The sequence below is a fragment of the Cricetulus griseus genome (assembly GCF_003668045.3).
Source record: "Cricetulus griseus strain 17A/GY chromosome 1 unlocalized genomic scaffold, alternate assembly CriGri-PICRH-1.0 chr1_1, whole genome shotgun sequence".
NCBI lineage: Eukaryota > Metazoa > Chordata > Mammalia > Rodentia > Cricetidae > Cricetulus > Cricetulus griseus.
Genome location: NW_023276807.1, coordinates 26,385,426 through 26,457,514, shown reverse-complemented (window position 1 = coordinate 26,457,514; position 72,089 = coordinate 26,385,426). Strand labels below are relative to the sequence as shown.

Here is a 72,089-nt window from a genome sequence, read left to right as displayed (position 1 = left end):
GTGTGTGTGTGTGTGTGTGTGTGTGTGTGTGTGTTTATATTCCCAGGTGTATGTATGTGCCCACAGAGGCCAGAAGAGATATCCAATCCCATGGAACTGGAGTTACAGGTGATTGTAAAACATCCAACATAGTGAGGTCCTCTGAATTCAGGTCCTCTGCAAGAGCAGTAAGTGCTCTTGACCAGCGAGAGGTCTCTCCATTATCCAAATATACTTTTGATCACTGTATAATAGATACATCATAAATAAAATAGAGAAAAGAAGAATGGGGAAGGAAGGAGAGGCAAGGGGAGAGGGAAGGAGGAGAGAGTTCGAGAAGAGAGGATTGGAGGGAAGGGAAGGGAAAGAATGCTCAAACTCTGGCTCAGCAATGTCCTTTCAGACACAGGGCTAGAAAGTAGTATGCATTTCATATTTTGAATTAGATTCATATTCATATCTCAGCTTGACTAGAAACTGTCCTGTTAGAGCAAGCACTTTCACAGTATGTATGGTGCACAGTGCTGTCCAAGAGAATGGCGACCTCATTTCAGAACTGAACAAAGTCAGGCACAGAGAACAAATAACATCTGCACACTTTAGAGGCTGTATGTGAACCCTGGAGTCCTGAGTCAAGAACTAAAAGCTTTAGCTTATTCTGCCTAAACACTGTGTGCTGCCTGCCGCCTGTCTTCTCCAAAGCCAATCTTGCTAATTATGAAATGATTCTAAAGAAACATATCTGACTGGATCCAGATGAGAACTTCAGGAGTGTGAAGACAAGTTTGGGGACATACCAGGTGCTGGAAAAAAAAAAAAAAAAGGAATCATTCGCAGCTGGGCGTGGTGGCGCATGCCTTTAATTCTAGCATTTGGAAGGGAGATGCAGTCAGATCTTTTTAAGTTTGAGGTCAGCCTGATCTACAAATTGAGTTCCAGGACAGCCAGGGATGTTACACAAAGGAACAGAAACCCTGTCTAGCAAACAACAAAAATATCATTTGTAGTCTGTTGTTAAACAACTGGCATTTATAGAGCACCTGACATTTATTGAGTTTCTGAAAGCAGGCACTGGCTTCATACAGCAACCAGAAAATCTTTGTGCCCAGGTACTCTCCAGGGGAGAAACAAAGAGACCAGTTCCCCTCCTCTCTATGTCAGAAGTAAGACTGGAGGTGCCAGCCTGCATCAAAAGCTTGCCCAAGACTCATGAAAGCTGGACCCCAGAACTCATCTTCAGATTCATGTCGTTCCATCATACTGCCTTTTTTACTGACACAGCTTGCTGTTTGACTGTGATTACCTCCTTAATATGTGAGGAATCCCAAGCTGTCTTTTCATTGTTTAACTTTTTATCAGCACATACTGACTGTACAAAATACTGGGTTTTCTTGTGACATTTTTATATGTTCATAGAAAGTGTTTGGGTCATATTCCTCTCCTGTCCTCTGGTGTCCCTCTCCCAGCACTCTCCTGCTCTTCCCAAACATCCTTTTGACTTTAATAAATCCCTTTTTTAAATCCATATTCCACTTATGAGAGAAAAATCTGTTATCTTTCTGGGTCAGCTTATTGTGTCCAAGATAATTATCTCAACTTTCCATCCATTTCCCTACAAATGGTCCACCCACACTTCTTTCTGAGTAACACACACACACACACACACACACACACACACACACTACATAGCATTCCCTTCTCCTCAAATTCCAGGAGGGTCACATGCATTCCAAAAGCACACTAAAGTGTGCTTTCCAAATTTCAGTCTTGCTGAGAGCTTTACTAAATGGAAAATATCTGGCTCTACTTCCGATTTAAAATATTAACTGAATCAGTACTTACGGAGGTAAAGTTGAGAATTTGTACTGAATTGGTATTCATTGCTGAAGTATTTTCAAGTTTGAAAGCCTGCATTTCCAGGCTTGCACTTCTCTGTTTTGATTCCTTAACTTTCTTTATTAACTCCCTTTTTCTCTTCTTATTCCCCCACCTCTCTCTCTCTCTCTCTCTCTCTCTCTCTCTCTCTCTCTCTCTCTCTCTCTCTCTCTCCCAACTCCATTCTGTGCCGGTTACTTTTTTGTCAGCTTGGGACAAATGCTAATATTACTGGAAAGAAGGAATTTCAGTTGAGAACAGAGGCACTGCCTCCATCAGACTGGCCTGTCCATAATGCTCCCTCCTGTTTAGGGCACTTACACATTATGTCTGTCTCAACCACTTGATCCAGTTCTTCTAAAAGGTCAAATGTTATTCTCCACCAAGCTCTTATATATCCAGTGCTTCACCCGTGTATCAAGTTCCTCACCATGTGTGTGGGAAATAGTCCTTTCGGCACATTAGTTGTAAGCCATTGAACTACATGCTTCATTTGTAAGCGCTGATGTAATAGAGTTTCACGACTCTAACTTGAAAATTTTGAGGGGATTCCCAGTCTGGGTCTACTCCCACAGTGCTCATCAATCAACACTGGATATTTTAATTTCTTTTCTTAAGAACATTGAATTCAGCCAGAACCTGGAAGCAGCCTAGATATCCCTCAACTGAAGAATGGATAGAGAAAATGTGGTACATTGACACAATGGAGTACTACTCAGAGGAAGAAAAAAAATGGAATCTTGAAATTTGCAGTAAAGTAGATAGAACTAGAAGAAACCATCCTGAGTGAGTTAACCCAGTCACAAAAAAACAAAAATGGTATGTACTCACTCATATATGGATTTTAAACATAGAGCAAAAGAGCACCAGCCTACAATCCACACTGCCAGAGAAGTTAGGAAAAAAGGAGGACCCTAAGAGGGACATGCATGGTCCCCCAGAGAAAGGGAAAGGGACAAGATCTCCTGAGCTAACTGGGAGCATGGGGGGTGGGGAGAGGAAGCTAAAAGAAAGAGAGGGGGGAAGAGGAGGGGAGAGGAGGACATGAAAGAGCAGGAAGATTTAGTCAGGGGAAGAATTGAGGAGAGCAATAAAAGAGATACAGCAATAGAAGGAACAATTATAGGTTTAAAGAGAATTCTGGCACTAGGAAAATGTCCAGAGATCTATGAGTTTGATCCCAACTAACAATCTAAGCAGTGGTTGAGAGGCTACCTTAAATGCCCTTCTCCGATAACAAGATTGATGACTACCTTATATGCCATCCTAGAACCTCCATCCAGTAGCTGTTGGAAGCAGAGATGGACACCCACAGCTAAACACCAAGCTGAACTCTGGAATCAGGTTGCAGAAATGGAGGAGTCAAGAGCAAAGGGGTCAGGAACAGACTGGAGAGACCCACAGAAACAGCTGACCTGAACAAGGTGTTGCTTATGGACCCCAGACTGACAGCTGGGAAACCAACATAGGACTGTTCCAGACCCCCTGAGTGAGGATGTCAGTTTGGAGGTCTGGGCAATCTATGGGGCCTCTGGTAGTGGATCAGTATTTATCCCTAGTACACAAATGAACTTTGGGAGCCCTCTCCACATAGAGGGATACTCTCTCAGGCTAGACACATGGGAGAGGGTCTAGGCCATGCTCCAAGATCCTCCAAGGAAGGCCTCATCCTCCCTGGGGAGCAGAAAGGGGATGGGATAGGGGGGTCGGTGGGGTGCAGGGGAAGAGAGGAGGGAGAGGGAACTGAGACTGACATGTAAAAGAAGCTCATTTCTAGTTTTCAAAAGGAAAACACAACTTTGGATTCTTATCTTTATAAATATCTCCAGATAAGAGTTTCACAACTTGCCCATCATGATGAATTATTGATATTGAGGAAGTGATTGTAGGAGGCACAAAGGTCAAAGAATCTGATCCCCAAACTCTAATAATTTTTTAAGAAAGCCACATCCAAATTTAGATAGGAGTGGGGTTACATTATAGAAAAGTCCACATTTCTCAAAACAATCAGCTTTTCTTTTTTAAATGAAGTGTTACAGTGTATTAAAATAAACACTATTTCAACAGAAGGAAATAGCAATTTCATTAACGGTTTCCTGAAGCACCACTCTGTCTCCTACCTAGGAACATGAAGGAATCATCCAGTCAGATATGGCTATCATCACAAACCAAAAGATTACAAATGCTGGTGAGGATTGGGAGAGGAACACTGTTCACTGACAATGGGATTATGAACTGGTACAACCACTGTGGAAATCAGCTAGGACGTTTGCCAACACTCGGAAGCAAGGTGCAGGTGGGTCTTGGAGAGATGGAGAACCTGGTCTACAAAGCAAGTTCCAGGACCACCAGGTTACACAGAGAAACCCCGTCTCAAAAAGAAACCTATGATTGTGTATGTTGATTAAAGAACAAATAAATTTTAAATGAACAAATGCTTATATTTTTCAATGTTGCAAGAATATTTTTAAAGATTTTATTTTATTTTTAATTACATGGATATGTGCAGTGAATGTGGATGCCCATAGAAGAGGGCTGGAGTTATAGGTGATTGTGAGCCATATGATATGGGTGCTGAGAACCAAACTCAAGTTATCTGCAAGTGTAGCATGAGCTCTTAACTGAGGACTCATCTCTCCAGCACCACAAACACCTATGTATGTGTTTCCCATAGCCACATGGAATGGATTCCTTCTAAAACTTTGAAGCTATTGGAAAATTGTTAGTGTGTGTATAGTCTTCTTTGATCGGCAGCAATATTGTTTTGTACATTTAGAAACTATTATAAAGGGCCAAAATGCCTCATTCGCTTATTCAATAAATATTAATTGAAAATCAACTAAGACTTGTGTGCTTTTATAGGCAATGTTGGCATATTGGAAATTAAATTCGAAACACACACACACACACACACACACACACACACACACACACACACACACACACACACTCAGTAGGGCTACACTGATTGCTCAATAGCTAAGAACACTTGCTACTCTTCCACAGGATCAGTATTTAATTTGCAGTACCCACTTGGCAGCTCAAAACCATCTGTAACTTCATTTCCAGGGGCTCTGATGCCCTCTACTGGCTTCTTCAGAAACAAGGCATGCACTTGGTGCACAGATAAACATGCCAGCAAAATAGAAATATATTTATTTTTTTAATTTAAAACTCTAAAGGTCCCTACCCATACCACCCATCCATTCTAACCTGTACTATCAACAGGAGGTAGATACAGGAAACATTACTCAGATTCTAGTTTTCATTTTTTTCAACTTATTCTCTATTACCTGTTTCATCTGTGTTGGCTTTACAGCAAAGCTTCCCCATTTTATACATTCTGTGTGCCTTTTTATCTACCAAATTCAAGTGTTTGAAATTTAATAAAATAGCATGGACACAGAAAATTATGTATGCAAAAGAAAATTAGGATACAGCTAAGGTATATATTGAGGGGTACACCTCAAGAATGAGTTAAACAGCCGGGCATTGGTGGCGCATGCCTTTAATCCCAGCACTCGGGAGGCAAAGGCAGGCAGATCTCTGTGAGTTCGAGGCCAGCCTGGTCTCCAGAGCAAGTGCCAGGATAGGCTCCAAAGCTACACAGAGAAACCCTGTCTCGAAAAACCAAAAAAAAAAAAAAAAGAGTTAAACAAGAAAAAAGGAAAAAAAGAATGATTTAATCACTCAGGAGATGTCTGTGCTCTGAGACATGCAGCAGTGACTAACTCCTTACCAAGTGTGAGTTACTCCAGCTACGGCTAGAGAAATCAGAGAGCACTCCTTGTCTGACAGGTCATGGGGAAGGTGAAGTAATTCCAATATTAGAGAGAGAGGGAGTAGCCAGGCTGGGGGGGCTCACACTTGTAATCCTAGATCCCAAGGCAGGACAATCAAATTTGAAGGCATACTTGGGCTACAGAAGGAGAGCAAGAACAGCCTTGTCTCAAAAGAAATTGTTAAAGGGGTGAAGGGGTAGTGTGTTTGCCTAGTAAGCACAGAGCCTTTGGGTCAATCCCCAAAATAATGCATAAATAAGGGCTGAAGAGATGGCTCAGCAGTTAAGAACATTTACTGCTCTTCCAGAGGACCTTTGTTCACTTCCGCTCACCTATGGCAGGTGGCTTACAAGTACCTGTAACTCCAGTTCTAGTGAATGCAGCACCCTCTTCTGCCCTTTACAGGTACTGCATGACCACAGTGCATACACTGATATTCAGGCACACATGCATACATATGAAACAAACAAACAAATAAATAAATAATAGATAAATAAATGAAGGCTGGGATTCAGCTTAGATGTGGGATGGCCTAACATCAATCCCTCCTACCACAAGAGAAATCAACATGGCAGAGTAAGGAAAGCCTAGAGACGGGAATGAATCAAAATGATACAATGATGACAGCTGTTTAGTCGGGGATTTGAACAATAATCAGAAAATAAAGGACATGGAAAAACAGACTTCCAGAGAAGTTTGATGTAACAGCTGCCACCAGAGGGCTCCAGCTGGGAGTAGAGCTGCTGACAGGGTTAGCAGTGAGTCAGCATGGGGGGTGCTGAGTTTTACTTTACATTTCTCTTCAGAATAAACATGTGCTGTCATTGTTTGTTTCTTCCAAAATCAGTAGTCTCCCCTTGACAGTCCCAGTTAATTTGCAAGAAAGAGGAGAACTCTACATATCCCTGTGTACCAGAATAAACTTGTCATCATTAGCCCTCTGGGCCCTCTGTCAGTTCCTGGCTGAGAGAACTCAAAGAGGAAGCAGTACATCTAATTCAACTCTCTTCTCTCAAGATATCTATATCTATCCTGTAACTTTGGCATCAGGCAAGCCAAAGTTGAAAGACCAGGTTCATATTAATATGGTAAGTTTCTGGAAACACTTGTTACTACAGCTCTTAGGGTAATATAGTCACTCATTTAGGAAGAACTTTAACAAAAACCTCAAAATATCAATGCTTTACATGAGAAAAATTATTACTCAAATATAAAAGAAATCCAAAGATATTCAAGAGTTGATATAGAGATTCCTTTTATCAGCTCTGCCCTTCAGCTCCTCTATTGAGATTTGACTTCTTTAAGGGTTAGTACAGGGTCAGATATGGCTGCATGATACCCACCATGCAGAGATCAGAAATGAGGGAAAGGAAAGGAAAGAGGCCAGGGCTTGTTCAGCTGAGATGTATCAGTTGAATATATTCCCAATGACCATACTTCCAGAAGCCTCCTATTAATAGTTCGCTGGTCATAAAACTCTACGACCACCTGAAATCAGGAAAGACAAAATTACTGTGTGTAGTGTCTTTGCTTTCCTTTTTTAATGAAGGCTCTTACCATGTAGGTCAAAGAAGTAGGCTAATCCCAAGTGATCCTCCCTTGCTCAGGTTCAAGAGAGTCTCTTACTACATCATCCTTCTTTTTTCTCTACTTGAAGATGATAACCAAGCCTATTAAAATGGCAAATGTCTACTTCTAGCTACTCTAGAGCCAAAGGCAACAGGATCATGAGTTCAAAGCCAGACTAAGCCACATATCAAGAGTCTGCTTCAAAAACCAAGGACTAGGCCCTGAGTCAACTTCTAGCATCAGATACATACAAACACAGAGAGAGAATGGGGAAGGACCAGGTTTTTCATGTATTCATTCAATTATATGTATTTCCCTAAAAGTAATTATTACAGTTTTATGCTGTTCCTCTAAAACATTATTTTAACGTTATTGTTAAATCTGAAATGGTGTTATTGCTGGATTTTCAAAATCTCTATGCTTATTTTTTAAGTTACATATATGAGCCAAAATATTTGAGGTCTGTAAATATATAGACAACCTATCTAAAACATTATTTTAACATTAGTTATTGTTAAATCTGAAGTGGTGTTATTGCTGGATATTCAAAATCTCTATGCTTATTTTTTAAGTTACATATATGAGCCAAAATATTTGACGTCTGTAAATATATAGACAACCTATATTTATTCATTCTATATATGGTTCTAAACATTTACAAAACAAATAATCGTTTATGTGATGGTTACTCTTCATGTTCAGCTTGACTTGGTTTGGAATCACCAAGAAGACACATTTCTGGACCTGCCAGTGTTTCTGGGCATTGAACTGAAGAAGGAAGACTCACCCTGAATACAGGTGACATCATCCCACCGTCTGGGGTCCCAGATGAAATGAATAGAAAAAAATGAGCTGAAAACTGCCATTCATCTCTCTCTGCTTCCTTATTGTAATAAGTGGCCAACTGTCTCACGCTCAACCAGCCAAAGCAAACCTTTCCTTTAGTGAATCATTTTTGTAGGGCATTTTGTCACAGCAACAAGGAAAACAAAAGACCAATATGATTTGCTGTATTTTTCTGGTTTTAACTGCACAGCACATGAGATTATTGATGGGCAGAAAAAAATTGTCTATACATTAGTGGTATAGGCTCATTCCTTAGAGCTACCTTGGGAGGAAAAGTCACATCCATGAAGATCCAAAATCTGCACACAAAGGTTTCAGGTTCTGTGTTCAGGGTGAGACACAAATGTTCAGTCAAGTTACATTCATTCCACTTTGAATCCTTTAATTATTTTTAGATATTTGCTGTTAAATGTAACTACAGAAAAGCACGCATTAGTTAGGTACACATTGCAATAATGCTATAATGATTTCTCTGTGGCGGCTGGGAGGGTGTTTCTTGATATTCTCAGCAGTCAAAACCCAACTTCGTCTTCTGTCTCTCTTGTGTTTTCTCAGTTTCTTTTCTCTTTTAAATCTACTTTCTTCTAGAAACAGTCTCTAAAACAGACAGCTAGAAACAGTTGCTGGGACAGGGTGAGCTGCAGCCATTCCTAAGCAGAAGAACACTCTTGGGTTGGGGGCTCAATGCTGATCACCTGGAGCTCTACTGGAGCGGGTGGTTATATACACAGATAATCCAGAGGATCCCACTCAATCACGCAAAAAAAAGGAGTCCAGGTCTCACAGGAAGGGAGAGAGAAGCAGCACGTTTGGGCAGGACCAGGAACTCCAATGGCTGCTGCAATGACTCAGAAGATCTGAGCTATCTAGTGCTTTGTGGAAAAGGAGAGCCAGAGCCCGGGAAGATGTGCCTGTCCAACTCTTCCCATTTACTCTCGCCGACCCAGAGGTTGGGCTTTCCCATCTCAGCCTTCAGATTCCAGGTCCAAGTGCCCTGGATGTTCCTTGGGGAGTCTTAGCTGCACAACCACTCTTCAAACACACAGTACTGGCATTTTCTCGTCCTCTTTATAACTAGATACGGTATTACCATGTGCAACTAGGTTTCATCCCTGTGTTCAGCTTCTCCAATTAACAAATGCCATGGACAATGGAGGAAAATGCTTTGATTATTCTCACCTCATGGTCCCAGGGTGTCTACTGCAATGCATGAGTCAACGAAACACATACAGTTAACCACTGTGTGGCATGTCATGAACAACAGTGCTTAATATACACAATGGAAATTTAACAAATGTATTGGTGATGGAATTCATTCATGTATTTGATTTTAACTGCTGATATCAGGCTCCCATTATGTTTCAGTTACACTGATGAGACAGATGTATGTGAAAATGTATTAAATAAAAAGGAACAGAATTTGGAGTACTGCTTCTATTATAAAAACTTACAAACTAGGGCTGGAGAGATGGTTCCGTGGTTAAGAGCGCTGGCTCCTCTTCCAGAGGACCCAGGTTCAATTCCCAGCACCCACATGGCAGCTCACAACTGTCTATAACTCCAGTTCCACAGGATCTGACACTTGCACACAGACATATATGCAGGCCAAACAGGAATGCATGTAAAATACAAACAAGTCATTTTAAACAACTCACAAACTAACATCATGCAAAATTACAAGCTGTTTTAATAAAACATGTTACTCAATACCATTTAATGTCATGCCATTGGTATTTTGTCTATGATCACAAAATTTTATTTTTCACTGACGTGTCAAGCATAAACCCCACATGTGCTATATGAGCACCCTGCCATTGAATTACATCTCCCAGCCCTAATTGCAAAACTCTGAAGAGACTTTTAAAAACTCAATATGGGGCCACACTATGTTTCCAAAACTGCTCTCAAACAATTAAGTTTAAGCTATCCTCTTACTTCAGCCTTTTGAGTGATGGGACTGAAGACATGAGCCAATTGTGGCCAGACTGACCCGATAAACTTAATGTCTGTGGATTAGCACATGAGTTTGTGTCTGTGTGTTTTTTAATTGATAGACCTTAGAAATTACAGAGAAATATATCGAAATCATTCTTCATGGTGATGGTTGGTGATAATTTGTAGAAGTGAATTTGATGGTGAGAGAGCTAAAACCTAGAAGATTGATGACCTGAGTGTGAAAGCTCAGGCAGTAAGTGACATTGGTCATATCATTTTATGGCCTAACTCTCCTCTTGTTAAACCATGGGTCTGGCATGATGCTTGTTCATATGCCTGCAGTTTTTTTATTTTACTAATTTCAGTGTGTTATATATTTAGCCTGCATAGATGTATATGTGCTTGGTGCCCTAGAAAATCAGAGGATGGCTTCAGATGCCCTGGGACTGATGTTACAAACATCTGTGAGGCACCATGAGGGTTTTGGGACTTGGACCTAGGTCCCCTGCAAGAACAGCCAGTGCTCTTAACCACTGAGCCAACTCTCCAGTTCTATGCCTTCCTTTTAGTACTGGGTTTCTGAAACCCTCACACAGAACAGTTAGACATTCTTAGCATTCCATATCTCTGCTTCATAAGAGTTGACTGAATTAAGTTGAGTTGTAATTTATATTCAATAACTATATTTATTTTATTTATTTTCAATTTTTCTCTCAGACATTGTAAAACTGTAGAGGAAATGGGATTTTAAATCATATTCTTGTGTGCTCTGGATTTGTTTGAAGATTAGAGCTTACTTAGTAAAATCCCTTAGATGAGTATGGAGTTAGTCTGAATGCCTCCACTTTGTGACTGGTCACGGCTCAGGGAAGGCTGGGCAAGGCTTTCTCAAACTCAGCACTGTTGACAGGCTGACAACTCTTTGTTGTGATGGATTCTTGTACATCATTTGAAATATGCCAACATTCTAGGCTTCTCTTGCCAGGGCCACTGCCACCTCTTACTCACTGTGACAGCTGAAAATATCTGCAATAGGGGCTATGGAAGCAGCTCAGTTTTAACTAGTGCTTGTTGCACATTAGTGAGAGCTTATGTTTGATTCCCAGCACCAAATGCATGAACACAATAAAATGCTTCAGATATTTTTTCAATATCCTGTAGTGATCAAAAATCCCCCAAAATGAAAACCACTGAGGGTAACAGAGTATCCTATAGTATCTCTATAATATTCTTTGCTTTTTTACATAGTATCTTCCCATTAATCTCTCCTTTTTTTCTTTAATTTGGGGGGGAGGGGTAGTCAAGATATGATTTCTCTGTGTAACAGCTCTAGCTGACCTGGAACTTACTTTGTAGACCAAGCTGGTCTCGAACTCACAGAGATCCACCTGACTCTGCCACAAGAGTACTGGGATTGGGGAGCTGGAGAGATGTCTCAGAGGTTAAGAGCACTGACTGCTCTTCCAAGGGTCCTGAGTTCAATTCCCAGCAACCACATGGTGGCTCACAACCACCTGTAATGAGATCTAGTGCCCTCTTCTGACCTGCAGGCATACATGCAGACAGAACACTGTATTCATAATAAATAAATAAATAAATAAATAAATCTTTAAAAAAAAAAACCAGTGCTGGGATTGAAGGTGTGCACCACCACAACGGCTCCTTCTATCTGTTTGTATTCCCTCTTTATTATTCTAACTTTTCCTCCTGTCTCTACTACTGTCAGTTAGTGTTGACACTGTCTGAACCACCCATCGGAATTAGAGAAACTAAGTTGTCTATGAGACGGAGAAAATAGAGTGAAGTCTAATTGGACTGAGATCACATGTCTGCCATTACCAATTCTAGGACAACTTGGAAAATTATTTAATTTACTTGTACCTTCATTGTCTCATCTGAAAATCTGACGTAATTACCTAAGATGTAGTATTGTTTGTTTGTGTTGTGGGTGGTATTAAGAATTTGTTAAGTGCCTGCATTGGTGGCTCACACTTTTAATCCCAGCACTTGGAAGGCAGAGGCAGGCGGATCTCTGTGAGTTTGAAGCCAGCCTGGTCTACAGAGTGAGTGCCAGGATAGGCTCCAAAGCTACACAGAGAAACCCTGTCTGGAAAACCAAAACAAACAAACAAACAAAGAATTTGTTAAGGTCCTGAGCAGTGGTAGCACACATACTTAATATCAGCCTTTGGAAGGCAAAGGCAGGCAGATCTCTATGAGTTCAAGGCCAACCTGCTCTACAGAGCGAGTTCCAAGACAGCCAGGGCTACACAGAGAAATCTTGTCTCAAAAAACTGGAAAAGAAAAAAATTATTAAGATTAGAAATGAGATGTAACTCACTAGGGAACTACATGCTTAGCATATATCAAGTTTTGTGTTGATTCCAGTCTACAGCACCACACACACCAATCAAAACACGAGCTAAAATATTTAATGGTGGCTTTGGTTCCAGGATATGATATCAAAAGGTGACAGTTATTGGTTAATGCCATTATAGTACTAGAAATAAAGACTCTATATTATAATGATAGTAAACAGACTTTATAAGCAGATGCATCCATGTTAAAAATCAAAATACGGACAAGACTGGGAAACTGCTGCTGTCCCCAGGATTTGACTCCATCTTGCAATATTAGTAACCAGTTAGACATAAAAGGGTTCATCATATGACTTCAAGAAATCTCCCTGAAGGGGCTGGAGAGATGGCTCAGTGGTTAAGAGTACTGGCTCCTCTTTCAGAGGGCTCTGGTTCAATTCCCAGCAACCACATGGCAGATCACAACTGTCTGTAACTCTAGTTCCAGGGGACCTGACACCCTCACACAGATAAACATGTAAGTAAAACACGAATGCACATAAAAAATTAAAAGGGATCATTAAAGCAAACTAGTATAAACTATATGCCTCTCTTTTATCACCCACCTTTCTTTTCTTCCTACCTGAATGTGGCTGTGATAGATGGAGATGCAGCTTCAATCTTGGACAACTTCAGAGCAGAGTAATGACTAGCTGGCAGAACCCAGCATTTTAAGACTACATGGAAAACAGTTGCCATCCTCTCCCTGTAATGCTGACCTATGGACTTTCATGTGACAAAGAAATATAAGTGACCACCTTTAAAAGCAATGTCATTGGTCAATGACAATGACAAGCAAATAGATGGGCCAGGGATGTAGTTAAGTCAGACTTGGTACCTAACACCACACAAACTGGAAGGGGTGAAACGTAACCTAGAATCCCAGCACTCCAGAAGTGGAGACAGACAAACCAGAGGCTCAAAGTCATTCTCTGCTGGAGAAAGCAAGAGGTCTAATTAAGCCAAGAGAAACTAAATATGACACTACCAGTTAGCATGCCAATGTGGATGAGAGAAATCTCACAAGGCCCCACCCCTGCCTGAAGAGGTAGAGATAATTAATGGCCTCTGAAAGAAAAGAATCAGTCTTCTCCTGATATGGTTGTCTTGATAGGTTATCCATTACCAAGTGGTCAGCACTAAACACAAATACATATGAGCAGAACTAAATGGGCTCAGTGTGGTGTGTGTGTGTGTGTGTGTGTGTGTGTGTGTGTGTGTGTGTGTGTGTGTGTGTAATAATAATAAAGATGTCATGAAATTGAAAGGGATTGGGGTTGGGGGACAAAGGCAGGTTACTGGGGGTGAGGGAGGAGGGGAGGAGGAGGAAATGATTTAAATAGAGTACAATATATGAACATCTCAAAAATAATAATAAAATGTTTTTTAAGAAAACAAATATAGAATAAAAGTCAGAGCTGATGACAGCATTGCTGCACATCATCCTGCCAATTTAACTACACACACTGCTAATTTAATTAAAGTGCTACCATACAACCACTTCACATGTACACAAATGCATGTATTGTCAAATATGAGCTGGTGGAACTGGAGTGTGTTAACATAAGAATTATTGGAAGGAAGGAAGGAAGGAAGGAAGGAGGGAGGAAGACAGGAAGGAGGGAGGCAGAGAGGGAGGGAGTGAGGGAAGGAGAGATGGGGGAGGAAGGGAAAGCAGGCAGGGGGAGGGAGAAAGGAAGGAGGGAAGGAGGCAGGGAGGGAAAGAAAGGTTCTTGGAATTCAAGAGCCAAGATGCTAAAAAGGACTAGCACATTTGAATCCAGGCAACAATGCTTGGCCTTCTTACCAGTTTAAAATCCACTGCACTCCGTCTTCCTTAGTTCAAAATCCCAGAGCTAAGGAGATGGCAAGGGATATAGCCTGGAAGCTATACATGCACATCTCTATTAGTTACATCATTGTTGCTGTGACAAAATACCTGGCAGGAAGCAACTTAAAGGAGAATGATTTCTTTTCTTAAAAAAAAAAATAATAAACAGTATAAGGGGATTCAGTACCCTGTGTTAAGAGAAGCAGGGAAGCAGAAGGAAAGAGGTAAGACATGGAGCTGTGCTGTCACTCAAGGCCTGGGGACCCACTTCCTCCAGCAAAGCTCCTCATGTTCCCCAACCAAAAACAGCACCACCATCTGGGGATCAAGTGTTCAAACACTTGTGTCTGTGGTAAATTTCATAGTCAAACTACAAACAGCAAGTGCATACATCAAGACTTAAACAATCAAGGTAAGACTTGAAGAAAGACATGAATAGAAGAGGTGTACAAATTCTCTCGAAGATGAAAAATTTGCAATACCTGAGCTTAATCTAGAGCAGATAATCTGTTGCATGGACAAATTCATAATTGCTGATAATTTGTTAATAGCATGATAAACTAATAATAACATTGCACTAGTAAATCCATAATAGATTAGTAATTTACTAATCAGTAATATAATATTTTAAAGAAAACAGCAACTCATAAGCAAAGAGAAAAACAATTTTTCAGACTTAGAACATCTAAGTCCAACCTAGACTGTCCTTTAAGGGGCTGAAGAGCTGATTCCACTCTTAAAGGCTAGGCTCATAAACAGAAAGTCCACAATGTTCCCTAAAGCAAATGCTCTCCTAGTTGTGTGACACTTCATTTCATTTACCATTTAAAATCTTTCTTTTGGTTACTCAGGTTGCCTGGATTGAAGTGAGTATTGAAAAAACCAAGGTCTCAAAAAGAAAACAATCAAATTAAAGGAAGTCCTGGTTTTGATGTGTTGGCTGACCAGGTAATAGTATTTGCTGAACTAACACAAGGACCTGGCTTAAAATCCTCAGCATCCACCTAAAATGTAGATCTGGCTGCTTTCACCTGTAACTCCAGCTCTGTAAGTGGTGGTGACAGAAGACAGATGGAGCTTGCTAGCCACCAGCCTAGCAGGTTCAGTAGGCGATCCTACCTCAAGGGAATACAACTGAGAGTGATAGGGCAGGGATCTAGCATCTTTTTCTGACCTCCACACTCCTCCACACAGGTGGGTGCACCAACATATTCGTGTGTGTGTGTGTGTGTGTGTGTGTGTGTGTGTGTGTGTGTGTGTGTGTGTGTGTGTGTGTCCTGGGAGTTATGCTAAGAAAGAATGTAGAGAAAGGTAGAATGTGAACTCACAAATATGAATGTTGCATCTAGTACTTGGGGATAGTTTGAGCAATCTTTCTCTGATTCATCTTTTCATGTTGGACCATTCATTGCAAAAAAAAAAGGCACTTGAGAAATACTTATTCAAAGAGTGGATCTCAATTAAACGTTAGAAGCTGAAAGTATGACCTAACTCAAGCTGTAATTTCATCATTTTCCTCTCATATAGCTTGCTTTCCAAAAGCTTCATATTTCATTGATAGTATTAAAGAGTCTCAAGAATGCCAGAATGAGGGTATGAAAAACTGTCTCTCTATTCTTAGTTGAGTCCTACAATATTTTATACTTTTTTTGTTTATGCCTTGATGAGAGGATTAGAAAGATATTTCAACACAGGAGGAAGATAACAACAGTATCTTTATAAGTATTACTGAAAGTTGTATAAGGATTAATCTAGAGTGAAAGAAAACCCAGAAAAGTTATGTCTTAGCTAGGGTTTCTACTGCTGTGAAAAAAAACACCATGACCACAATAACACAACTCTTATTAGGAAAAACATTTAATATAGTCTTGCTTACAGGTTCAGGGGTTTAGTCCATTATCATCATGACAGTAAACATGGCAGCATGCACCCAGACATGGTGCTGGAGAGAGATCTGAGAGCTCTACCCCTGGATCTGTAGGTAGCAGGAAAAAGAGAGTGACATTGGGTCTGGCTTGAGCTTTTGAAATGTCAAAGCTCAGCCGCAGTGACACACTTCCGCCAACAAGGCCATACCTCCTAATGACACTAATCCTTATGGCCTATGGGAGCTATTTTCATTCAAACCACCACATATTGCTTCTCTTAGATATGTCCTTACTGAAGTCACATAATGATTGTTGAAAGTCTCTCAGAAGAAGTCTGATTCTGGTGATGGAGTGTTGGCTTAGTGGTTAAGAACACTAGCTGGTCTTCCAGCGCTCCTGAGTTCAATTCCCAGCAACCACATGATGGCTCACAACCATCTGTAATGAGAATTGGTGTCTGCAGGGATACATGCAGGCAGAATGCTGAATACATAATAAATATTTTTTTAAAAAATGTCTGATTCTGAGTGTGATAGTTGGATAGATGGTTTACTTTTTTCCCAGGAATCAAAAAAAAAAATGTCCCTCAAGAACAACTACATAAGAAAACCTCGAAGCTTCATCTATAGACCAAGCAAATAAATATCCCTTTCTGTATTCTATAAGTGAAAAGGTACCCACAGAAATTATATTAAACATTAAAAAAAGTACCAGTGTAGAAGCAAAGAAATCAGGGAGTAACAGACCCAAACAGCTGCTGAGTGTAGTTACTATGATTTTACCAAATATAGAAATCAGATAACGTGGAATACATGCATTACATGGAGACATCTGTGTACTGGGTGTGTACCATTTCCTAATCAGATACACTTTCAGATGCAGCCATAATAGAGTCTTCCACATGAGTCTCTCAATGCTGCACCAATCTGATAAATTCACATGCAAAACCACACTGAGCTCTCGAAGCAGAATCCTAAGGCCTCAGTGTGGCAAAGGACCACCTGCCAGGTATTTTGTAGGCAAACTTTCTGCCCATCACTGGCCCCTCCCTCATGGGGAAAGTGACCATCATCTGCTTATATCCTATAAGGACTAGAAGTTTGTCACAATCAAGTCTGCTTTTTCGAGTTTTTTCAGATTTTTACATTACTTTTCTCACAGTGAGTTAAATTTGCTCCTGGAAACATCTCTATCTTGATCCCCATGTCTGACTTTGAATAAAAAGATAGTTGTTTCATCAAAAAGTAATCTTAACATCTTTATGCTGGCAATGTAGCAGTGTGCTCACCGGTAGCAACACCCCCCCCCACACAGCTTCCTGTTGTAAAACCATCCTTCAGCATTTAGAAGACAACACTCATATCCCCAAGTGTACATCCCATTTTTGTTCACTTTTTGTCCCTTAACCTGGCTTCTGGAACTTGGCATTGTTTGAAACTTTAGACGGTGAGAATCTCTTTTCCCCCCATTATTTGGTGATTTCATTTAGATCATCTTCATAAATGTATATATTTTAGAAAACTTCTGTTATATAAGATTTCCATGCTACCACTCTAATGTCCCATAATTTTAGCAGTCTCTCCCGTATTCTCTGCCCACACCCCCTCCCCTCTTCCTCCCTGCTTGGTCCTCTCATTCTAGCCTCCCACCTACCCATAACTATCTATTCTATGTCCCTTTCCTAGGATGATCTAAGTATCTCCCCAATCCCTTACTCTAGACATAGTCTCTGTGGTTCTAAAGATCGTAGATTTGTTATCATTGACTGAACAGTTAATGGCCTCAAATAAGCAAATGCATACAATATTTGTCTTTCTGGGTCTGGGTTACCTCACTCAGGATAATTTTTCTAGTACCATCCAATTACCTGTAAATTTCATAATGCCCCGTCCTTTAAGGCTGAGTAATACTCCATTGTGTAAATGTTCTGCTTTTCCTTTTTAATCCATTCACCCGCTCATGGACATCTAGGTTGTTTCCAATTTCTGCCTATTATGAGTACAGCAGCAATGAACATGGTTGAGCAAGTGTCTCTGTGGTAGGGTTAACTGACTTTTAGGTATATGCCTGAGTGGTCTAGCTGGATCTTGATGTAGATTGATTCCCATCTTCCTGAGAAACTGCCACACTGATATCCATAGTGGCTGTATAAGTTTGCCTCCCTTCTCCTTATTACAACAGCCTGAGCTGTCACTTGCTTAATTGATCTTGAGGCTTTTAAACTCCTCTCCATGCCTGCCTCAAAGAGCTGAGATTTTATTACCATGTGTCTATAAATGAACACCCACATTTACAATTTTTTATTAATAACTATTTGAAACTTTCCTAGGTATCATTTATAAAACACTCTTGAAAGTTTATTTTCTAAGGAAGAAGCTTGGAAACTACCCAGTAAGTCCTCATCATATAGGCAAGAAAACTGATACCCAGAAAGGTCAAAGGACTTCCCCAAGGGAACATAGCTTATAAATGAGAAAGAGTAGGAAAGAAAAACAAAACGGAAAAAAAAAGGAAATTCTTTATGATGCTAAAAAATACAACTCACCCCATATATGACTAAGTTTTCCAAGGTCTCTCACTCTGTGCACAATGTCCAGCTGTGGTTCTCTGTATCCCCATCTACAGCACGAGGAAGCTTCTCTGACATTGGGTGAGGTAGCCCATTGATTTGCTGGTATAGCAGAAATGTCCTTAGGAGACATGTTTATTGCTATGTTCCTTTAGCAAAACAATAGCAAAATATAGTAGGTTTTCCCCTAGGTCCATGGCCTATCTAGTCTAGGGCTTGGACACCTGACTAGTGTCAGGCATGGATTGGATCCATGGGATGTCTTTATCAAACCCCTTCCCTCAGGGGTCAGGGAACTATGCAGAAGAGGAGGCAGAAAGATTGTGAGAGTCATCAGGGTGGAAGACACCGAGGAAACTGTCCTTCAGACACAACAAGACTGATGCATGTATGAACTCACAGAAACTGGCTGCATGCACAGGGCCTGAACAGATCGGAGCCAGCTGGGTTCCCAGTGCTGAGGGGGGAGGTGAACACAAGCCCCAACCCCTAACAAAGAACCTGTCTCCAATTAACAACTGCAAAGGAAAAATTAGTCTTCTCTAATGTAGTTTTGCTGGGTATATAAACTGCACTTAAGAGAAGGCCCCATGCCAGAAGTAGATGACCAAGATAAAATGAATTCAAAGATATTTCTGAAGAGTTTTTTGTCTTATATTGCTTGGTTTGGGCATTTTTTTTAACCCCACTGGTCTTTTGCATCTATATCATAGTTGTGTTTTTCTAGGATTTGTGTGTATGTGTTTGGTTTTGTTTGTTTTGTTTGATTCTGGTTTGTTTTTCTTAACTTGCCTATTTGTTTTCTAAAGAGAGAGAGAGAAAATGAGAAGACATGGAGTTGAAAAGATAAGGAGGTGGGAAGGGGAAACCTTGATCAGATTATGTTGAATAAAAAGTATTTTCAATAAAAAAAACAAAATAAAAGTCACAACAAAATCATCCTTCTCTGTTTTTATCAAAATTCATAAATGAGAATTTTAGAACATGCTTCCCAGTAACATTAATTTCTCCCAAATGTCTCTTGTACTTACGAGAGGTTTCAGCCTTGATGTTATTCATTGTATGTGTTTATTCATGCTTTAAAGGTTATATTTCTGCTCTACATCTTTCCTAGTCTTTATTTGCAAATATTTTTCCTCGAAGATATGTATTGGTCTATTGGTTGCACTTAGAAACAAAATTGTTTAGTGTTCTTACCCTTCAAGACAGCTCCTTTTTAAAGCAATAATATAGAAAATATTCATGATGGTGGTAGCACCTGTCCCTCTGCAATAGTGATGGCAGAGGGGACACCTGCTCACATTTTATGTGAAATAGCATTGGCACCATCCACCGTGGCTCTATGTCTATTTGCATCACTTATTCCAGCCTCCCATTTATAGTCCTTAGGCCCCATATCTATAGTGACAGGCATTTGAAAACTATTCCATTGACGAGTTTGCAAACTCCACAGTTAACCAGGATTTCTAAATACCTAAAATGTTTAATAAAGTCACCATTGCTCCTCACAGGTCCAAAGAAAGCGTGAACTTTATTTACACTTATTTTTAATATTGAAAATGACTTCTAGCAAATATTTATTTAAAATTTCACACATGTGCTGGCCCTCATGGCATACACCTGGGAATTCCAGCTCTCAGAAAGCTGGGGTAGTAGGATTTCAACTTCAAGGCAAGTATGGACTATGTAAATAGAACCTATCTTTGAAAAAAAGTTCATAAAAGAAGTACTGGCTAAGCATTATGGGTATAGTAAGAAATATTTTCTTTACAATGTTTGCCTCTATCTGTATGACTATAAAATATCAATCTGATAATTCCATCTAATTTGTATTTTATGTTTTATTTTATTGAGAAAGGGTCTCACTATATAACACTGGTTGGCCTGGTCTCACAATGAATAAAATTTAATTATTAGAAACAATCTTGCTGGGCGTTGGTGGCGCATGCCTTTAATCCCAGCACTCGGGAGGCAGAGGTAGGTGGATCTCTGTGAGTTCAAGTCCACCCTGGTCTCCAGAGCAAGTGCCAAGATAGGCTCCAAAGCTACACAGAGAAACCCTGTCTCGAAAATCCAGAAAGAAAGAAAGAAAGAAAGAAAGAAAGAAAGAAAGAAAGAAAGAAAGAAAGTATCTTGCACAAATATTTCCTCATATTGCTTCCTCATACCCAAAGCACAGAAAGCAATGTGATATCAAAGCCCTGTGGAACTCAGAGCAGGTGCTTGGATGGTATTTTCTCTCACTTAACAGTAATTTTCCAAAAAACATGCAATAAAGACCATCCAAAAGATGTGATCATTTGAGATTTCACAATAGAATCATGATTGAATGATAAGGAGTCATATTATGACAATAAAACAATGCATCATCCTGTCTTATTTAAGGTCCCATGAACAATAAAGTTTGTGATAATTATTATGGTCCATCAGGATTGGACAAATATTGACTGGTGAAAGAGCTTCTCTCTCTCTCTCTCTCTCTCTCTCTCTCTCTCTCTCTCTCTCTCTCCCTCTCTCTCTCTCTTTCCTTGAGAGAGGTTCTCTCTCTGTCACCCTAACTGTCTTGTATATAGACCAATAGACCAATTTGGACTCAAACTCATAGATATTTGCCTGCCCCTGCCTCCTGAATGCTGGGATTGATGCTGTGTTTCAACACCTGGATATTTCTTTTCCTTTCTTTTGTCTTCTTTCCTTTTCCTTCCTTCCTTCCTTCCTTCCTTCCTTCCTTCCTGACTACCTACCTGCCTTCCTCTCATCTTTTTTTGTTTTATATTCTGTTACTTTTCCTATTTGTAAATAGAGGGCAAAAATAACCCTTGAAAACTTAAATATTCAAAATTACTCTTTCTGATTTCAGAAGTTAAGCACCATGAGGCAGTAAGGAGTGTGTTAAGGACATGGTGGGAAGCCCAGTGTCAAAGCCCCCATCTCCACTGTACTAAACTGATAGGAGCCTGTGCTCTCCTGAGACTCAGGTCAGTATTTTGAGACTATAACAAGGAATTAAATTGTGTGCAAAGTTGTTTAGAGGTAAATTATGTCATTGTTCATCAATAAGCATTAAGCATCTCCAAGTCATAGCTTTATACATGAGCTTCAGGATGTTAAATATGTTCCATTCTGGAATGAGAGATGTCGGAGCTTAATCTTAGCACAATTGTCCTAGTGTTAAACTGTTGCATTTTCTTCTTTTATTGTTACTGTATTTGGAGAAGACGAGAAAGAGAAACCCAATGAGAAAAGAAATAAAAAGAAATAAAAAGGAGACATCCTGCATATGAGCCAATGTAAAGGATGGTGGGAGTTAAGGAGACTCGGATAAATAGCAATTAGATTTGTAGAAGAAAAAGAAGAATCAAGAGTGCTAAAAGTTGGTAGTAATTTAACATACATTTTAAAGTCACAAGCCTTTTCCAAAAACGGCCAGCAGAGGTCGCCATGTTAGGTGAGTTTGCTTTGCAGCCCTGGTTCTTAACGTTTATTGGACAACATTCCCTTTATCTATGACTGAAAGGGGGTGGGATTAATAACGCACATCTTGGCAGTAATAAACTGCACTAAATATGAGTAAGGGGGTGTAGGTGTGTCTGTGGAAGCTGTCTCCAGAGCGCCCCTACCCAGCTGAGCGTTTGTGCCCAGAAAAATTAATATATTGATGAAAGTACCTATTTTACTCAATTCCCCTTAGAAATTCAAATCCCTGCCTTTACATCTGCGTTTGACTGAAATTGTGAGAGAATCTTTCTTTGAGAAGACGAATAGGCGATGACGCGAAACTAATGGAATGTGGAAAAGAGAAAGGTCTCCATTTATGAATCTTGTTTCTCAGAGATTTAGTTTTTAATTTGTACATTTTTGAAGTGCTTACGCTTTATAGAGTATTTCTAAAATTAATGGATGCGCTAAGAGTTGGATTTTTCAAAGTGCTCCTAGTGACAACATGTTTTCAAGAACCAAAGAAGGGGAAATTACAAAATAAATAAATAAATAAAATGAGCGGCTATTCGGCGTTTGAGTCTACAAAATTCCTACAGAGGGCGCTGTTGCCCGTTCAATGAAGGAGGGAATGCTCCCTAGGAGAGGTTTGCCTGAAATAGCTGGAGTGGTTTTGTTGTTGTTGTTTTTGCAAAATGCTATATCGCAGAATTAACAAGAGTTTCTATTAACATTATACATTTCTTTGGGTAGTTATCATGTATGTATGTATGTGTGCAAATGTTTTAAGTTTGTTTTATTCTTAATAAAACCGGACTTATTTTTAATGTTCTGTGAAAAAAAACTTAGATAATTTTTACAAATATCAAGTACATTCCTACTTTTAAAAATATCTAATATTAGGATAAAATAAAACACAAATGAAAGTTTGAAATTCTAAATAAATGAAGCTACAAAATAATCAGATTAGCACAGTACACTACCTATTTAACTAGTTTCATATGTAAAATTATACCTTCAGTTTTATTAAACCTTCAAGTTTATTTCGGATTAGTCAATGATATGTCCAAAGCGATTTAAAGAATTAACACATTTAGGGGAAAAAATAAGTTTTTCCAAATACTTTTTTTTTTTTTTTTTGGTTTTGGTTGAAGTTATCTATAATTAAGAGCTAGCAGTTTTGACGATTTGAAAGGGAGATGGGAATTATTCTTGTTATTAAGTTTGTGTCTTGAGAATTTTAATTTCCAAATCTATAATACCTATCTTTCAAAGTATCAACCAAAAGCTGATTTTAGTTCTAGGAGTGGGGGGGGGGGCACGTTAAGTCCTTCCACACAATGACATCAAGAGGAATGGTGTCCTGTCTCCTAACCATCTCTGGTGGCGAAAGGGGACATGTCTGTTGACACGGAAGACTGGCCTGGTTTTGTGGTTAAGATGACTTTTTGAAGAGGGGGAGGAAAGAAGAAAAAGGGGAAGAGCGAAGGAGAAAGAAGCTGAAAGGGGGAGAGAAGGGGGAAAGATTTAAGGGTGGGGACAAGGAAGAAAGGAAGAAGGGCAAGGAAATCCAACAGGGAATAGAGAAAGGATGTGTTTCTCAAGAGTTCTGTCTGAAGCACGCTGCGTTTCCTTCATTTGGCTTACGGTAAATTAATAACGATGATAGCAACAGCAACAACAATAATAGATTTGCAGAAATGTTCGTTGTGAAAGGAAGGAGTCCTCAGCTTGTGTCACGAAATCGCTGTCTTCCTAGGCTAAAAGGAGCCCTCTGCTTGCGGAGCCTCCGACCCTGCGGAGCCCTGAGGTGCACAGGAGTCCGGGGTTTAAAGACAATGCCCTTTACAGATTCACTCTCATCAGGTTTAATAACTTCCACCCCAAATTACCCCAACCCTCCTCATTCCCTTCTGTCATTTATTTTCTGCCCCAGGGGCCAAGATCTTCTTCAATGCCTCCCTACTGGCTCCAGGGAACCTTCCGCACCCAGAAAGAGAGTAGAAAAACAGCAGAGGGGGTAGGAAGGTGGGGATGAGGGAAAGCTAGTGAATATAGAATTTCTGGTGAAATTAAAAAAAAAAAAAACTGTGTCTTAAAAGGCACCCATTTGAGGCTAGTTTTGCTTTATTCTTGCTATTATTTGTGCTTAAAAAAATAAACTAAACTACACAAATCACATATTCGAAAGAAAATTTACCCCCAAACCAACCTGACCAAACAAAATGAACTCTTGTACATTTCGCAGCATTTCCTTAAAGAGTATAAAGCTTAAACCTTGTTAAAGATTCTGCTGTCCATCCTTTTAATCTAGCAGGGTAAAATCACAAATTACAGACAACAAAAACAAATGTAAAATGTCCTGCACCTCTGTTAAAAGTCTCAAAATTAGCATTGTGGGCTTTGTTGTTTCCAACACGTGAAGAAGAAGAAGAAGAAGAAGAAAAAACTTGATAAAAAGGAGACTTCAGGCAAACAGAAAGGCATATAGGATCCACTGAAAATACATCACCATTCCAAAGCAACAAGCAACACAGACTGCAGGGTCCACAAGATACTCAAGTTACCAAATGTGTTAGTCAAAATGAAGAAAAATATCAGAAATCATTGTGGTAAATGGCTTTTGTTGCTATTGTAGTTGCTCTACAATGATGCTGTGGTTTTTAATATTTGTACAGCTATAATACGGAAAAATAGCTCTAAAAATCAAGGAATCTAGATTTAAAAAAAAATACTCTTCTGAACACAGAGGAATAGGAAATTTGTGTTCTAAAAATCCTAATAATGGTCCCTTAAAAAAAAAAACGTAGAAAATTAGGGGGCTGATGTCTCTCATTATCAATTGTTAAAAGACTTTAGTTGCTAGTTTTAATGATTCGCCATTTTCAAAATAGAGATTAAAAAAAACAATTATATTCCCTTTAAATACCCGTTCAGTCTGTGGGTTCTGTGACCTAGGGTTGTTTATGTAGTTAAATGTGGGTATCTGTGTGTAAATTCGTGTTTATGATTTTTTATAATATATATGTGTGTGTGCATGTGTGTATGTGTGTGTGTGTGTGTGTATGTGTGTGTGTGCGTGCGCGCATTGTATCTAAGTCCTGTGTGCAATAATGTTTTTCTGTCTGCTGAGGCTTACTTCTCCAGCCTATTGTTTGAGACAACAGATATAAGTTGCGATGGGAGAGGAGCGTCGGATTTGGTGTGTATCCCCCATTTCCAATTATAGATGGATCATTACAGACAGCGGAGTCCTGAGAAGCCAGACATCTGCTCCTCACATGAATGCACTCACCTCCTAGAGACCAGGCTGCCATCATGCTCTGGAAACTCGTGGAGAATGTCAAGTACGAAGACATCTATGAGGTGAGCGGACACCCCCAGATACATTTTAGAGCTTTGTACATAGAAAACTGGAACTTCTTGACACCCCAGTTGACAGATTTTTAAGATATTTACTTGTAGATTTCCGGTCGGGTTTCTGAGGTTTCTTTAAGTTTTCCTAGGATGGTTCTAGGAGACTTCGCTCTCCTGAAGGGGGACTTCAGAGGCTGGAATCTGGCAACTTTAATTTAGGAGCTATTTTTCTTTTCTCCTTTTTCTTTCTCTCCGGATCTCTCCTCCCCCTTGTAGGCTCTGATGGGGAACGTGGAGCCACTGAATTTAGGTAGACAGGCAGAGAAAAACATTCTCCCCTCAGTTTGAGTTCGGGAGAGAATCGGATTTTCAAGCTTCAGTCCAACTCGGGCTTTGGATTTTTTTTTTTTTTTTACTTTTAATAAATTTTCTGAAATCGCTAACTAACGAATCCAGGTAGAGGTTAAATATCTACGGTGAGAGAAGGGAAAGGACGGGTGTGTGAACAGATAGAGTACAGTGTGGAGAGAGGGAGCGGGTTGTTATTTTTGGTTTTTGTGTGTGTGTTTTGCTTCTTTGCGGGTCTGTGGGTCCAAGCAAAAATAGTAACCGCCAGCGTGTGGGCATTTTTAACGAAGTCTGCCCACACCTAGTGCACCCGGCTACCAGTGCCCGGGAGAGCGCATCCCTCCCGGGCTTCGACCTCCGCCTCCTCGGACTCCTCTGTTGGCTTCCGGAGTCCGTGTCGAGCGAGGTTGCCGCATTGCCGGATGCCCCTGCAGCTCGCTGGCCAGGCGAGGAGGCCCGGGCCAGGGACGGAGGCGGGAGCCGGCACCACGGTCCGGAGCTGGGGAGACCCCCTGTTGAGCTCAAGCGAAAAGAGAAGCAAAACTCAAAATGGGACGTCGAGGGAGGGAAGAATGGCTCTGAGGCTGCGAGAAAAGCTTCGAGATCCGAAAAAGAAAAGAAAGCGAAAGGGAGTTAGCGAACCGGGGCGGCCGAAGCAAGAGGGCACCAGGAAAAGTTGGAGAGCAGAAGTCCGAGGCGATGAGACCTGAGCCACGGGCACCCGCAGCACTGGGCTGGACTACAGGACGGAGGTGGGCAGCTTAGGCTGGCAACGGGTCGGGAAAGAACCCGGAGCCCTGAGCAGGCAGCCCTGCGGGGACTAAGGGCTACAGCTCGGCAGTGGTTCCCCTAGCCCATTTAAGGGGAGTCTGGAGGCAGTAGCCAGCTCTTCCCAAACCAGCTGGCCGGGTCTGCCCGAGTGACCACGACTCTTCGGGGCACCCGGCAAGAACGCCTCGAGCTAGAGCCCAGTGTGCCCCAGCCCCGCCATTCCCAAGACCTCATTTGGAGTTAATGAGAAAATGAGAAAGAAGGAGAAAAGAAACAGAAGGAAAGGAAGTCCAGAAGAAAATAAGAGGAAGGAAAGGAGGGCGGCAGGGAGGAAGGGAGGGAGGAAGGGAGAGAGGGGGGCCTTATTTCTCCAGTTTCGGCCCCCTCTTTGTAGTTGTGTACTGACTGTACAGCGGGACCGTGCCTGTCCCGCCTCGCAGGGCTTATTTCGCTCCGGCCTCCCTTCCTTTCCTAACAGGCGGGATTATGTTCAAGTCCAGGGCGATAAACTCTCCTAAAGAACACATCACCCATAGAAAACGTGTCACTGGCGGAGCTGGGGCTGCGGTAGAAATAGCTCTGGGTACACATAGAGGGATTAAAGTAATCAGAGGGATGCTGGTTCTTTGCTTATGAAAAATAAACGACTAAATGGGAAAAGGGGGAGAGGGGAAGGAGTGGGGTGAAGAGAAAGGGGAGGGAGAGGAGAGGGGGCGAGGGAGAGAAAAGGAGGGGTGAGAGAAGGACCAAATGACGGGGTAGGAGAGGGGGGAGAGGAGAGAAGACAGAGAGGAGGGAGGAGAGAGTGAGTTACTCCGGGCTGCCTAAATTTTCAGCTGAAAAGCTAGGAGAACCCGCACACAGCGCGTGGTGGAAGGAGCCTACTTCAGTCTGGGCTACGGTTGAAGTTTAACAGAAATGGCAGTCAGGCCAGTTGAACGGGTTCCTGAAACATCCCAAAAGATTTTCTGTTGCCCCTGGCTTTGCCTGAAAAGGATAGCTTTAGTGTACTTGAAGACCGAGTGCATATATTTTTAAATCTCAGTAAAAATTGCAGGCTGTAAGCACTGAAGAGGAAAAGGCAGCACTATGTTAAAAAAAAAGAAAGAAAGAAAGAAAAGAAAAGAAAACTCTATGTCCAAAAACAAACAAATAGATCTTCTGCATTCAAAAAAAAAAAAAAAAGTCCCTGTGTAGCGTCCAGTAAACAAACAGGCCCACCCATTTACTTTTCTCTCCCCTCCAGAGAAACAGGCAGTGTCTATCTAGTTTGGGTTTCAATCTACACACCAAGCATTCCGAGCAACAACCTGCTCCCTGGTGGGAAAGTCTCCCTCCATGTGCAAGAACACCTACATTCCCTGGGAGCCCCCCAGCCCTGCTCCCCCACACTGCCGAATCCAAAGAGCAGAGGCTGCCTGGAGAGAGCGAGCGTCCCAGCTCAGTTAATTGAAGTTCTGCCTCTTTCCTGCTAAACTTTTCCCCCAGTCTGCCTCCGCCAGCCCCCTCGTCTGATTACATCTAGTAATTCTCCACTGAATGAACGTCATTTACAATAGTGGAGGAGCTCTGAGCTCGCTGCTGCTTCACGCTCCATTTGTCCTCCATTCTCCCTTTAAAGTACTCGTGTAATATTAATAGTCATGAATATCAATTATTATGAGGCGGTGTAGGCAAGCGGAGGGAGGAAGGGGCGCCCGAGCAGTCTGAGCCCAGCTTCGGGTGGAAGAGGACTGTTTCTGGGGCCCCAAAGAACCCGCAGAAGAAAAGAGGCCAAAAAAGACGGTGAGACGGATGAACAGTGCTGCTTGTCTGTGACAGGCACCTCCAATCTTCTTGGAGGGGGATTTTTTTTTTTTTTTTTTTTTTGATGGCCTGTCCTGGAAACACCTCAAGCTCAGCTCCTGTGCCCAGCTTGCTTCTCTGCTGGACTTTTTGATTTTTGAAAATTCATTGTTTGATTTTGAGCAGTAACCAGGCTTTTTTTTCCAGATGTTAGTCCACACCTATTCATCCATGGTGAGTTCAGATTCCCGTTGTACCAGAAGTGCATGCCTTCTCCTCTGACTATCTCTCCGTCTCTGCATCTCCCTGTGTGTCTCCCTCTGTCTCTCTGTCTTCCTTTGAGTGCCTTTGGCTTGGTAATTTAGCACCATAATTGGACGAGGCTGCAGCTGCTTCTCTCAGCATTGTGTGTTCCCTGTCTGAGCTCCCCGAGAGTCAGCTGGGAGGGGGTGAGGCTGAACCGAAAAACTTTTTTTATTTGTCAATGCAGTTTGGAAATTTAGGTGACTGTTTCTACAGAAAGAACCAGGGGGACTTTACCACTTGCCATTTCCAAGAAGGATGGGGAGAAACTTAGTGTCCTGCACTTCCTCCTTCTCCTTTCACTTGGCTTACACTCCGGAGAGGAGGGGGAGAAAAGATGTACGGTTATCTCTTCACCTCCCAACTCCAGTTCCTTATTTTTAACGCCCTGAGTATAATAGCCTGTGATATGGAAAGCAAGCTCAGAAAAAAACTCCTGCAAACCACAACTCAATTTATCATGGGCTTAGGGTGTGATTGCAGAGGAGATCCGTTTCAATCAAACACTAAGTTATTTAATTCCTCTTGGGGAGGGAGGGGTGGCTGGAAGCTCTCGGATCAGGCAGATGCCTCCCTGCTCTGGGAATCTCCTGCTTGTGTGAGCCCCGGGGCCAGCCAGCTACCTGCCAGGGAAGGCAGAAGTGGGTTTTCTTTTTCTTTTTTCTTTTTCAACCAGAGCAGTAGCAGCTATTAGAAAGGTTCACTCGGTGTACTTTGGATCTCTTGAAGAGGTATGGGCAAGAAACACTTAGAAGAGCAAACACCATCCTCGAGTCCTACATTCTAAAATCAAGGCTTTGCGCTATCTCTGTCCACACAGTTCCTTCTCCTCTCCCTTTTGCCTGCTTTGCACTCTTGAAAGATGGCTTTTAGGCCGGGTAAGGGGGTGAGCTTCCTATTTCTGCTGTAGTTAAGTCCCCTGAAGCTTCCCGGTGGGACTGTTGACATTTTACCATGTGGCACTGAGTCAGCTTGGGGTCTAAGGTTTAGCCTCTTGCTTCCCTTATCCCGGAAAAAGTTGACCAGAAGCCGAACTCTCTCTCTCTCTCTCTCTCTCTCTCTCTCTCTCTCTCTCTCTCTCTCTCTCTCTCTCTCTCTCTCTCTGTCCATCCCTCCCTCCTTCTCCTTCTCTACTTTCTACTCTCAGGACCGGCACGATGGCGTCCCAAGCCATAGCTCGAGACTCTCTCAACTGGGCTCTGTGTCCCAAGGACCCTACTCGAGCGCCCCGCCGTTGTCCCACACACCATCATCGGACTTCCAGCCACCCTACTTCCCGCCCCCCTATCAGCCGCTACCCTACCACCAGAGTCAAGACCCCTACTCTCATGTCAACGACCCCTATTCCCTGAATCCTCTGCATCAGCCCCAGCAGCACCCCTGGGGTCAACGACAGCGCCAAGAAGTGGGTTCAGAAGCCGGCTCTCTCCTGCCCCAGCCCAGAGCGGCCTTGCCCCAGCTCTCGGGCCTTGACCCCCGAAGGGACTACCACTCTGTCCGCCGGCCGGACGTGCTGCTACATTCGGCACACCACGGCCTGGACGCCGGCATGGGCGACAGCCTCTCGTTGCATGGTCTTGGGCATCCCGGCATGGAAGATGTGCAGGTAATTCCAAACAAACAAAAAATAGACATAAGAGATAATAAAAGAAGAATGCGGGAGGAGGGGCGACCTGGTCTTCTGGGGGTGGGAGATTGTCATCTTTAGAACCGGGCCAACCGGACAGTACAAAAATGTGTGTTTGAGTGTGTGGCTACAAGGTGGCAGTTTCTAGAGATCCATTTGTGAATGGCGGGACGTCTGGAAATTAAATCTTGAAGTAGGAAATATGTTTTCGTGATAGTTTACAGTCATTGCCATCAAGGTTAATGTTTTCATCTTGACTCAGCTCCTGGACTTGTGCATTCTCTGTTGCTTTGTGTGAAGAAGTTGGCACCAGGATTACCCCAAAGTGTTCCTGTCCCGGTGGCTTGGTAGGCTAAGTACTGGCTGTATAGACGACAGAACTCTAAGCAAGAAGGTACAAGGGCCTCTGAAGGCTCCAGGTGTTCTCACCCTTTGCAAAGCTGTGCTAAGAATGACAAGGCACTCTGCAGGAGAGTCATTAGCTGTTTGTTTAAGACCCTTTTGCTTTGAAAGTCCAAATACTGCAGAGCCCTTTTCTCAAGCAGAATTCTAGAGCCATCACCTGACAATAGGATCTTCGCTAGGGACAAACCCACAGAGTTGCCACTGGGTTCTGGAGTCCTTGAGGACAGATAGCATTTTGGAAATTTCATCTGAAGGCCACTTCATTGGCTGTAAAGCAATGTCCCCCACCTCTCCCTTCTGCCCTCTCTTCTGATGGCTGCCACCCTTCCCCAGTGTCACTATCATTCTGAAGAGGCATCGCATGTTTATTTCTTAAAACAAAAGGTTCAAAACATTACCCCTACCCAGCCAGCACCCCATCTGCAGCCTACACAATGGAGGCTTACTTGGATGGGAACACTTGGTTAAACTAAACAAAGAAACATCAAAGAAAAGATTCCTAAATACTGTCAGGGTGATTCTGAACAGTACTGTTTCACACAAGGCCTTCCCCCAGTTTAAAGGGTCTCCAGAAAAGATAAATATTGTCACAGAGCATTTAATTGACACTTGCATCTCATTGGCATAGCTGAATTTGTTGTGCATCATTGTAGACTTATCTCTGAAGTGAAGAAAAACAAAATGGAAAAGAGAAGGTAGCTAAGGCCCAAGCCCTTAGTCTTTACTTTGCTGTGAATGTATAATGTATGTATGTGTGTGTGTATGCATGTATGTATGTATGTATGTATGTATGTATGTATGTATGCATGCATGTATGTTGTATACTTAAGAACAGCCAAAATGTGGTGACAGAATGAAATGTCATCTCTGCTCTGTCTGTGACGGTTCATTGTTTTAGAGGAACCTTGTTATTAAAAAGGAAGAGATCACCTGACCTGCGGCTGGATTCATCCACAGTACCAGTAGTGATGGTTTTGTTGATTTTACTGAGCTGTGCCTATCTGGAGGTAGTGCTCATTTCAGGATACCATACAAGAAAAGAAACATCGAGTTGTTTTTAATGCTTTGGAGTAATATGCACGGAGGGGGGGAGTTTTTAAATTAACCTTTCTTAGTATGGTTCAAAGTGCTGGATAATGAAAGGAGATCAACCACACACCTCCATTCCCCTAGGGATGCTACAATCACCCACTACACTGTACATCCCCATTACCATAACTGGGGATATGAACATCATCTGCCACCACTTCCACCACCCTGCAGGCCAATGGACTCAGGAATCTCTCCCTAAAATAGGGAACAAATTTCTTTGGTTTTAGAATGTTTTTTCTTTAAGTCAGAATTTTAAGGGATTTTGCGTGTTTGGCAAAATGCAAAGGGAGCTAACAAAACAAGGAACCAGAAACAAGGCCAGAGAAGTGCTATTGGGCAAGTAACCTTATCAAAGGAACTGGGTGGATTTAAAGTGTTTAAGGGAACCCAGTACCGGGCCTGAGCTGATGCAGTTTGCTCAGAGCCTGTGGGAGGTAGAAAGTGCTAGCTGTTTCCCTCTCCTTCCTGCAGCTGATAGCCTGACAATGTGGGGAGGCCTGTGGGGCCTTCTCCAGCAACCCTAAGTGTTGAAGAGTATGTGGACGACATACAGCCTATGCCAGCCTCAGCATGATTTTTGTGGGGCTGGTTTCTCTGTGATTCTGGTCCAGTGTGATCCCAGTGACAGGCCTCCTGAGGCTAAGGCAAGACTGAGATGGCATAGGGAAGGAAGGAGAAGGGATATGCTTTGGATGCAGAAATGTAACTGGTCAGCTTCCCCCAAAAGGGTCCACTGCCAAGTTTGAGATCTAGAGGGCAGGGGCTAAAGTTATGGACGGATGTCAGGTTTTCAGCCACCAAGCAACAGACCCAAGAAGGTAACTGCACTTTAATGGTCTCTGGAAGTGACAACAGAGTGGTTGTCAGAGCTCAGAGTCACTTACTCTGTCTCAAGGGTCTGGTATATGTCCATTCAGGACATTGAAAGCCATGGACCAGAGAGAGTCAGAGGGTGCTACCTAGACCCTATGGGTCCAGAATTGGGGGGATTTCATGTGACCTAGAGGCACACTCACGAGGCTGCCGCCCTGTGAGCGAAAAGGAGAGCTAATTAACCAAATGCTTCTAATATTTTTTAAATGAAACTATAAAACCCTGTCAATTTCTATTTCAATTTACTCACAGGGGCTATTAAACTAGCAGATCGCTGTCTGGGTTCCGGGTATGCTACATTTCACCCACTGGGGAGGGGGGCAGTGTTAAAAACTCAGGGGGAAATGGCCACAGAAAAAGAGAACCGAGGGGACACCTAGTTGTGGATTTGTTCAGTTGCCACATAGGCATCTTGTTCTTCACAGCTTGGGTCTCTAACCTCCCATCACCTATACCACCCATGAATATCCACATATAAAAAGGTTTTAAGTGAACCCTACACACACACACACACACACACACACACACACACACACACACACACTACACTACACTCAAACATACCCTTGTGTCTTAAAGCAACCCCTGGTATCACTTTTAACTAAAGAAGTCTAGTAATTACGAGTCTGAGTTGTTTTTCTGCGCTTCCGCATGCAGTCCTAATTAAATCTTTACGATCCTCCCTGTGACGATTAAGCGCCAGCATGCTGCGTGAATATCCTGTACAAAAACCCAGCAGGCGGCCGTAATTAGATAGAAAATCAGACAAGAGCCTTCTCATTAACTACCACAACTACCCCACGTCGCTGATGAGGCGTAGATACATATTTGCGCACCAACCTAAGCGTGAGGTGTGGGGGCTCATGGGTCCGGGACCTTATGGGATGGGTTTCGCTCCCACAAACACAGGGGAGTATTTGTGTCCTGGCTGAAACCATAGCCATTGCCAACAGACCCATGAGTGTAGAAAAGGGTGAAGGGAGTGTGGCTATAGGCCTGTGTGTGTGACAGTGCCCTCTGAAAACTTATGAACAAGTTTCATGAAACATTTTTGAAGCACCTCTTCACAATCAAGATGTGCATGCGTGGTGGTCTACAACTTAGACAACAGTTCGAATGGAGAAACAGCCCACCCTCAACTTTCTAAGAGTAGAAGAGTGTCTAGTAAAAAGGAAAAGAAAGAAACGAGTATACCCCCTGATGGTTAGTTAGAACATCTCATTTCTCAAACCGCACTTGCTTGTTTGTGATAGTTTTCTTTTTCTTGTGATGGACTCACACCCTGTTCAGTGCTGCACCCTGAATGGGTAGAAACACCTCATCCCCAAGACCTTCTTTTTACACTTCCTAATAGAGTGGGTGACAAATTGGTCTGAACTTAAGTTACAAAGGATCAAGGGAAGCAGTTGCAGGATTCAGAAAGACAGTGGGTATTTTCTTTGGGAGTGGGGAGGGTGGAAGGGAATCTGCTTTTTGACACCCTGCAATGCGCGGCTAGAAGGCAAGTTCCCATGGGTCCTGACAGCTAGCAACTGGCTCGGACAACTATTCTCTCAGAAGTGCTGCCAATTCTGAGCTGAAACTTCCCCTCTTCTGGGATGAAAGTGAAGATGGATATTTCTTGTGATTCCAAAGGTGCTGGCTGGGAGGATCCAGTCCTTTGTTTGTATGTGCACCATTATTTGTGTGCCTATTTCTGTAATTACTGCCTCCCTAACAGGTGTGCAACTGGCTGGCCAGAATCACCAGCTTGGCTGGAGGGGGTATATGGCCATTGCACAGGTTCCTGTAGGGACTGTCATCTGACAGCAAGAAGCTCATAGCTCACAGGAACGTGTGTGGACTGCTGTGGGGGTGAGGTCCTGGAGGCTTTTGTACTGCTGTTTGTGTTCCATTCCAAATTGCTCACACTTTAATTAAAATCCCATAACGTAAACTATTATGTATTTGTAAAAACGGCTCTGGGGTTAAATGCACTAGGATAGAAGGGGGGGGGAACCGAAATTGGTCTTAACTAATATTGGTGAAAAAAATTGGCAGTTGCTAACTTTTCACAATTCATATGGGCAAGTGATATAAAAGTTTATATGCCCATGTAATATCTGTTTCAGATAATAACAAAGCAAATACTGCATCCCAGATGTCTCCCGTACGTTCTGTTTTCTCTTTCTTCTATGGGGAGAATTTACCATTTCAGTGAATTTCATTTCTATGTCGATTTGGAGATAATAAGGATAATAATAAACCCTCCCTTTGTGAATTAATATAAATGGAAATAATAGAAACTCCCGTTTAGAATGACATGATTTATGTATGCAATTCTTTAATATCCACTCAATTTGAATGGTGATGTTTTTATATTCACAGTCAGTTGAAGATGCCAATAACAGCGGCATGAACCTATTGGACCAGTCAGTCATTAAAAAAGGTATGGATTTTTCCTTACAAAAGTAAGCAAAGATTTCAATGTCTTTATGATGAGCTTTCACTTTGGGGGAAGTCATTATTTCATATCACAAACAAAAAATGTTTGTTGTAATCAGTTCAATGGCTATCAAGACTGGGTTAAGGGGCCTGCTGGGAAAAGGGAAAAAGGATCAAGCAGAATGGAAACTCTGTCAGAAACCAGGATTGGAGAAACAGAGCTACACTGACTATTACCATTTTTCTCATCATACCTAAGGTAGCCATTCTGAAGGCATCTTATATGACTGAGCCTTCATGATGTGTAGAAACAGCTGGGAAGCACTGGTTTCAAAAATGGGCTATTATTACGTTGTTCTGGATTTGGCTATGTTGAAGTCTGTGTCATGGAGATATAGCTTTTCTTTCCCCTTGTTTTTGGTGTGATTTTTTCTTTTTGTTTGGTGGTAATTGTGGTACCAGTTCTCTGTGTCTTATGAGTTGTCTCTTTTTATTATTATTTTTAATTGTGCCAAATGCTTTGCTAAATATGCGCACACTGAGAGGATGAGACAGACTATGCATGCATCTAAATCTTCCTGCATATGTGCACATGATTTACTGTGACTGTGGAATCACCCCATACTGTTAAAGGGCATGTGATATTAACAAATGTTTGCAGTCTCTTGTACAGCTGTAAGCAAAATAATTAACTAATTAAACTAATTAAATGTAATTACAATAACTCATTTCAGGCGTATTGCAGCTGCTTAATTTTTTTTTTTTCTCCTCTTCTCTGACAGTCACTAAGAGAATGTCTGGCGGTTAGAGTAGCTGCTTCAAGGCCTGAATGTCACTCACATGCCACAAATTTAAGAGTTCGAATGTGTAGGCAGGGCAGTCTTTAATTATCACACGGATTGGTATTGGAAAGCAGAGTTTTAACGACTGTTGCCCTTTCCTATTGAGGCTAGAGAAAGACAGTCCTTATGTTTAGAGTCAACAGTCCCCAGCTTTAGTCACTTGTGATTCACTTGAGCCACTTAACATTCACAAAAATAATTAAGGGAAAAAAGATAATTTAGAAAGCAATCCATCCAGCCTCAAATTGGGGTAGTAAGTAGTAGGATCCCAAAGGGGTTAAAAGTGTTTTGAATTTTCTCCTTTTAGAAAGTCATGGTTATGTAGCTTTGTGGGGTAAACAGGGAAAACAGTAGCTGAACGGTCCTTTTCCTTTTCAGAATGGTCTTTTAAATAAGTTTAAAAATATTGCCTAATATTTCTCCCTCCCCTCTTTAGCTAATGTCATCTTCAGCTGGTATACCGGGAGTGCATGCTCAGGCTGGCAGCCCTGCTGAGGGCTCACTTTCACTGGTTCCTCAAGAGTCTTTTGGTTAATTGCTGCTTGATTAGGGTGGGGAGAGGGAGGAGCTTTTCTGTTCCCTTTTGTCATTGTTGTTTTAATTTCCCCCTCCCTCTTTGTGGAAAGCTAGAACAGCTTAGCTCAGGGTTCGGTATCCTAGCAACATCAATTGGCTGGCAGAGGGACATGCCCAGCAGATGACCAATCAGAAATGTTATTAATAGTCAGGCCAATAAAAATATTTGGAACTTAGCTTGCCTAGCAAAATGGGGTCCATGATTTTCTTAGCTGTGGGAAGCATCAGTTGCAGCGTTTGAATATGTTTGCCAGAGACACATGAATATTTATGCACGAGGTTACTTCCTGAGATACAGGAGGGTGCTGACTAAAAAGTTGCTTGCTCTGTTTTTCTGAGACTGCCACATACATGTTTTCCCCCAAAGCTTTTTAAAAGCATGCTCGGCTTGAAACACTAAAGCAACACCCTACCCATATTAATTGATTTGGAGTGAGTAGCTTAAATATGAATGTTAGGTCAGTTCTATTATTTGATACTTGAAATGTTTGCTTTATTACACGAAGAAGAAGAGATCCTAATATCACATTTTCATCTTTGAAAAGCCACAGGCAAGGGATGAACAAATGTTTGATTTATTTTTCTAACTCACCAGGAACCACTTAAAATAAAGTTATGGGTTCATTAGCTCCTTGCCAGCCTCTCTTCGCCCATCTTTGCATAGTCTAGTCCCCATGAGGGATGCTTCTATGCGATTAATTCTGGATAGAGGTGAGAAAGTTTCCTGAACTGAATATTCTAAATTTCAGCAACTAGCAGGGGACTTGGTTGCTTAATTTGTTTTCTAATGGGCATTTAGGCAGTTATTTAGAAAACTATGATTCGTTAATAAAAGGCCAGCAACTAGTCTACACTTACACATCTCTGCTCCTGTGTTTATGCAGCCTAACAACCTGGGCATAAAAGATGGATTTATCTTTCTTTGTGTCTTTTCTGTACAGTTGTGTCGTGGCCACTCCTAAAATTTAGCCCATCTAATTTTTCTTCCCTGTTGGCATCATCCCATACATTATAAACTCCCTCTCTTGTTATGTTTGCTATGTGGGCTTAGCTGACATTTCTGAAGTAATTTAGTTAAGAGGAAATGAGTTGTTCCCAGTAGAGAGAGCAAACGAGTGGAGTGAAGGTAGCCAGCGTGATAAACGGCTCTTTCATTTGAAGATCTCCAGAGCTCGTTTACGGCTAATTTTCTGTATTGGCCCCCTTTGAGCTATTAATGCAATCGGCAGGGACCGTGGCCCCTCTCTTCTGAGCTGCCCCATTAGAGCTCCCATTAAGCTGCCTAGTCTCAACTCTATGGCAGGAGTTGGGGAGGGGGAGTAATGAAAGGTGCTTTTTAAACTCTCCTAATCTAAACCGGCAGAGGGTGGTTAATACGATTTGAAGGGGGCTGGTCAATGAGCAATCAATAAAGTAATAATGAGAAGGATTCGCTACATTAACAGTCTAAAAATCCAACGAGACATTAAAAAATCATTCTTAACTCTCAGTTCCATTAAGATTAGGAATCTGGGTGCAGTGGGGGTGGGGGGAGTGCCCAGCTAACATAGATGATCTTTGCCATCTTCTTATAGCCTAACTTAAAAGACTTACCTAGGCTCAAAGAAAGGGGGTTTGAAATCAGCAACCAACATGCAATCTGCTTGACATATTAGACAGCAGAAAATATGTCAGAATTTCTTGGAAAGGTTATTGAGGCTGGAGTCCAAGGTTCAAATGCTGTGACTGTGGGGCATTTTTATTGGTCTTAGGGATATCCTGTTTGGTTAGTTTCAGTTCAACCTCCAAGCTCTCCCATGTTTTCTCCGTTAGTTCTGGCCCCTTCCCCACACAAACACTTTGGTGTGGGTTTTCTTGGAGAGGAGGATTATAAAATTGCCAAATCTCAATTCTAGCAGGTTCCTTTGAGATTCTTCCTTATTGCCTAGAAAGAATATCACACCAAGAATCTGAATCTGTCAGAACCCTTTAACAGTTGTGTGTTTTCTCTCAAGAACTTTGCCTTTTGGGGGGGGAGAGGAGAGAGAGAGAAAGAGAGAGAGAGAGAGAGAGAGAGACAGACAGACAGACAGAGACAGACAGAGAGAGACAGAGCGAGAGAGAGAGAGAGAGAGAGAGAGAGAGAGAGAGAGAGAGAGAGAGAGGGACAGAGAGAGGGACACAGAGAGAGACAGAGACAGAGAAGGAATGGTCAGAAGCCATAGAATTTCAAAACTGGAAAGGTCAGACATTCCTTTCCTTTGCCCCAAGTGTGGGAATCTGCAAGTGCATAGACTGGATAAGATGAATGACTTTCTCAAGGTCAGATGACATATTAAAAACATGATAAGACTCTATTCAAGTTTCAGGTTCTCAGATTCTGTCATTAAAGAATGTCAACATTGGATATTAAGGGATATATATATATATATATATTCCTCTCTCTCTTTCTGTGTGTGTGTGTGTGTGTGTGTTTCATCTCATCACAGTTTCAGTGTCTACATATATATTCCTGTTGAACATGTGGAATAAAATTTAGACAAGAAGTAAACTTAAAAGGATGCAAATTTGAGAAATAGCTTCCCTGATCATGAGAAGTGATTTTACTTTTAGGGTGCTAAATCTCTTGATTGCTTCCCAATGTAGCTCTCATAGTTGTCATTTTCTTCCCTTCCAGGGGACTCAACCCCTTAATGTGTGAGACAGGTACATTTCTTCCATCTCTTTCTAATACAGGTCTTGTCTCTCTGGTTTGTAATTTCACCCTGAAGTTATTTTTAAAAAGAGAAACGAAGTATTATCCCATTAATATCTATATAGTCAATATTTTCTCTAGTTTTCCTTACTTTTTCTTAAAACCACTCACTGCAAGGAGATGTTAATCTATTTATGACTTTTTTCTTTTCTATAATAATTCATAGGAAAAGGAAAGGGTGAGTGGTGGTGGTGGTGGTGGTGGTGGTGGTGGTGTGTGTGTGTGTGTGTGTGTGTTTGTGTGTGTGTGTGTGTGTGTGTGTGTGTGTGTGTGTGTGTGTATCACATCTAGAAGTTGGTTTTACCATCCAGCTAAGAACTGAAGATGGGGAAAACCCACTTTTAATGTATGCACAGAAAATTGTAAACATGTGAAGAACCTAAAGCTTCATGCGGAGTCTTGCTATGCTCCATTTCCTTAGTATTTCCTGCTGTCGCTTTAAACCTATCTCAGACATCTCTGGGATCCATGAGCAGGAACAGTGTGCTCATAATTACTAACAAATCAACTGGGCCCTGTTGCTTTCAGGGCTTATTGATAAGCTGGAGGAAAGCAGAAGGAGAAAGATGAAGGGAATAAAATACCAGGTTAATCAGCAGAGCTAAGCAGGTGTGAGGGCAAACAGGAAGGTGAGATGATCAGGAAGCTATCAGGAAGGAAAGCCAGGAAGAGAAATATGTAGGTTCTGGTCTAGGGGAATCCATGCTGGACCAAGGGTAAGGGGTATGAGTTGGTCTTAGAACCTGAGGATAGGATGTAAGAACATGATTTTGATAGAAAATGAAAACATAATTGAAAACACTTCTGTTCACCTTGTGAGTTTTTTTCTAAGTGGGAGAGGCAACCTTCCTAAGATGGAAGTATGCCACCTAAGAAGACACATGTGTCTGTATATGTATATACAGAGAGGTACAGTCCAGGGGAGGGAGTCACTTACTCCCTCTAAAGGACACAGCTCCTAAAAGCTGAATCAGGCAATCAACAAATAGGACAGTTAAAGAACAGGGCATAATGTCTTTCCAAAGGCCTAATTTTTCAAGAAATGTGACATCTGGGAAATAGGAAAACTACTGTGTAAGAGATGCTGGTTATTGTGCCTAACAGTAACAGTCAGTTTACTGGGCTTGTTTTGTTATTAAAATATTCTAAAAAATGTTAAAGATAAGAATGCTTCGAGTTTCAAAGGTGATATCTTTAATGTTACTTATTGCTACAGTTCTCTTGTTAAAACTGCAAAGGGCTATCTACTTTTAGGGGAACTCTTTCCCAAATTGCTCTCATACCACTTCCCATCAGTATAAAATTGTATGTAATGACTCGAATATGAGCCTGAAATTTATCTATCAGGAATGCTAATAAAATAGGAGATTAAAATATATGTGGCTATTGTGCACAACAATTAAGTGCCAGGATAGCTCCACCCCCCAGGCATCCGTTTACAAAGAGACTTACCAACTCCAAGAGGTACTCATGTCTGATGAAAAAACTTTGACACTTTGCTGCTTTACTCTCAAATGGGAAGCAATTCTTAGAGAAAATATGGGGGGGTCGCCCAGAAAATCAAAATACCATTTGTACCTTGTCCCTAGCCTATGACAGTGCAGAGAAGATGCTCTCTGTTTCCCAACACAATTCCTCCAACTAGACCATTGGACATCAACAATAGGTTCTAAAATTCCAATCTTGTCGATTAAGAAGTAGTCAAAGAGAATATTAAAGTGTCTAAATCCAGTGCCTTACAGAAACTCTTTTCACAAGATTTTGGAAAACATCAAATTAAATTAATAAACACCTAGCTGTTGGAACTCTCTCAGCATCCATGGAGTCTGAATGTTGACATCTGTGGTGTAAAGAGTAAAGTGAAATAGAAACCCTGCATTCTCTTATCTGTCCTGTAGAAGAGAAGTTAGACACCTTTTCTCATAAAATTCTAGACTTCATGTGGCAGAGTGTGTCCTTTCCTGCCAGATTTATAGGGTGAGACATGGACATTAACAGAAAGGTGGGACAGAAATATATATATATATATTTCTCCATGGAAGAAATTAACATGGAAGAAGTAGCACAAATCAGGGGAAGTCCAAAGGGCACAACTTCCAGGACAGTGTTCACAGTTCCTCATTCTCCAGCCTTCCACCTAGCTCAGCCCCCTCCTGACATGCAGATGACACCAAAACACAATTAAACAGAAACACAGGCTGGAGAGGCTGAATGCACCAGGGTAGCAGTGGCAACCAGCTGTCAGTTCTTATTAACTTCCGCATAAAACATACCTTGAGTGTGGTTTGTTATCAATTACTTGCTGAAATGAAACAACCGGGGCAAGGCAGGACTGCCACTGCTCATGTGAATTACAGTGATTGGTTGATTGATCAGGGCACCTGTTGTAAATCATAACTGCTCAAACAATCATGAGCCGGTGCTTTAATTTGTAAACAAAATTCATGTCACAGCTGCATTGCTCTCACTGGAGATGAGCATTTGGGTACATTTCTAAATGAATCCTGCTGCTGTTTTTATGTTGGGGAAAAATAGGTTTCATTATATGGCATAAAGCAGCTCTTTGCCCACCCCACCCCCATCTGCAGTGATGGCCACAGATTGGGGTTCAGTCAAAGAGGAGGAATTTCTACAAAGATCATTGGTACTAACATTTTATCTCAGAACGGTGATACTAACCTTCAGTCTCAGGTACCTAATGAGACAGTGTTATCCTGGGTAGGTCCGAGGAAGAAACTGAGATTAGGAGTCCAAGGTCACATTAGAAGCAGGTGACCAAATAGGCTTTGATTAGATTCACTGTGTGATCTAAGATGGAAGGTTGAGTGTTTCCCTGATTTGTGTGGTGAGCAGGACTGTGGCAAGCGACACTCGTTTGTCCTCTTATCTGGGGTAAGTTTCCAGAGGAGTGCTGACATTTGGGGCGGTTCACCTTGCTGGGAAGGCAGTGCAGCCTGGAACCACTGGAGTGGCCTCCCCCTACACTTTCCACTTGATGGCTGCCCAGTGGCTTTCCCAGATGCCACGTCCTATCAACCATCAGTAGGGTTGAAGATCGGTCACCTTTATGGCAACATTTTCCTCCTCTCTCCATCTCTCCCTAGTTCCTGTCCCTCCCAAATCTGTGACTTCTCTAATGATGAATAAAGATGGCTTCTTGGGAGGAATGTCAGTCAACACCGGCGAGGTATTTTGCTCAGTCCCAGGCCGTTTATCTCTACTCAGTTCAACTTCAAAATACAAAGTGACTGTGGGAGAAGTTCAGAGACGGCTCTCGCCCCCTGAATGCCTCAATGCGTCTCTCCTTGGCGGCGTCCTCAGAAGGTAAAACAAAGTAAAACAAACAACAAAAACTACATCACACACACACACACACACACACACACACACACACACTTCAATTAGTGGAGGTGGGTGCTGTGGAGACTGGGGGGAGAAAGTCCAACGCAGTTGCCTAGCAACTGAGAGTCTAGGCGCAGCTCTGTGTGATGCTGCAGGAAGGCTGTAGACACTGCTAGCAGGGTGTCTAACATCAAGAGCTGAGTTCTCTAACCTAAGCCTCACCCATCCCAGACCTTATTGCGCATGTGCAACCCTCCTAGATAATTCAGCATTAGAAACTTTTCACTTTCTTGCCTTCGCATGGCTCCCAATTGCATGAACTCACATCTGGGGCGTTAGCCTCAGTTCAACCCAGAACTATCTTCCCCACCACACAAGCTCATTTGAATCAGAAAGGGCAGTTTCCATCATGCCTTCCACATACTATTTTCTAGTTTAAAAGTACAGATAGGGAGTAGCTAAATTGGTCTCGAGATCAATGCACTAGTATATTGTGCTTCCAATTTTGAAAAACCCTTCTCTACATTAGTGACCTGCCTCCAATAGTATCACATCTCACAACATTAATAGGACTTTCTAACTATTAGTAGTCATTTTCTGTAGCTATGCAGTTGCTCTCCAACATTACATCCCACGGACAGACTCCTAGTAAAAGTGGAGAAAGAAATGGCTATTGTATTTTCTCTACAACAGTTCTTGCCAGCATCTGGACTCTTGGCACTGTCCCTGTTAAGTGACTTAGTATGAGACAAAACTTTCTGAAGTTAACCCATTTTAGATGTTCGCTATCCTTTTCTTTCCTACAAGTGGCTGACTGAAAAGTACAGGAGCAGGCTGCTTTGTGCATGATAACCACTTTCCTTTTATTTTTCCCAGCCCTTAGAGGATGTAGGGAACCTAGAGGGAAACTAAGGGTGTTGGTTTTCACCCACAAATGTTCTTAGTTTGAATCCTCTTCCAGTTGCCTTAGTATTTGGTTTTCAAGTGAGTCTTTTGAGCCTCAGAGTCAGGATGTTATTATTATTATTATTATTATTATTATTACTATTATTATTATTATTGAGACAAGGTTTCTCTGTGTAGCCCCGGCAGTCCTGGAACTCACTTTGTAGACTAGGCTGTCCTGGAACTCAGAGATCTGCCTGTCTCTGCTTCCCGAGTGCTGGGATTAAAAGTGTGCCCAAGCACACCCTAGCTTCCAGAGAGGGGATGTTTTAATTCAATTCCTGAGCATGAGTGTATAAAATTTATGAATTGAGATGGTGAATACAAAGAGTTTATCATATTAACAAGCTCAAAAGTATAAGTATTGTTGTTATGACAAAAACCATTGATTGCAAATGTCAACTTTTTTTTCCCTTCTTAAACTCCATTATGCTATTATTATTATTAATTATTATTATTATTTTGCTTACTCCTTTAGAAGCCTGCCTGTTTCTGGAAACTAGCTCTTTTCTTTTTCCTCTCTCTCTCTCTCTCTCTTTTTTTTAAAGCTTCCCTGAATTCTGCTCTTCTCGCTGCTCCATGGCAAAGAGTGAACCTGTGCATGTACATGAGCAATATTTACCTTTTCTGGACCCATTCCCTACATTCTAATGATCCCATCTGGTATTGTCCCCCCACACACACACACACACAAGGTTTTCAAATAGGACTTACTTTTTATGCTCTGTATGGCAGAAATTAAGCAAACCTCAGCAAACTCTCAGCAAATAACCGAAAGGAAGGAGTGCTAACCTCAAGTTAAAACCTCTTCAAGCTCCACTGGGCTCTAGATTGCTAAGTCTAAACTTTGTTTCAGGAACACTCTGAGGTTAATCAGAATGTTAATTCTTGCAATTGCAGAGCCAAATCGAAAAATGGGGGGAGATCCTTGAGAGAAAGGCTAGAAAAAATCGGTTTGAATTTACCCGCGGGCAGGCGCAAAGCAGCAAATGTCACGTTACTCACCTCCCTGGTGGAAGGTAAGCAAGACTTGTGGCCATTTCTTGAAGTAGCTGAGCTTAACTGTCAGCTGGAGGCTGACATTTTACATGCTTTATGATTAACTGGAAATCATTGTGATTGTTGTGCCCTCATGAGTTGGATGTCAAGGGGCTGCAGGAGAGAAGACCAGAGGTCTTTTTACTTAGAGGGAGCTAGCAGTTTCAGGGAATCAAAAAAAAAAAAAAAAAAAAAAAAAGAAAGAAAGAAAAAGAAAAAGAAAAAAAAGAGTTTTCTATGCTCCAAACAGGGATTAGGCCCAATCTCCAAGTCAGTGGAGGGGGTCACTTCCCTGGCCACAGTGGCTGAAGCATCCTCTGCTTGAACTCCTATGATACCATCAATATCGTCTCTGCAAACTGCAAAAGTGTTACTAGTACAAAGCAGGTGCGGCTGGTGATGGAAAAGGGACTTGCTTCCAAACCTGACCACCTGATATCCACCCTTATGTTCCATAAGATGGTGGGAGAGGTCCTCCTGGTTTTCTTCCCACCTCTACACACTTATCCCCCAATAAAGGTAATAAAATTAAAAAGGCTTAAGAAAACATTCAGTGTCCCTGAATCTCAATGGTTATTTTAAAACTGATGACTCTCCCAGAGTTCTGTCTCTTACCTTGTACAACCTGATGAATTATTGATACCTGAGTAAGTTCAACAATCGTTAAGATAAAACTGTGGAGGGGGCCACTATGAAAAAGTATGGAAAGACAAGTTGAATCTTCAAGGCAAATTCATTGGTGGTAAATTAAATGGGCATAATTTTACTAAGAAACTTCTAATTTTCTTGTCAGTTTGGGTTTTCTGATGAAATCTATGGCCTATGATAACTAAGATCATCTATGTGGTCTGGAAGAAGAGAGTTTGCAGTTTGATGTGTAGGGAGGGGCCAACAGGAAACAAGACAAGCTGGTACATGTGGAAGACGGTGGAGAATTTTCTCTGGAATCTTCCTATGTCCTGTTTTTGTTTGTTTGTTTCTCTTCCATGTTTTAATAGATATGATACTATGACTTTTGTAGGGAATTTGTTCTTCCAGAACAACATCTTATGTTATCCAAGTGATGGCCACAAAGAGGTCAAAGAGTTGCTGGTCCTGCATTTTGCCATCTTTAAAGCAAAGTTTTGTTTTGCTTTGTTTTTCGATCAAACTCACCCACCAGAGGCCTTAAATCACCACATTTTCAAATCCCACTTGTTAGTAGTTGACTCTTCCTTGCCTGTGGATATTCCATTTTGCTTTTTAGGGAATTATTAATATCACAATCCTTAAAACAGTCAAGGTAATCTTAGCATGAGACACAGATTTTAGCACAGAAGGGAAGAAGCTGGAAATCACACCAAAATGGCAATATTTGGCGGGCAATTTTTGGTATTATGAACTCTTGTATGCACTGTTATTGAAGTCTTTCATTACTAAGGTATCATTGAGAACAAGTCACATTCCCTCCAAATAGTGTATCTGTGAGAAAATTCAACATCCCCTTTTTTCCCATGTTTGTGATCTTTTCTCAAACCCCAAGGCTGTGCTTTAAAAGGTAATAATGTTTTGTTTTTTTGTTTTTTTCAGGGGGGTCTTCCTCCTAAGCTTTGGAATGCCTAGTGTCCTGGTGTCTGTAGTTACATATTTGTGCAGTGAAATATCTTTAAGTAGGAGAATAATGACAGAAATCTCTGAAAGAGAAAAACCTGAAAAGAGGAAGGAAATTGTAGTGTGAACTGTAGTGTGAATAATTATTTTGCTGCTAAGTAGAAATACTCTTTTCATATACATGTTATATGTAGTTATTAATATTCAGTAACATATCTGGATTTGTTTATGTATATTAGTTATAAACATGAGACTGACTAATAGAAATGTAGGAAGATGGTGACACTTCTATATTTTATTTCAAGTAGTAATAACTGATACTTTAAACAGAAGAGAGGAATCTGGCTAACATGTCCCATCAAATGTCTAGATTCAATTGGAAGGTGGCTCTTGAATCTATGTCACTTTTCCCCTAAGCCAAAGTACAGGAGGCAGTCTTGGGAGGGAGCGGTGTCTGTCCAGAGCTTACAAAGAGGCTAGTAGAGTAACGTTTGTCCTGTTCTCTTTAATTATGAAGTTCATCCTTATTTCAGATATCTATCTCCGCTTTGGGTTTGTTCAGTATCTGGCCTCAGGTGTTCACTACCTGGGCGTTGATTCTCTGCTGTTCTCCTTGCAGGGGAAGCTGTTCACTTAGCTCGGGATTTTGGGTATATTTGTGAAACAGAGTTTCCCGCTAAAGCCGTGTCCGAGTATTTGAACAGACAGCACACGGATCCCAGTGACCTGCACTCCAGAAAGAATATGCTGCTGGCCACCAAGTGAGTTTCCAAGATCCTGGGCCCTTATCCGGGATTCTCTCCCTGACCTAACTCTACTTAGGAAATGATGGGGCATAGCGGTGCAGCCTCTCTGGTGTGGCTTCAAAGTGCCTTGTCAAATAGAGCAGACTAGGGCAGGCCAAAAGGCTACCCGCTTCTGAAGCGTGTGTGTGTGTGTGTGTGTGTGTGTGTGTGTGTGTGTGTGTGTGTGTGTGTGTGTGTGTGTGTCGGTGAAATAGACTTGAGGGCTATGGGGTTGTCCCAGTCCCCTTCTCAGGCCAGAAGGCTACCCGCTTCTTGAAGCGTGTGTGTGTGTGAGTGTGTGTGTGTGTGTGTGTGTGTGTGTGTGTGTGTGTGTGTGTGTGTGTGTGTGTGTGTGTGTCGGTGAAATAGACTTGAGGGCTATGGGGTTGTCCCAGTCCCCTTCTCGGTTTACAAAGAGAACACAGGCTTTTAACAGCTTTCCTGCACAGTTCTGGGGTGTCAGGCAGACTTCCCCCACATCTCTTTGCAGACCCCTAGGTGAACATTTCTGTCTGGGCTTTGCAGTGGTCTTCCTTGCCATCAGGGGGACTGCCATGTGTGTCCGCTCAGGGTGTCTATATCTCGCCCACGTGTGCCCATCTCTACCCATAGCTCTAATTACTCCATTTCCAACGTTGCTGTTTGTCATCTTCCACGGACTTGTAAAATTTACTACAACTCCAGAGGGGAAAACAGTAAATCTCTGGCTAAATTTAGGTCTAGAGCTCATTTGAACATTTACAGTGGGTTTTCTATTTATTTGATTTACCCCTGTCTTTGGCTTCGGTGTCATATTGTTGGTGTTTTATGACCAGCTCAGGCCCGCAGTGGGCGGTGCTGCGTGCAGCAGCACGTCTCTCTGTCGCAGGCGCGGCCTAAACAGCAGCACTCATTTATTTAGCGTTCCAGGACGCGGTTTGTTCCGTTGACAGCGTAATTTAAAGAAATATATGGAAGGCTGAAAAATCATTTGCTCAAATTTGTCCAGATGTTTTTGAGACGTGATTGGAATTTGATTGCCCCTTTCCGCAGGGTCAAAAAATATTAATGTCCCAGAAGTTTAATTGCTTACAGCCTGGTTTGGGCTGTGTAGATTTTAAATGCTTGACTCTTAAAACATTTGTTCTCCACACTACAAAATTTCCTTTTTTGGCACTTTGGAAATGATTACAAACTTCAGGAAAGACTTCAATCATTTTTCCCAACGATCAAAACCTGGCATCCGCCCTCCTTTTAGAAGGCTTTCTGCTAATGTACCATCTAGCAAGGTCATGGATTTTTGTTGGCGAGTTACATTCTTACCCTCTTGCTTTGGGATCTGATACTAAGAAACAGTTGTATTTTATAAATGATACAGAGAACTTCAGGCAAAACAAAACAAAAACCTTAACATGTCTAAAGCAGGCAATGAGATCCATAAAACCTACTTGTTTCCTAAAGGGATGATTTGATAGCCCTCCCCCCTCCCACCAGGAAGCCTGAGGATTTTTAAGGCCACTATTTGATAGCCTAGGGTATCAGAACCACCTTGGGAGCTTTCCCACTATGTTTGTGTCTGGACCACATGGAAAGAAGGTGAGTCAGAGCCTGGAGTGTGCATGTGAACCTCACTACGGCCAGCCCTCCTGGGTGAGCACAGTCACTTGCTGTGGGGATATACAGATATATTATGAATGGAGAGCTAAAGGGTAGACAGTCTCTATCAGTGCTCTAGCCACAGGCCTTCCGAATGCCAATCTTTCCATTGCTGTCAGTGGGTGAAAAAGTGATTCCCTATTAGTTTTATTACTAGCCCTGGGCAACATAGTACCCTGGGGAAGGGTGCCCCAAGGGTCTTTCAAACCCAGAAATCTGCCCTGTTTACCTGATAGTTAGGCCAGGTGTTAGTTGCTACATGTCCTTCCTCTGCTGTTTAGGTCCAGTATGATATATACGTTTGCTTCTCTTGACATCCCACAGAATCACAGGCTGGGTGAGGGCAGGTAGTCAGGAGAAGCCTGCCAATTGTGGCCTCTGGGATGCCAGGCCTCAGCTTGCCAGCAGAGACAAGCCATTTTACCTTCAGGCCTAAACCCCTCCCATCTATTTCCTATATTAAAAATTTCTCAAATAAGCTCAATCCATAGTTAGGCACACAGGGTTCCTAAGGCTAGGAGATTTCTCTAAATTGTAGGTGCCTTGAGGAAATAAAAAAAAAAAACTTCAACAAATAAAAATCTACCCTCCCTAGTGTTTTAACCATCTACCTTTAAGTTTTATTTAAACTATGCAGAGATCTTTTTATATTGACACCAATCCTGTTATACAGAGGTGTTTAATAGCTTACATTTGCAAAAGGGGGGACTTTTAAAAAAAAAAGAAGAAGAAGGGAAGAAATATCTTTCTTCAAAAAATGCTGCAGGTAAACTGGTTTTGCTTTGAATGGAATCAGCATTCTCTCCTAGAATAAACAGGTTTTTGCCCTGGGCCATGCAAGGCTCTAGCAATCTGCTTCAGTGCCAGGGACAGGCTTGTGGCTGAGGGGTTTAAATCTTTCAGGGTGTGTGTGTGTGTGTGTGTGTGTGTGTGTGTGTGTGTGTGTGTATGAGAGAGAGAGAGAGAGAGAGAGAGAGAGGGTGGAAAGGCGAGAAGGGGAAATAATTAAAGAAAAGTGGTGCCAGGTAACAGCTAAAAATTACTGACTATTCCAAATCAAAAGCCAACATACCTAACGAATTTCCTAAAGCAGAATACAGGTGGTCTGTTAGGGGAGAGGGAAAATGAAAAGCGTGAGGATGGAAGGGGTACATTCTTCTCACTGGGTCCCTTCCAGACCCAGCTGCTGAGTGAGGGAACTCTCTTTGGAAAGAAACAGCAGAATCGCCTAAGTTAGCCTGGTGCAGGCTACAGACCCAACGCCTCCGGGCTTATGTGAGTTTGTTTGGGTTGCAAGGCGAGTAACCAGGATTCTGAGGGCGCTTTTCTCTTCCTCCTTCACTTTCCGCAGGCAACTTTGTAAAGAATTTACGGATCTGCTGGCGCAGGACCGGACGCCGATCGGGAACAGCCGGCCCAGCCCCATCCTGGAGCCTGGCATCCAAAGCTGCCTCACGCACTTCAGTCTCATCACGCACGGCTTCGGCGCCCCGGCCATTTGCGCTGCGCTCACGGCCCTGCAGAACTATCTCACCGAGGCGCTCAAAGGCATGGACAAGATGTTCTTGAACAACACCACTAACAGGCACACGTCTGGGGAAGGCCCAGGTAGTAAAACTGGCGACAAGGAGGAGAAACACAGGAAATGAAAAAAAAAAAATAATAAAGAGAAGGAAAATGTTTTAAATACAAAAAGAAAACAGAAAAAAATAATTTTAGCTTTAACATATTGGATTGGCTTTGGAAGAATTGTATTAGGTAGAATACACATACAATCAAAATTTTAAAATGAAAGCTAAATAACTTAAAAAAATAAACTGAGGCATACAACGGAGCAACAAACCGGCTCTCGGTGTCTATTTCAAGATACACATGGAGACAACCGTCCGGATTTTCCACTTCGGTTCTTTCGAGCTTAGTAGTACAGATAATAAAAGAAAACTATGAACCCCCCTTTTGGAAAATAAACATGAGACTAAACATGAGGACACGCTAACTTATTGGAAGAAAATTGGAGAAACGTTGGTGTCAATGCTCTGAGAGCTGGTTGACTGAGACGAACGAACTTTTACAATTTGATTTTTTTTTTTAAAGGAATCTCCGCGCTGTCCCTTTCTCCTCACCCTTCTCACCGCTGCTCCCTCCCTCCCCTCCTCACGCGGTTACGGTTATGGTTCGGGGATCTGCTGGGTGATCACCAGTGTGGTTAGCTCTTTGGCCTTGCGTTTAGTCCCTTTGGTATCCAGACCTCGCCTTGTTCCTAAGTCCCCGGTGCCCAACTCCCCCCGGTGTGTTTAATTAGGGAGGCGTGGAAGGGGGAAAGGGGGATGGGAGAAGAAGCTTTAGCTTTTGATCCGAGAGTCGAGTCTCCCGCGGCAGAGGAAACCCAGTCTGATAAGTTGATTCATCATGGTTCCTTTCAGAAAACGTTACTAGTTCCCAGACTTGCCAGCACCTGTTCACAGAGAATATTACATTCGTTATACTTGTGTCACCTAGAAATATAGGAAAGAAAGAGAGAAAGAAAGAAAGAAAGAAAGAAAGAAAAGAAAGAAAACAAAACACGAATACTTTGATTAGCATGTAATGCCTTCGGAGGGGTATGTACCATTTCATTTTCTTCTGTTTCCCAAAGCTTTACCCGCATGGTTTATGAGCTTCTTCAAAGAAGACTCGGGCTTCCTACACAATCTATAAGGTACTGAGAAAAAAAAAAAAAAACTGGTCTTTTTAAAGTCAAAGCCTGTGTGTCAGAATTCAGCAGGGTCACTTCTTTAAAGAAGCTCAAGCGGAATCATTTAGGAAGTGGCCAGTGTCTGAGGGGTGGGGGTGGGGGTGGGACAGCTTTGAATTTCTTGCTTACACACCTCATCACGGAAATTCCCGCAGGGGTGGAGCACTGCACAATGTCTTTTAAGGGAGTAAAGCTTCCTGGGAAGCTATATTTTAACAGCATTGTCTTCACTGAAAAATGAACTCCATTTTCTTGGGCTCTTTGGGGATCGTTGATCTAATGCAGAAAGAAGCAGCTTTGCCAATGTTAATCGAGAAAGACAGTCTACAAGCCACCATGAGCTTCATGAATGAAGCCAGTTCGCCTCCCAGAACACACAAATAGTAAACCCCATCACCACCACCACCTCAATCACCACCACCAAGCAAAGTCAAAGGGCTTGTCTTTCAGCTTTGAATTCCTGTCTGTATGAATTGGGGACTATTTCCAGTGGAGGAGGTTCCATGCAATTAATGTACCCCACTTGTCTCACCCTAACTTTTTACTCATACTCTCATCTTAGCATTACCATGAAGTAAGTCCTGCACCTTCAGCCAGAGCAGTGAGATCTTCTGAGTATATGCTTTGTGAGATAGGTACACTCGTTTAGTGTGGGTACACTTGTTTCTTTTCAATAAGCTGTGTGGGATCTTTGCAAAGTCCATTGGGATAAAATTTCAGATGTTTTCTGTGGTTTACAGATAACTAGCCCCCACACCAACGATCTGGACCCTCAGTTTCCCTATCCTCCAACACACCTTAAAGTAAAGGAAGTGGGTTAGTTTTAGGGATCCTGTGAGGGCTTTGCTCAGAGGATTTTATTTGATGGAAAGGAAAGTCACACCCTGGGTTTTAGATCCCTGGAGGTTGTACCAACAATTGAGATCAGGCAACACCCCGTCTCCCATGTCTAGCTGCTTGTGAGTACTGTGGGTTTCAGCACAGAGCCATAGACAAGCCAAATGGAGTACAAAGGGCAAGAAAAAGACATGGTGTGAACTATAGACTCGCATTTTGCCCCAGTTCAGAAGCCCGCCCCTTTTGTTTGAGGGCCTGACGCTTGCATTAGTTGAATTCTGATTGCACAAGGCCAGCAGAAAACACACTGAAAAACATCGTCTCCTTTCCTTGCAGGGCAACGCGCCCCACGCGTGTGACATCGAGAGACGCGATGGATGCGCCTTGCTCTTACTGTGCAGGTCCTGGGAACATGTGGGCCACTGGAGCCCAGTGGTGTTGAGGACATAGATTCAGCAGCTGCTGGGGTCGCGAGCCGCACGGGCCCTTCCTGCTCTTGGTTCTTACCCTAAGGGCTAAGGCAACCCAGAAAGGCCAGTTCCTGAATAGGTAAAAGGGCGGTGCCCCACTGGCTGCTGCGGTGAAGGGGTCTGAGAACTTTGTAAAGTCCTTTTTCGGCTAGCCAGCACTCCTGGCCCTATTCTCAGAGACCTTGTGGCCTGGAAAAGTCCACGAAATTTGAAACTTCCACGTGTTCTTTTCTGCCAGGAAGGGGATTGTCTCTATCCTCACTCTGTTGAAGTGTGGGCACCAAGTAAGAACTGTGTACTTGGGTAGGTAGGCTCCCTTAGACGCCCTGCTGTCTGTTGAGCGAAAGTGCAGCTAGGTAGACTCCACTTGCCACGCCCCCTGATCTCCCCTGGTCTCCGAGTGTGAGTCCTCAGTTTCTGCCTTTTCTTTTCTTCCCTTTTCACGTCGGACCTCCAACCCCTTGCTTTCCCTTAGCCAGGCCGGCTACGTTTATCTGATAATTGAGTTATTAAAAGATTTGGTTTCCTTGGGCTTATAAATCAATAAACAGTAGGATTAACACAAGAGTTTGCCTTTTAAGTCAAGGAAAACGTTTAAGGCCAGACCCTTTGAGTTCTGTTTTCAAACCAAACAGGTGACTTGCAGTCCCCTCCTAGCCCCTGCACTCTCTAGAAGTTTTATGCCCCTACAAAGTCCTGGGGTCCCAAACTAAAATAGCTAGACTGGAGTAAGCCCATGGCAGCCGAGTTCCCTGGAGGTTCTTCCAGCCCTTCTTAGGAAATCCCGCCTTCTATTTGCATTCTGGGTTTCACGGAGTTTGTTTCTAGGTGAAGAGTCCATCTCCAGGGACCTTTAACTTCCTTTGCAACTAGGAAGTTAACTTTCTTCTCTCCCTTTCCCCGACTTCCCTTGCATTTTCTTCTAGATTTCTCCACCCCCATATAAAGAGCCCAAGAGGCTTTCAAAGATCTGACTTCTCTTTTCACTGGCCAAAGAAACCACTTTCTCATTGGCAATTATTTCATATTCTATGAAAACTTTGGTCGAATGGAAAAGTCCGTTTTATCTACAAGCCCCTCACTTATCTACGTACAAGACCCACCCCTAGTTAGAGAATGAAGTCATCACACCTGATATCCTGTACTTGCATTACATTGTCAAAAGGAAATGATGACCTTATACCACCCAGCCCTGCCTCAAGAGCTCCCACAGTGTTTCCCTCCTTTGATGGTGTGCGTTAAACTATTGGTGAAAAGAAAGAGAAGTAGTGAAATTCGTTCATTTTCTTAAAGGGGGGGGAAACAGAGTGAACACCATTCTTTAGATGTCAAATTTATTCCCCCTTTGAGTTGGTCTCTAATTCACTAACATTGTTTTTACCACCCAGTCAAGAAACACCAACTGCCTCTTCTTTAAGAGCACTCTGGAGGGTACCCGTGTTAAGTTTGTATATATTTATTTATGCTTAATTTAATGGGAATGTGTAAATATGATGAGCAAGTAGTTTGGGATTATTTATCTGTGAATCTATACCTCTGTGAATGGGTGGTTAAAAAAGAAAAAAAAAAAAAACCGCTTGACCCTAGGTAGACTCCTAACTGAATTTTTTTTGTTCTTTATAGACAAGCTGTTATGGTATTGGGTAGAAATTGGTTTATTGTCCAGTGTTAATCTGATTTACATAAATAAAAAGATTGTTGTGTTTTTGTTGTGTTCTCATCTTCAGTTTCTTACACATGATATTGTTTCATTCTACAGACAGAAAAGAGATACAGCAAAAAGCTTTCTTCCTTTTGCCTCACCCCCACTGAAGTACATACAGTGTTTTTGTTACAATGGAAATACAATAAATTATGCTTATCAGAAAAATGAACACTTTTGTTTCTAGTTAGAGGTGCTTTTTTTTTACTTTTAAATTTCCAAATGGATACTAGTCCCGCTCATATTTGTAATAAAAGTTCATGTTAACTGCATCTTATTGTTTATTTTAGCCTTAAAAGAAAAGGGGTGTTTGTTATATTTACTCTCCGCATGCCTAAAAGATTCTGAGTCCAGCTCAAAGATGCTACAGTGGGAAGTTGGATGGGCTAGGTGTTCCCAGATGTTGTTGGTACACACTGAAAAACTGGGTGCTGGCTCCAACACTTGGAGACCTGGGCTCTGAAGAGGTTAAGTGGTCCATTTCAGGAGAGAATCCCTTCCTCACTTCACCAGTATAAGGGCGCCTGCAAATAAATGATGAAAAAGCTCCCTTGGCTTCGAAGACTGGAGAGTTGTATATGGCTTAGGAGGCTCTTTCTTATCTTAGGTTCTGAGGCTGCCTGGAAGCAGCCAGCTTTTCTCACGTGGGTTAACGGACTTTGGCTTAGCCCCATAAGCTTCAGTGATTAAACATCTCAATCTGTATTTTGTCTCAAGCTGGGGGGGGGGTGTCTTCCTAGAGGCCAGGAAAGCAAAATCATTTAAGATATGCTGCAATCTGTACAAATGACTGCTTCTTTTGGGGCATCACAGGCTTGATCTGTCCTTTCCTACATCATCACTGTCTAACTTAACCATAAAAAGCAGAAATGGCAATACATACATACTACAGAAATGGTGCACTCTGAGCTCAGATTACATAAGGGTGTTTAGCATATAGTTGTTGTTTGAATAATGACTAGTACACCTTTTAAAATTTTTCCAGTTCCCAAATCTATCTTGTCCATTTGGATTTTCCGATAGAGAACAATAGAAGATATGATACAATCTGTTTTATGTGAGTTTCTAATTCTTGTAGTATTTATTAATTGAAAGAGGAGAGAGTGCTCATGGATAGAACTGTAAAAAACAGAATAAAAAATAAAAGAAGGGAAGTGGGAAGAAGTAAGGATGAAAACAGAACAAAACAGGAAGTGAGTGTCATTGTGTGTGTGTGTGTGTGTGTGTGTGATCTATACAGAAAGAAAACTTGTGAATGTGCCTTAATCTCTTGATCAGTTGTGTTAACATTGGATTTTCTTTTCATTTGCTTTACAGAGTGTGGGGCTGGTTAGCACTGGACTCATATAAAGAGAGTTGTGGGTAATTTTCATATCCTATGACAAGTTTTCCTACAGCAGGTGAACACCAGTCCTGGATAAACAGGACAACTAACCTATTATCCCAAAGGTAAACTCTGGCCCATCACGACTCTCCCATCACCTTTTGGTAAGAAGTCAATGATCTTCATCAACAAAACTCCAGAAAGAAATGGAGGGAGGGAGAAAAAGGAGGATTGGAAGCAGAAACCATCACTATGGTCCCACCTGGTCCCAGACCATAGAGGAGGTAAGGAAAGAACTGTGGGATAGAGCTCTTAGGTGGCAGGTCACTGCCTCTCCCCTCTGCCAGAAGCTCACCAGGACAACCACAAAACTTCCATCCCCACCCAGAAACCTACCACTAGCTTAAGGTCTTGATTAAAGCAGAAGTTTAATGGTTTAGAAAATTGAGAAGTTTTTCCTTTCTTTATTTGAAAACAACTGGTCCCAGGTCCCTCCCTGGGACCTCCAGGCCGGTTGATGGCTCTGTGGGTCCTCTCCTTTCTAGAAAGCTCATTCAGCAACCAGACCCCTTAGCTGCCTTCTCTGGCAATGGTTGTCTGTCTTCTTGAAGACTCAAGAAATGAAACGTGCAGCCCACAAGTCCATTAATTTTAGCTTCCCATTAATCTATTTATAACTGAGCCAGCAGAGCTCTATAAATACGGTCCTATAAAATTGAAGTCTTTCCCATAAATCTTCCAAGTTGTTTATTTACATGTATTTCCTGGCCCTTTAATGATGCCCCTGTAAACTCAGGGAAGACTCTAGCCAGCCCCACCCAGGATGGTGTGTGCACTCCCCGCCCCCACTCCAATGCATTAGACACAGGCTGGGAGTAGGGTAGAACCAAGAGGGTGAAATTCATTTTTCCTCTGCGACTTGGTTTCCTTGTTTCTATCCCAAACTCCCCATCGCAAGCCTCATGTTGATTTATATCGTCATAAACAGCATTCTTGCGACTGTATTTCCTCTCATAGCTTGAGGTGTGCTCTTTTTTTTTTTTTTTTTCCGTCCCTGGCAGCCACTACTTTAAAATCAGGCCTCATAAATAATCTGAAGGGCTCACTCAAGATGAAATCCGTCAAATGTCTCTCGGAGTCCACTTTTCTAGTTTGGGTCTCTCTCAGCCTCTCCCCAAGGTCACAGGTTGGTGCAGGACCATTGCTCCACACCCCCTCCCCCCCCACCGCCCCCCGGTTTCCTGCATGCCACCGGCCACCGAGAACTGCAATTTAGAGACTGGGTACGGAAGAAGTGATGTGTCTTGGGAAGCGGCTGCAGGCGCGTGCACCGCGTGTGCGCGCCCCAGCCTGCGTGGAGCCAGCGCACTGGGTGCCTGCTGCTCGCATCTGCAAACGCTCCGGGATGTCGGACAGGGTGTCAGGAGCGCGCACGCGCGGACGCCCACGCACGCGCACTCGCATGGACTCTGCAGCGCTCCAGGGCGGATCCCCAGCAGCCACAGCCAGGCTGGCCCGGTGCCTCTGCCCGGGCTTCTCTGGTGTGCCCTGGGGATCAATAGGCGCTGGCATTGCGAACTGCTGCAGTGCGGGCAGCACCTCTCCTTGGTTTCTTCTCCCGCAAAGCTTCTTATGCACACAGATTGAGGGAGTAGTTTTGTCACAGAACTTTAATGCGTTTGACGCTGGTCCCAGGCGATCACCTACTTGTTCAGAGACCATTGGTTCCTGCCTAGTCTCTCCGAAGGGCTACAGCCACAGTCTGGAGCCACTCTAGCGAGAGGCGTGGGATGGTCGTGGGAGGGAACAGTCACACCTGCTGCCCAGAAAGGCCTCTGCATAAAAATGGTGTTTAAATTTTTAGAAAAGCCACATAATGGCTGATGGCCTTACCAAACCGTGACCTGCCCAGGCCTACCAGTTAACGTCCCAGGCGTGCCTGCTCTCAGATATTAGCAAACACTTCAAGGATGTGGTTGTCAGATGTCATTAGCCAAGTCGTGCTCACTAGCCATTTGATTAAGGAGGAGGAAATAACCATGATGTACAAGTGTAGAGTATGTGGCGGTGGTGGTGGGATGTCAGAATTTTTCCACTTGAGCAGACAAATGTCCCAAGTGATCTGGGCGAAAACAAGCTGGCATGTGAGCAGTGGGGTACAGAGATGTGGGGACATGATGTTCTTTGGGGCTGAAGAGAAAATCATACGACTCCCCCCAACTACTACAGAGTCTCGCTTGTGTGATCGAACCCTGCCAGCTTGGAGGTTCAGAGCCCTGGAATCCGACATCCCAAGCCTCAATTACCACCTCAGTGCATGAAAGGGCTTATGGCTACTCAGGTGGGCATAATGCAAGCTGTAATCGAATTCCTAAGGAAATGAAATATACAGCAATGGATTAAAAAATTTGCAAATTGCTCCCTCTTTTTTTTGCAGGTAGAACTGTAATGTGTCTGGGAGCTGGGGCGGGAGTGGTGAAAGCCAAGCCATTGCAAAATGAAACAAGCAAGCATAAAACCAACCAAACTTCTGCTCTCCTTCTCATCACACAAATACAGAAGAAACATTTTGCCACTTGGCGACCCGAGTATCAAGCTTTGACTAGAATGGATTCGGTGTAAACATTATCCCTGATAAATGGTTTTACCAGGTGACCAGATGAGAGACATGCCTTGGAGATCAGGCTGTTTTCGGCTGCAGCTGCATGCTACACATTAGCTCAGTCTTGAAACTGCCGATCCAGAGTAAACACAGAACAGGCACAACAAAGCAGTGTTTACCCAAGTGAATATTCTTTGTCTTGACAGTGCGTGTGTTAAAGCTCTTGTTTTTGCTTTGTCCTTTAAAAGTTTTTTCTTCCTTCCTTCCTTCCTTCCTTCCTTCCTTCCTTCCTTCCTTCCTTCCTTCCTTCCTTCCTTCTTTCCTTCCCCCTCTCTCCCTTCCACTTTTAAAATTTTATTTTAGAGTTTTTGATACAAGGTTTCTCTATGTAATACTAGCTGTCCTGGAGCTCAGAGGGATCCACCTGCTTCTGCCTACTTCATGTTTACATTTCTTCCTTTCTGGATGGAATTCTTGTGGCTATGGGCTCCTAATGAGAGGGAACTTTGAGGGTCTGAAGCAGAGGCAAGGCTGTCTTTGCTGGTACTTTGTTTCATATACTTTCACTGTTTGTAGGGTTGCAGGACAAGGAGCCACAGGCATGAGCCCATCTAACAAATTGGGTCCACTGGGTGAGTTTGCTTTTTTGGTCTACCTATTTTTTTTTTTTTTTTTTTTTTTTTTTTTTTTTTTTTTGTGACAGAGGGCAGTCAAGACAATGGGGCTACATGAGCCAAAAAAGGATCAAACTGATCAGGGTCCTTGTGACCTTTTACCCTTCCTTTAATTCTCAATACTGAACATCTGTGTTTGATGGTCAATGTCTGAAAGTAATAAAGACAATTAGAGCATTTTAGTTTTTCTTGGAAGGGGGTTAGGTAGCTAGTGCAGAGGTTAAATCTCTGTGGATGGCACCACTGTACAGGCTGCATCTAGAGGAGTAGCATCCATTGAGCCTTCTTCACCTTCCCAGCCCCAGGAATGAAATGACAGGGATATCTGCTAAAACTACAAGCTGGACATCTTGCTCCTTTCCTTGTTTTTATTAGTTTGTGGATATATTTTTATTTTAAAAACATTTATTTGTCACTTCTACACCAGGGAAAGAAGACAACATGTACGCCTTTCCTGGCTGGTTCTGAGTTTACTTCCGCTTGAGAGGGCTGCTCAATCAATGTACAAAGACAGGCTTCTCACTTTCCCAACAACTATACACATCTCCTCTCTGAACCCAAACCCAAGCCAAACCAAAGCTAACTACCTGGACATTATATAAGCACCCACCACATGCTAATGGATTGATTGAAATGTTCTTAACTCTTCCATATAGGAAACTGAAAAGCCCACTAATCTTGGACCAATTTAGAAGGCTCAGACAGCTGAAAGAATAAGATATTCCAGAGATAAGCAATTAGAGAAATTTATGTCCAAAACAAATGTTGAGAGTGAAAAGGCCCTACTTTTTCTCAGTACACACTGTCCTCACAGCTCTGGGCTGTGGTCTTTTGATGATCCAGAGCTTGTTTCTTGTAAAGGGCACATGTCTGATCTTCATGGAGCCAAGCTGCTTCCTTAGGCAAGCATGCCACTCCTTAATAGCTCAAAACTCATGGGTGCAGCGGAAACAGGACAGAATATCTCTGTGTCTGTATTTATAAAGCTCTAGAATCTCAGTTGAAACGAGACATCCTTCCTAATGAAGGACATTTGGAAAAGCCAACTTAATTTGTAGAAGTGGGTGTGTCCAAGCAGAAGAGGGGAGGAAAACCTTTGCAGCACTGAGTTTTCCTATCACCTGGATACTGGATGGCTGCTCTGCGTGTCCCCACTCTAATGTGTGTACAAAAACAAGAATTTGCTGTTGAATAGTTGAATGGTTCTACTTCTAATCACATATGAGCATAAGCACACAAAGGAGGCTGTTTTCACTCATCATTTCCTCTTGATGTTAAACATGTGTTGGGAATTTTGGACTTCTGACTTCTCCAGATCATATTTGGGACTTTGTTCTTACATATGCAGTTTAGAAGCCTACAAGGTGATAACTAGGTTATTCCTCCTCTTCGCTCCCCCATCCCTGTTAATGACTCTGTCCTTCCTTTCCTCTTCCCCACTGACTCCCCCTCCCCAGCATTCTGTCAAGCAATAGGCTGTAAAATAGTTATCCAGACCAGCAGCCAGGCAAGTGCCGTTTGAGAGTAATTTCTGCCCCAAGCATTTAGCCCAGGGCAAAGCAAGCGTGCTCTCTAACTGATCAACCTGGATATTTCATTATTCATTAATTTACTGTTTAACCAAATCCCACTCATTATCAGAGGCAACGCTTGGCAGAGCCCAGTGAACAGTAGCAGTTGGTGTCAGGCGTGGAGAATTGGCCCATTTGATCCTGGGCTGTTTTATTATTCAACACCACTGACTGAGAAAAAGGCCCATGAATAATAAAGAGCCAAAGCGTGTTTGAACTGAGAAGCATGACACAGCCTTACAAAACAGCAGTTAGAAAATTAAAGGCAAGGTGGCCCAGACTTTGCATTTTTTATCTTGGCTGTGGGCACAGACATTTATAGGCCTACATTGTTTTCAATTATTTTTTTTTAAGTCCTTAAGACAGAGGCATTTGTTTCAATGGCACCCTTTCAAAAACAGGCCATTGAAGAACTCAGAGGAGCAAACTTACACAGCAAGAAACAAACATGCCTCCAGATGGGAACTTGAAAACGTAATTTCTAACCTTATAATCAGTCAGGTCCTTTGTGGCCCTTCTCAGCTATGGGGAAGATGAGGATGATTTCTACTCTCTTTTGGACCTGCCATCATCCATATCCTGGGTTGGTTTAATAAAATAATTCACCATGCCAATCAAAAGCTGTATATTGCTTTTCAATTTCCTGAAAATTCTTTGGGGCCAAAGGTATCCGATCATACCAAGAACATAACAAGGACTTATGAAGACATAGATAATTGTTAAAATCTCATTAATCTCAGAGAAGGGCTTATGGCAAAATACCTGGAAGAAGGATGAAATGTACAGTCGGGCAGTGGTAACGTTTTCTGTGTTTACTTAGTCAAGTGTGGTGCAGGTGATTCCGGCTAACCTGTAGAACTGTGATTGAATATGCTAGCAAGGCACATTCATGGCAAGCTTGGAATTATGTGGTCCTCAAGACTGAACTTTCCTCCCCATTCTTCTGGGTGTACTTTTAAAGCCACCATAGAAACGATTCTAAAACAGCAATGTAAGCAATATCCTTTTATTTTGCCTCCCACTGTCTAGCAACATGCTCTTTTTATATACATATAGCTTATCCAGAGAGAGAAATAATACACATGAACTGCACGTATTTTCTTATTTTTCAGATGAGCTATATCAGTGTAGGGAAAGTTTCTGAGAACTAATAAAGCCCCAAGTCAAACACTGATAATCTTCCATGATTCATAATGTATCCAGGTTGATGGGTGATACATAAAATGATTGACACAGAAAAGGCCCTATCTAAAGGGGGGAGGGTGGTCAGAACAAATTTCAAGTGCCTTTATTTACTTTGTGTGTGTGTGTGTGGTGATGATTAAAACCAGGACATAAGCATGGACTCCAGCACCTAGCCCCATTTGCAGCCCCATTTTAAGTGAAGATATATATTGATATTTGTAAACAAAGTTTGGAAATGTTAAGGAGATGTTCAACTTCTTAGCTTATGATGTTCTCTTATTTGCTTTGAATGCATCTGTAACTATTGTTAACACATTGGCTTTAAGGTTTCCATGGAAAGAATTTGTTTTATATTAACCAGTCTGACCACTTTTTTGTTTGTTTGTTTGTTTGTTTTGTTTTGTTTTGTTTTTTTGGAGACACGGTTTCTCTGTACAGCCCTGGCTGTCCTTGAACTCCCTTTGTAGACCAGGCTTGCCTCAAATTCAGAGATCTGTCTGAGTGCTGGTATTGAAGACATGTGCCAGCACTGACAGGTCAGCGTGACCTCTTAATTTTGCATATATGTGGGGAAATGATGCACATTACTCCAGGCAGAACTGCAATTGGAGCTTGGTTCAATATTAGTTCTTTACATTCCTGATGTTAAGTTACTGACAAAAACAAGTTAAGCGAGGAAGGGTTTGACTCTCAGTTCTATCATGATGGGGACCTCATGGTGACAGCAACTCCAGGTAGCTGATCACATTGCATTCACAGTTGGGGTAAACACCAGTAGTTACTTGGCTTTCTTCATTTATCCAGTCAGGACCTCAGCCCACAACTAAGGTAATCATCCCATACCAATTAAACTCTATCATCCCTTAGAGTTAAGCCCAGATGCTTCTCTTGTAGTTGATTCTACATCCTGTCAATTTGACATACAGTGTTAACTATCACAGATTCTGAAGGGTTCCTACAGTAGATCTTAGGCTTGGATTATATTTGAGATAGAGGTGTCATTCTTTTGCATATATTTCAGTATTTTTAAATGATGATACTTTTAAAATGCTGACCTCATAGATCAGTGTAATAGGAGAAACAGCAAGAGTATCAGTACCACATTTGTGGTGAAGAAGAAGAAGATCCTAGTTGGGGTTAGAAGAGTCAGGGTAATAGGATGAAAATGCTATTGTTGCCCTCCTTAATGTGATAGGCTACTTAATTTATTTTTATTGTTTAGTTATTATTATGAATAAAAGGAAGGATATGATAGCGCTGTGAGTATGGTAGAAACTTGAGATAGGTAAAGGTAATGCCTTGATTCTCAGATCATATGAGCCGTTATGAAGCCTCACACTCCTGGTCAGGACTATGAGGATTCCCAAACTGTGGACAACTGGGTAACATCCTGCAGTTCATCCACTTGAGACCACAAAGCCTGAGAATCTTCCTTTACTTTCAGCCTGTATTCAGATTGAGATATGGATTCTTGCTCCCAAATGCAGTATGATTAAGACTCTCTAATGCCACTTTAGGTTCTGGGAATTTAGAACTTCAAAGGTTGGAAAGAGCCAGTTCTCACAGTCTCAGGAGAAGGGAACACTGGCATGGAAAAAAATGACCGAATTTTCAGGTCTCAGTGATTCCAAAGGGCAAGTGGATCCTAGGTAAATATCATTTCATCTGAGAAAATTTTGTTTTCTAGCTTCTTTACCCCCTGGTGTAGTTATTTATTTAACTTCTCTGCCTATAGTATCTGAACATTGTCTACACATTAGAATCCCCTAGGGAGACTTTTGGAAAACACTAGTGTTCAAGTCCTGTCCTGTGACTTATTTGATCTGAGCCCCAAGTACTGCTTCAAAAAATTCCCAAGTGATTCTTCTTAGCAACCAAGATAGCAGAAATAACACTGTGTCCTGAGAGTATTTTTTCTATAATACCACATACCCCACTGTTTCTATAATTCTACACAAGTTTGTCTCTATGACCAATTCATATTATAAACTTGAATTATAAAAATTATGTCTTAATTTACATAAAAGATACCATAGATGAATTTGTTGTCATTTAATAGAGTTGATCTGCCCCAAGTTCTTGAAGTCACTAAAGACTGGAATATATATATATATATATATATATATATATATATATATATATATTCAAGTATTTTACTCTTGAGGGCAAGGGTACTGTTGTGGTATTTGCAGTCCTTCCCTCCCTTCATTCCTTCCTTTTCTTGACAAGGTTTCTCTGTGTAGCCCTGATGTCCTGGAACTAGCTCTGTAGACCACACTGGGATTAAAGGTGTGTGCCACCACCTCCCTCACCACACCACCATCACCTGACTTGGTTTTGAAATTCTAGTCAGGGTTAGCCTGTAGTTCAACAAAAGGCATCAAAATAGAACTACTATTGAGTGTCTCCAGCCTTTCTGCCACCATGAAAGATTATTACTACCTCCTGAATTTTTAGGTCTAGTTTGGGCATTTTTTCCCTCTCCCTCCCCTCTCCCCAACCTACCCCCCACCCCACCCACCCTCCCTCCACAGGCATGGTAGGGCCCTCGACAGGGGCTCCCCAAAGTCCACCACATCATCCTGGGCTGGGCCTAGGTAGTTCGGGCATTCTTATGTCCGATAATGTGGGAATTACCAATACGGAGTCAGGTAAAAATATGACGGTATTTATTAGGAAGAAGCCTTACTTACAGAGCCACCTAGCCAGCCAGCAGGGCAGGAGTAAGGACAGCAAGCTGAGGATGAAAAGGAAGAAGGGGCCCCACGTTCGGGCCCCTCATTCTTAAACCTTCCCTATGCCACCCTGACCATGCCCTCGCAAGCATGGTCAGGCATACCTGTAGCCAGCCCCTAGCAAGCGAGGTTACGGTGTCCCCTACAGTCCCCTATTTCCGAAACTTGGGACTTTCATGAATTTTGTTGTTGTTGCTGATATAGGGCCTCACCATTGTGTTGGCTGTTCTGGAATTGTCTGTGTAGACAATTCAAATTACTCAAATTCACAGAGATCTGCCTGCTTCTGCCGTCAGCTGGACTAAACCTCTTTCTTAAACTATAAACCAGCCCCAGTTAGGTGAAAGGCTGTTATTAAAGGAATGTGCTACTGCCACTGATGTGAAATTTTATTTAAATTTTACTTAGTGACTAAAAAATAAAACCTCAAAAGTACCGAAATCTATAATATTTCTAGCATATGTTATGGTTTTAATTGCTAACTCTGTGCTCTAGATGGTAAATAGGATCAACAGACACATGTAGTTTTCTTTAATTTCACTTACCCTAGTTTCCTAGGACACAGTGAATTCTTCTGATAATAATGAACTTGAAATGTGTACCTGGATATGCTTCATCAACATTTCCTACCCAAGGACAATTATCAATCAAAGAGAAAATAATTATAATGTATTTTAATTCTACTTTTTGAAGCACAGTTATTAGCCTAAAAATGATCTGGTTTTATTTTTTGCAAATCTGACAGGCCAGATAAGTATTTTCATAGATGGGGAAATCTAAAAGTTGAGCCTGTTTCAACTTGTGAAATAGTGGCAGAGCTGATTTTTTTAAAAGAAATTCTAAGTTGCTGTGCTTATTATTATTATAGTTGTTGTTTTTTCAAGACAGGGTTTCTTTGTGTAGCCCTTGGTGTCCTGTAACTTGCTCTGTAGACCAGGTGGGCCTCAAACTCAGAGATCCACCTGCCTCTGCCTCCCTAGAACTGGCATCAAAGGTGTGTGCCACCACAATCTGCTGTGCTTATATTTTGGATGTAAATACATGTCTATGCATATCACTAAAATATACATATACTGTTTTTCAAAGTTCTTGAATATCAAAAACAGGATGGACATGTGAACACAGGGTAGCATGATACATATTTCATTATCTTATTAATCTGTATTATCTACACAAAGACATGCATTGCTTTGTGAAGAAATTAAACTGAAGAGTATTAGAAAAATGTGCAACTTTTCTTTTTAAAGTACAAAATATAAAGTGCATTTCAATAACTAAGGACCTCTACCTGAATTTCTCGAAGTATCTATCCATGGAAATACTTTGTAAGTGTACCCTCAGACTTGTGTGTGATGGGGCTCTTTTCAAGTGTGGGGGCATCCGAAGTGGTATGCTTTCTCAGGGTTTACATCCATTCTGTGTAATTTTCATTGACACTGGTGACTTGTTCAGCTAGTCTTCTCCACTGATACAGAATAGCCAGATTTCATCCATGTCTTTGAAGATCAAAAGTTCGAGTTTAAGTGAGCCACAATTAATGAGCTTTTACTTTATTTGCCACTTAATAGGTCTTATTTCACATATCTTTCATTCCTATGAACACAACCTTATTTATCTATATCTTATGTGTTCACAAATATTCTATAGAGCTGTTGATTTATCAGTGAACCTAAGATGTTTCGAATTACTTTATAGCTGTTCAACGAGGATTTGCCTTAGTCTGTCTGCAGGAGTGGAAGAGAAATTCTGTTTCCTTCAGTCTTTTTATTAGGTTGCCAAAAGGCATAAAAATATGAAGTCATTTTAGCATCTCTGCTCTTTGAAACTACTATGCACACATAGTGTGGGTGTTCGGTTTAATCACACTGATGGACTTGCATGTAATGTCTCAATTTCAGATTCCCTCATTAGTGAAGCCAGTCTTGGAGTTCTCCCTGGTGAGATGGGTGAAGGTGACTTCAACACCCCTAAGAGGGATGGCTGGATATTGCCAACACCAAAAAAAAAAAAAAAAAAAAAAAAAAAAAAAAAAAAAAAAAAAAAAAAAAAAAAAAGACAGCGGGAGAAAACTCTGCCATATGAGGCTCTAATCCTAACTAACTGGCCAATGTGTGGAAAGCTTTGTATTTCTTGACCACAGGATCTTTCTGTGAAGTGCACAGGGAGCAGGGATAGTCTTAGGATTAGCCAGCTGGCTATTTCTATATGCTTATTAAAATTTCTTGAAGAAATAGAAGGACCTTTAAACCCTATGAAAATAAGATAACTGTGTCAGCTTGGGAAATCGTAAACTTCCCTCTTTTTCAGACTATTCATCAAAAAAAGGCAGGGTAAAATACTTCCACACTTAATTGTTTGGCAGTTGCAGCGAAGAAATGAAAGATAGAAAAGAACAGTTAAAAATAGTGGTAGCAGAAGCAAGGAGAGAATCCAGATGTCTCCTTTGCAGGAAATCCTTTTCTCCTCGAAGGACCCACAGGTCAGGCTTTTTAATTCTGGACAAAACATGGTTTGGTTCCATCTCATGCGGAGTGTGGAGACAGCCTCCCTTCCAGTAACCGCACATGGACCTGGTGCCTCTTTGTATTCAACACCCACATGCTTTTCCCACAGCTTGTCCAGTCGATCCCTGCACAATAGTGCATTAGAGAAAGCAAAGCACAGGCGATGCATTTGGGCTCTTTGTTTAGGAAAGAAAAACAATCAACTTAACACCAGTCATTGAGAGACAGCAGCAGGCCATCAGGAAGAGCCAGAAGCAGCATTAGAACAGTTCTTTGTGTGATTAATGTTCATAGCTACTAGTCAAAACTTCCAGACGTCACAATACTCTGTTTTGTAGTCCGTCAGACACATTCTTAATAACTGAAATCAAGACCGTGTGCACATACATACACACACACACACACACACACACACACACACACACACACACACACACGTGATTTAATTTATTATCTATGTTCCTTTGTCTTTAAATGTGTCCTTGAGTCAACTAAGTTTCAACTTTCAGATGTGGGACTTCCAGAACATACACAGGGGGAGTAGTATCCTTTTGGTAATTTGAAATTTTGTTATTCTAGTTGAGACAATCATTTTCTTTGAATTAGAATTTTCATGGCCAGTGCATAAGCACACACATTTGGTTGGGCCTTAAGTGGAATTAGTGGAAAATCTTTTGTGGAAAAATGTAGGGAAAAGAATGTTGACATTTGTTTTAACTCTCAACAGCTTAAGAGAATATCTTGATGTATTTCCTTTTTATTTTTAATTAATTAATGAATTAGCTAATTAATTAGTGTGATCAGGGTGTGTATGTGTGTGTGTGTGTGTGTGTGTGTGTGTCTGTGTGAGTCATACATATATTTGCCACAGTGTTCATGTGGAGGTCACAGGATAACTTGAAGAAATGGACTCTCCACTACGTGGGTCACGGTGATTGAATATACTCAGGTCATCAGATGTGGTGGCAAGCACCTTTATCTGCTGATCCATCTCACTGGCCTTCCTCACATATTTTCTCCTCACTAAATGCCTCATAAGCAATTCTTTGCAATATTATGAAGTGTATAGGATCAATTGAACAAATAGGTGGAGAAAAATCCAGTGACAATTAAATAAGGTTTTAAACTGGCTCTCCAAAGGGCCTTTAATTGCCAAGGGAATTTTACCAGACTAAAGCCCTTGAAATTGTAATAGAAAGTGCACTTACACATTTGACTACAGTCACCTAGGTGGGAAGCAGAAGAAATCAATTAGATTATCTTTAAAGCTGTGTGTGTGTGTGTGTGCACAGGTGTGGGAATACAGGTCAAAGGTGATGGCTCGGGACAAAGGGATCTGAGTTATTATAAACAACTCTGCTTTTTTTTCTTATTTTTACTTTTATTTATTTATTTATTTGTTTATTTACTTTTTTGAGACAGAGACTCCCCATGTATCCCTGGTTGGCCTCAAATTTTTGATGGAGACTAGACTGACTTCGAATTCACAGAAATCTGCCTCTTAAGTACTGGAGTCAAAAGAATATGCCACCATGGCCTGTAACTCTGCTTTTTTGCATTTAGTCATCTAGCATAGAGAATGTATGAGCTGATTTTCCAAAATAATATGAATGGAAAGAATATAAGAAAAGAACAGGGAAGGAAGAAAGAGAGCAGAAAGAATAAAAGAATCCATGGATTAAAGATTGAACATTTAAACAAAAGCATTAAAAATACCTTTTCTGATCAGAAACCTAACTAATATTTGAGACCTTAAAAACATTATACTTAGATGAAATCACTTATTTAATAAGATCTGAGGCAGGAGAGGTTTATTTCTTTCTTCCTAAGCATCTGCTTTACTCCCCACCCCCAATTACTTCTTGTAGACAGACTTCCTGAGTGAGGCCAAGGTTTTCAGTTCTCCATCACAAATTACGTGCTTCAGAGCACAGGCCCACAGGTAAAGCAGTCTGGTGAAAATGATTTTTAGAAGTGACCAAGGGCTGGGCTGTAGTTTAGTTGGTTTGCCTACTGTGCATGAAACCTTTGGTTTCAGTCCCTGGCATTGTAGAAAACCACACATGTGGCTTATGTGTGCAATCTCAGGACTCCAGAAATTGAGGGAGAAGAATCACAAGTTCAAGATTGTCCATAGACACACAGTGAGCTTTGAATCCAATCTGGAGGCATGAGATCTGTCTTAAAACAAAAACCCCAAACCAACCAACCAACCAACCAACCAACTAACCAACCCTGAAAAAGTTCATTGTTCAATTGAATACAGGAGAAATATAATAAATAATCTTTGTTGGGGCAGGAGAGATGGCTCAGTAGTTAAGGTCACTTGCTATTCTTCCCCATGTTGGGCAGATCACAACCACTTGTAGTTCCAGCTTCAAGTGATCCAACACCCTCCTTGGACACCTGTACTCTTGTGGCATGCATACATACATACATACATACATACATACGTACATACATACATATATACATACATATGCACACAGAGACACAAATATAGACATCATTAAAATAAAAAATCTAGGGCTGGGCTTGAGACATGGCTCAGCACTTGTTGCTTTTCCAGAGGTTCTTATTTTGTTCCTAGTACCCACATGAGGGAATCTCAAAACCATCTGGTAATTTCAGTCCTAGGGGATCTGATGCTCACTTATGGCTTCTGTAGTCATCATCCAACAAGTGGAACACACACACACACACACACACACACACACACACACACACACACACACACATACACACACACACACACACACACACTTAAAAATAAATATTAAAGAATAAAAATTTAAAGGACTGCTTTTTGTGCTTATAGCAACGATGTGAGGAAGCTACTGAACTGAATGGAGAGCCCCACTAGAACTTAAACCCACAGTATGCTGTTTGCAATTTGCTTCTGGTGGCTTCTCTATAATCACAGACAGACACAGAGACATCTCACTGAGTGTTGTGTGCAGAATAAGAGACAGTCTACTCCAAGGTAGCTCTTTTGACCTTTGTCAAAGATACAAATTAGGCACACAAGGAGCCGATGTGTTTATAAGGTAGTGACTTTCCTAAAGCAAAGCAAAATTCTGAAGCTGACAGTAAGATTCAAAAGAATTCACATTTTGCTGATGAATATTTTTAGAACTCTGAGAAAATTATTCAATTAATTTCAACATAGGCAATAAACTCTACTACATAGAGAGCAATGAGGATCAGAGGATTCGAGTTCACAAGTAAAATCCTTGTTGACGTGGTGGCCCACATGTAAGCTCAGTTCAGGAAAGGCCACGCCAAGACCCCCTGAGGAAGCTGGATAGGTAAACTTGCTAAGTGGGGGTTGTTTTGGGTTCAAATGAGAGTTCCTGTTTCAATACCTTATTTAGAGAGTGATCAAGGAAGCCATATCACATCAACATTGGACCTCTACACACATGGAAACATGCATATCACACACACACACACACACACACACACACACACGAAAAAGTGAAGAGACAGCCTACTATGTCCAGAAGATCACAGAGTCAAAACAAGGAGTGTCATGCTAGTCCTTAGATGGGGACATTAACCAGACATTTAAAAATAATGCATCACTTTTTTCTTTTTTTCCCTTCCATTTCTGGCTACTCTCCTTGTCCTTTTTCCTTCTCCATCCCCTCCCATACCCTTTCCTTTTTCCATCGTTTACATACTTTTTGTACATACTTGTATTTGTACCTACATAAGCATTTATTTATTTATTTATTTTTCTTCTCTAACTTAACTCAACAAGTTTAGTCTGGTGACATCAGCTCAGTAGTGATGGCTGTTTCAGAAAGGGTGATCCTGTTGCTGTCCTCAAATCAAGAAAACAAAGGCATTACATGCTAGGATCATGCATTTCTCAAACCTGTCAAAGCAGAAGAAAGCAATGGCATAAATCTTCAAGAAGAAATCATTGACCAAGCAATCTGAAACAAGTTAATTGAGTTTAAATCTAATTATGAGCTAGTTTTGACATTGAGGGACTATATCCCCATAGAAAGATTTATCATAACAAATATCATATTATATTTGCCTTCTAGGGTTGCATTGATGATAAATATAATTAATATACGGAAAAGTATTTGATTATACTGCTATAAATGCTAATTTACTAGGAACCAGGATTTTTCACTCATTAAAATAGAGATTCTTGTGAAATTAAAACTAATAAGTAACCAGACATGGTAGTGAACACCTTTAATTCATGCACTCAGGAGGAAGAAGAGGGTGGATCTCTATGAATTCAATATCAGCCTGCTCTATACACAGAGTTCCAGGCTAACCAGGGCTACATAATGAGACCCTGTGTGGAACAAAAAGCAAACAATCAAGAACCCAGTTTTGTAATTTGTACTTGAAAGAAGAGGAAGATAAATGAATCTGGTTAAGTTTATACATGAAGGAAAATATAAGAAAACAAATTATCTTGGTATGTTTACTGTTATTGGGGGAATGGGTTAAAAGATGTTTGTTAATTGGTGAATCTGAATGAGTTCTAATTTGGTACAAAGGTTATTGAATCTGATGTAAAATGAGATCATCATGTTGGATAAACAAAGAGCCCTAAACTTTAATAATGAGGAATGCACGTCTGTGTATGTTTATCTTATTGTTGAATAAAGCACTGTTTGGCCAATGAGGCAGCAAGTTAGGTGGGACTAGGAGTCAAGGAGGATTCTGGGAAATGTAGTAAAGAAGTGGTGATCCAGGCAGGAAGTGACATAGCAGGGAAACTCATATATAAGCAAGGGCAAGAAGGAAGTCATTTCTTTCTCTCTTCCTCCTGGTCTCTGCTGGCAAGAGAGGGCGCCAGCAGAAGGCATCCTCAATAAGATAAGTCTTATAAAATATATAGATTTATGATAATTAAGACTGAGCTAGCAGATGAGAAATCCTAGTCATCGGCCAGACAGCATTTGTACCTAATATAAGTCTCTGTGTGTTACTTGGCACCTTAATGTGGCAGCAGGTGGAACTTTGGCAGCCTGGTAGAAAGCACCCACGTGGCAGCATGGCTGAGGTGGCTTTGGTGAAAAGACTTATTGTTACATTTTAATAGTGGGAGCCTGAGGTTATGGTAAAGTCAAACATTCTCTTGGCATATGGGAGGCCCTGGGATCAATCGCCAGCAACTCCTGCTCCCCAAATCTCAAAAAAAGCAGATATGATAACACACAGAAATATGGAGAAGGTGTTTAAAACATGGCAGGAAGTG

General features: G+C 41.7%; 1 protein-coding gene across 3 annotated transcripts; it reads left to right on the top strand.

The window, feature by feature from the left end:
• The first annotated feature begins 25,334 nt into the window (after positions 1-25,334).
• Tfap2b (transcription factor AP-2 beta) lies at positions 25,335-52,451 on the top strand. Of its 3 annotated transcripts, XM_035453233.1 has the most exons (8): positions 25,335-25,415; positions 29,761-30,219; positions 34,978-35,038; positions 42,291-42,510; positions 44,374-44,492; positions 46,721-46,862; positions 49,873-50,129; positions 52,429-52,451. In XM_035453233.1, the coding sequence occupies exons 1-8, from the start codon at positions 25,335-25,337 to the stop codon at positions 52,449-52,451; spliced, it is 1,362 nt and encodes a 453-aa protein (XP_035309124.1). The 3 variants fall into 3 exon arrangements, with proteins under 3 accessions (XP_035309124.1, XP_027248576.1, XP_035309125.1); XM_027392775.2 differs by lacking the exon at positions 52,429-52,451 and having other exon boundaries at positions 49,873-50,170; XM_035453234.1 differs by lacking the exons at positions 25,335-25,415; positions 52,429-52,451 and adding an exon at positions 28,518-28,544 and having other exon boundaries at positions 49,873-50,170.
• The last annotated feature ends 19,638 nt before the right edge of the window (positions 52,452-72,089 follow it).

What these genes read in the sequence shown, in the direction of transcription:
- Tfap2b (XM_027392775.2), top strand. Translation starts at nt 25,335, where the DNA reads ATGCACTCACCTCCTAGAGACCAGGCTGCCATCATGCTCTGGAAACTC. An exon ending in AGTACGAAGACATCTATGAG is followed by an intron (nt 25,416 to 29,760) that starts GTGAGCGGACAC and finishes TTCTACTCTCAG; the next exon opens with GACCGGCACGATGGCGTCCC. An exon ending in ACTCACCTCCCTGGTGGAAG is followed by an intron (nt 44,493 to 46,720) that starts GTAAGCAAGACT and finishes TTCTCCTTGCAG; the next exon opens with GGGAAGCTGTTCACTTAGCT.